Here is a 71788-nt window from a genome sequence, read left to right as displayed (position 1 = left end):
GGATCTAAAGATGTCAAGTCTAGGTTCAAAGATCTTCTACCAAGCATGCACCAAGCATACAAAAATGTTTAACCAAAAGACAAACAAAAATAAAGAAAAGAATTTGCTAATGGGGAACAAAGTTCTCCAAAGTACAATCTAGGCTAGTTCCCAGGTAGGTGAGGGTTGTCACATTGGACACACTTAAATCCCAAGATCTTTCCTTGCTAGAATTCACCTTGTCATTGCCCTTAGATAGCTAAGTAGACCTTCACTAGCAAATTTTTTTTTTTTTTTTTTTTTTTTTTTTTTTAAATCAAAAGAAAAATAACACAACTAAGATAAAAAGGTAAAGACTAACAAAAGTGCATACAATTTATACAAAGATAGCAGCAAAAGTAAAAATAAGAATACTTACAAATTGGGACCAAAAAGAATTTTTGGTAAAAATTTCTGCTACTAATCTTATCCAGGAGCTGCCTTCTGAGTTGAGGTCGATCGATCGAATATAAACTCCATCGATTGAATATCGATCGATCTAAATTGTAGTAGATCGATCAAATATTTGAAATTGTGGAGGAACAGAAATAGAAACAGAAACAGGAACAAAAACAGAACAGAAACACTTTTTTTTTTTGTTAGAACAAAATAAAACAAATTGAGGGTAATATGAAACACAAACTACACAGAATTTGAACTAAATTATAATGAACTAAAAGAAAATTAAACAAACAGCAAAATACTATTAAACATAAACAAATTATGAACAAAATGGACTAAAAGAAGTATGGGAACAGAGATACTCACCTTGTTCTGAGCTGCTGCTGTGCAGAAATTCGTTTGATCAAAGTATATTTCGATCGATCGAATATATTTTTGATCGATCGACTTTATATTAGGCAGATTTTAACTCGATCGATCGATTGAATTTATTTTTGATCGATCGATTCTTCAAGGCACCCAGTAAGTTACAGAAGCTGCAAAACAGATCCGGGAGAAACAAAGAAAGAACTTAGAATGCAAAACAGAAGCTAAACAACAGAAAAATGAAACAAAAATCTATCTAACTAGTAGAAAAACAAAATCAATCAAACAAAAACCAATTTTTGAACCGATTTCCCCGGCAACGGCGCCAAAAACTTGATGTGTGTTTTAATGAGTACTCGCAAGCGCACGAATCGTTTGCAATATAGTGTGTACAAGTGTGAGGTCGAATCCATAGGGATGGGTCAAATGTTGGTGTCTTGTTTATTCAACCTCATTTTAACCTAGTTCCAAAAGTTTGAAGATTGATTCAAGAGTAAAAGACTAAATAAAAGAGATGAAACTAAATGTGCAAATTAAAAGGAACTAAGGCTAAGGAATCTACCAAACCAAATCCAACAACTCACACTCTTGGTTTCCACTTGAACATGCAAAGAACATTAAGCTTTGGATGTCATTCAAGTGTCTTAACCACAAACTCTAGAACCATTAAATGAATCAAACTCAAAGATAAATCACAAAGAGTACCCATTTGAAATCAAATCATCCAATGTATCCACTCAATGAACAAATCACAATGGATATCATCATTCAAATCGATAAAACAATGTATCCATCGGTTGAAACACATTAAATGTCCTATATCTACTAACAACCATATTCATTGCAAAAGATAAAGCATTTAAATGAATGGAACTTGAACAACAAATATGATATATCATCAAATGTGCAAGTAGTATAACAAGAGTGTGAGTGTCATCAATGGAAAGGTTTCATCCTCAACCTTAGTTGAGGTTACTAGCCTTCCATGACTAAGAACACCACAAGAACACGAAGAACAAACATGGAAATAAAAGAAAAGCTTTACAAAGAGAAAGTGTCTAAGAACAAAAGCTACTGAAATACACTATGAAATGAACGAAATTAAACCTAGCTACTGTTCTCTGAACTCCCCAACAAGGAGGCATGGCTATGGCTTTTATAGAAGGAAATTAGGGCTAGAAACCCATGTAAAATGACTCCTCTTGCCCCCTCTAGGGTTCCTCTCTTGCTAGAGACAACCAAGAACACGAAACCAGCGTGTTCTGCTGTGAAAATCAGAGGGAGAACTGCTTTTTGTCATGGAGAAGCTCTCGATTGGGTGTTCTGGCACGCTTCTGCAAAAGTAAGTTCTGGGAAATTTCGATCGATCGATTAATATTCGATCGATCAACTTCGGGAAAAATTTGATCGATCGAATTTAAGTTCGATCGATCGATCGAGTTCTTCAGAACTTCCGAATTTTCCAAGCAATTCCACATGAATTTTGCCATTCCTCACTTATTGACCTACAAAACGTAAAAACACAAAAACTAACCAAAGCATAAGAAAATAACAAGGCTAAAGGTCTAACTAATGTAAATCAAGGGGTCCAAATACACAATATTTGGCACTCATCAGCCCACAACTCCAGATGTTGAAGGTTCAGAGGAAACTGCCAACTAGAGCTACATCAGGCACTCTACCTCATACGGCGCTTCAGGCTCCACGGCATCAGCAGCAATTTTTTCCTGCCTATCAGAGTGGCAAATCAAAGAAGATCAAATCAAGGCGCTACAAGAGAAAGACGCAGAAGCCCATTAGCTACCATGACTATGAAGGGTTTCTGAGCCTGATGCAAGGTATGCTAAGGAGAATGGACAACATGGGCAAGACCTGTAAGCTACTGCCACGAGTCAAGCAAGTATGGGTCAAGAAGGATGAGACCATTCACCCCTTGAGGGGGAGTTGACTCACCTAGTAAAGGTGAAGTCTTCCCATGCCTAGGATTTTGGTTCCTAAATCCTAGTGCATGTCAGGTATGTTTGCATTGCATCGTTTATCATGTCATATCTTATTCATGCCTTGCATTCTATTTGAGGAACCTTTTACTCTATCCCCATATTTTCTCTGGTTTTCTTAAGAAACATTTGCAGATATTTTTTTTGGGGATGACAGTTAAAGCACGTCGGGTGGCTGCTTTTCTGTCTTGGTATTTCTAAACCTCTCTCCATGAGGACAGGTTTGGTTTTACCTTACATGCTGGGATTAGAAGTCATTTCCTTTTCCATAAGCATGTTTTTGTTGTTTTTTTTGTCTCATTTTTCAACAAAAATAAAAAATAAAAAATTGGGGAGAAGATGCGAAACTTTATTTCTTTCTTTTGATAGCTTTTCAGATATTGCATGTGTTTTTTCCTGATATCTCAGTTCATTGTGCATTGATTAAATATGCTTATATATGATTGAGAGTTTATGCATGATATCTGCTAAGTTTTCCTGTTGCATCTTAATGATAGATAGTTACTTTCCTCATGCGATGAAAATTTGCACTATCTACGACTCCCCTAAGGTACATTTTTTCCTTCTCTGACTTTTTACTTCTAGAAATTCTAGATAAGAGAAGAGGTCTTTGATTAAGATGGTCAAATTGAACACATGCTAGTTGAACCTAGAGCCTAAAAATTTTGGCACTCTCTAGGTTGCAGCACCATAAGAATCAAGCAGTAAATCATATACATTATGTGCTTTTAAATTATATATTCACTGCTTATGCGCTGAATTTGCTATATGCCTTGCCCTCTACGTGCAAGTAAAAATTTTACTTTGTCCTTCATGGTACAAGTAAAACAATTAGGTGCTGCATCTTAGAGCTAGTGTATCAGATGAGGGTGGCTAGGCCCTAGTAAGATAAGGTTTGACTTTTGGCTGATCTTTCATTGATATTCTCTCTTGTTTGGAAAATCTGGTTGCTTTTTGTCATATCAGTGAATTTCATACCTTATTGAGACAGTCTTCACACACACACGCATTGCATGAGTTGAGTAATCTATTTAAAATTTCTATCTGTAGGGAAATTTGTGCTTATTGAATTCTTAACTCTCATTTATATCTTTGCATATTTTTGCAATGCTATTTGACTGCTTTATCAGTTGATTATACATGCATGTTCTGAAGCTAACTTTTGGGAAAAATATTTTTCTGCATATTTTCCTCAAGTTTCAGATTTTCAAGTGTGAAGCATTCGGACGGACCTATTCTTCGTCCAGACGAGAGTAGTCTTGCCATATGCTGACCTAGCAGTTGCACATCCGGACAGGATCTCTATAGGTTTAAGACTTGCTTCTCTTTCTCTACAATACATACATCTTTGCATTTTTATTGATTTATCATATCATGTTGTGTGTTTTTCTCGTGGATTTCTCCCGAGATTTTGGCATTCTTTGCACATCTCTTCTCATCCCATAATCTTCATTGTGTCTTCAATTATTGTTTTAAGTTTTTGTGCTTTTAGAATATTGGAATATTTGTTGGGATATTTTCTTGAGATAGGGTGCATGAAAATCCTTTTCTGTCAGTGTGCTGGGCTGATCTTTTATGCCTTATGAATAGCTGCATTGCTTAAATTTTTCTTTGGCATCCATTTGACAGACGTATTAAATACCACATTATTTTTACAACTAACAGGATCTAATGGTATTTTTGGAGATATTTCTGGTTGGTTTTGGCTCAGGAATATGACATCCAGGGGCTCCCAGCACAATGTTTGACAGATGGATCCTTTGGAAAACTGACTGTTGTTATCGGATGTTAAAAATTCCAAAGGTCTCAGGATTAAAGATGAGCTTTTTCTCTTCTTTTGGGCCACTTGCAGACTATTCTCTATTTTACTAGTGTTTTGGATTTTAGAAAGTTTTTGTCTGTGGATATTATTACTCTGTTTACCCTTGTACTTCTGAGACATTGAGGGGGAGTAATTGTTCTGTGGTTTTTCTCATTACTCTGTTTTACCCTTTGTCCCTTTGTGACAAAAAGGGGGAGTAATTTTTGATTTGGACCGGGACTGTATTTTTAACCGGTCAAGTGATTTTTGTCCTAGAATGGCCAAAGGGGGAGTTTGTTAGTTTTTGTGTTGGCTGCATTCTGTTGGACGAAATCACTTCTATGTAATGTTGCTGCTTTCACAGGGATGCTGCTTTATCCAGAGTCTACTCTTCAGCTATGTTCTTCGAGAAGATTCTGTGAAGTTTTCAAGGATTTATTTCAGTTCCCTGTTAGCCGTCCGGACGATGTGGTATTCCGTTTGGACTCTCATCAGTTAGCAACATTCATCCGGATGACGAGATCTTTCCGTCCGGACGCGCATCAGTGTCTAGATGCTTCGAACAGTTCAAGGTTGCATCCGTCCAGACATATCCCTGTCAGCCGTCCGGACAACGTGATATTCCGTCCTGACGCTAATCAGTTAGCAACATCCGTCCGGACGACGAGATCTTTCCGTCCGGACACCCATCAGTGTCTAGATGCTTCGAACAGTTCAAGGTTGCATCCGTCCGGATGTAATGGCAAATTATATGGATGCTCTTCAGAGTTCGAGAAGATCCCAGTGTTCCAGCGCATCCGTCCGGACGACGTGGTTATACCTTCCGGACGCCATTCAGTGTTTGACAAGTATTAGGGTTTCTGCCTCAAGACACAGTTATGGGAAGACGGCTGCTACCGTCCAGACGATGTGTGATCCCGTCCGAACGATGTTCTCTATAAGGCAAGAACGTGCATACCAAGTTCAACCGTTCGGACGATGAAGCTTCATATATGGAAATTGCGTGCACCAGTTCAACCGTTCGGACGTCAGCCTTTCGGGTCTGGACGCTCAAAGCCTTTATATGCTAATGACGTGCAGCCGAACTGCAACCGTCCGAACGATAGGGCATCACCGTCCGGACGCGGCCTTGTATGGAAGCTTTCAGTGCTACTTTGGAAAGGCGGTTGCAGTTGACCGTCCGGACGCTCGGTCAAGCTATCCGGACACCCTCGGGTATTTTGGTCATAACTTTTTACTCAAATATCGGATTGGGACGAAATCAGCTTCATTGGAAAGCTAAGAAAAATTTCTGTAATTTGAGTGCCCAAACGGACACTAATAGCGTTTGGACGGAAAGATTTTCCCGTCCGGACGGCTCTGCAGAAAATTCCAGAATACTTTTCGGACAAGTAAAACTTGGACATGCGTGCCTCAGACTCCAGTCCGGACGTGCGTGCCTCAGACTCCGTTTTTGACTCAAAATAGGGTTTCCTAAGCCTATAAATAAGAGGCTCTAGGCATGCTTTCAACATAGAATTTGGTGGTGAATTCTCTACAGTTTAGAGAGGGTGTTTAGGGAGATATTGAAGATCTGCTAGCTCTCTAGCTTTGCCAGTGTGTGATTTGATCAGCTGTGAAGTCTATCTTAGGGGTTGGCCCTATGGTAAAGGATTCCATTGAAAACCCCTTCAGGTAGGAGACCTGGTTGGGAGGCGCTCGTGTTGGGTTACACGTTAGAGAGCAAGGTACGACCACTACATCAAAGGTATGTGAGTGTTATTGCTCTGTATCTAGGTTTGTCTTCTGAATAGTGGATATCCTGGGTTTGGCTACCCCGGAGTGGTTTTTCTCTTAACTGAGTTTCCACTTCGTCAACAAAATATTTTTCTCCTTTAATTCCGCATTTAATATTGTGTTGCACATTGTTCACACAAACTGTTAAATTAGAAGTCCATTTAATTTTTCAATGAGCTTTTGAGTGCACAAGTCCTTAAGAAATTTGTAATAAGATGGAATTTGCCAAAGAGCATCAAAGAGAGGGATGTTAATTTTCACTTGCTTGAAGACCTCCATCATGTCTTGGATCTTCTCTCATTGTTTTGAAAAATAAGAAGGCTCTTTAAGATGCTCAGGGAATGGAGCCTTGGGCTCATATGGCGTCTCAAAAGTGGGAGTGGCTGAAGAGGGAACTTCGTTGCTCACTCCCTTGTCATTAGCCAGATTTGGCTTCTTTGGTGGCCCTGTTTGCTCATCCTTCCTTTCTTCAACCTTGTTGTCAACAACTCTTCCACTCCTCAACACGGTGATGGCTTGGACCTGCTCATGATGAGAGCTGCTAGATGCATTTCCATCAGGCATGTGTTGTCCCTTGGGGTTGGCCACTGGCTGGTTCGGAAGCTTCCCTTCTGCTCTCCTGTTGAGTGAATTAGCTAGCTGCCCAATTTAAGTTTCTAGCTTTGCGATGGATTGAGAGTGAGAGTTTAGCAACTGAGTGTTTACCTCAAGATTGCCAAGAGCATTCAACACCTTGTCCTCATAGGCAAAATTCCTAGGAGGGGAGGAGCTGATTGATGTTGTTGCCTGGGGGGGGGGTTGATAGTTGGAGGATGGATTAAAGGATTGCCGATGTGCTTGGTTGTGCAATGCTTGAGATGGTGCTGAAATTTTCGTAGCTTGAGCTCGCCACGAGAAATTTGGATGGTTTCTCCATCCCAAGTTGTAAGAATTTTAGTATGGATCATTACCCAGTGTGGAGAAAGCTGCATTCACTTGCCCATGAGAAATGTCAAATAAAATTTCAATTGTTGGACAATCTTTTGCATGGTACGAAGGGCTACAGCAAAATGAACACGCCTCATGCTGCATGGGCATGTGAAGGGCAGTGGTAGGAGCAACGCCAGCTGCCATGAGTTGGTCTATCTTTCTAGATAATGTATCTACCTTGGTGGTCACATCCACTTGATTGCTTACCTTGAAAAGACCTTCGGTCTTAGGAGCTCTATGAGCAAGCATCCTACAACTAGATGAAGCATGATGTATTGATTTCTCATCGAGATTCTCAAAGAGAGTCCATGCTTCATTCTTGCTTTTCAGCATAAAAATGCCTCCACATGAGGCATCCACCATCTATCTACGAGGCGTAGTCAAGCCATCATAAAAGCATTGCACAAGCTGCCACTTCGAGACAGAGTGGTGCGGACATTTCCTAAGAAGGTCCTTCATCCTTTCACATGTCTCATAAAACAATTATCCTTCACTTTAGGAGAAACCAATGATGGCTCACCGGATTTGGTTGGTCCTTCCTATAAGGAAATACTTCTTGAAGAACTCTTGTTGCATATGAGTCCATGAAGTGATCCTGTTGGCTTCCAAGGAATTAAACCAATATTTGGCTTTATCTTTGAGTGAAACGCGTGAATTTAAACCAAAATCACGATTTCGCATAGCAATTATTTGGCGCGACAGTTACCAAATTTTCGAGCGGGAGGGAAAAAAATTCAAAGAATACCCACCAAAAATATGTCAAAACCATTGTTTTCTCTCTCTCTCTCTCTCTCTCTCTCTTTTTCTTGTTCTTTTCCCTACTTCTCTGCTCTTTCTCACTGGCGTTGGACTGCTCCTGACTATCGTTCTCGACTGCATCTAGTCTCCAAATCTCAGGTAAGCATCTCATCTTCTTTCCCAAGCACGACTCTCTTTTTCTTTGATCAATGATACTGCTTTTGCAAACTCTCTAAGAGAGTTTCTGCTTTAGCAAAGCTTCGTACTTTCTTGCCTTACCTATTTGTGTGGTTTTGTATGAATAAATGAAAAGGCTTTGATAAAATGTACAGAGCTATATGTTGGGAAAGAAGGGTAGAAGGGTAGGCCAAATGTGCTTTGATATGCGTATATGTTGGAAAAGAAGGGTAGAAAGGTAGGTGAAATGTGCTTTGATATACGTGTGTTTTGTGTTAGATATGCTATGAAGGTTTAAACTTGAATAGACAGCATATCAGTGAACGTTTAAACACTACATTGTTTAATTTAAATTCACACATATCATTGCAGTGCATAGTGATCAATCACTAAGCACTACAGTGCACCTTGTTCACTGTACAGTACAGTGATGTACAGTGTACAATGATTGACAAGAGAGATACGGCTTATTTCCTAAGCATCTAGACAAAAAAAAAAAAAAAAAGGAAAAAAAGAAAAAAAAAAAAGAAACCTAAATGGAAAAACTAATTTCTAAGCAAGTAGAAATTAAAAAAAAAAAAAAAAAACCAATCTCATCCATTTGTACTTCTTTTGTCGGTCAAAGACAAATTTAAGAAGAAGATTTTTGTAGGGTATTGTATTAAATTTTCGTTTTTTCAGAATACCAACAGTGAAGGAATTTTAAAACTAGATAAAATGAATCAAGGAAATCTGAGTTCAGTGATATTTTGCAAAGAGCACTAGTACGCTGCCACTTAATAGTGCAATTGTATAAAATAAAATGTATAGTTGCAACTTTTTTTTTTTCCTTTTATTCTACCATTTAATTTCTTTACAGTGTATAGTGTAAAGATTGATCACTGTACAATGTGCAGTATACAGAGAAGCTTCTTGCTAAACACGTTTTGTTTTTTTTAATTAAACAAAAAGTACTCTTGTGATAGGACAAAAAATATATATATTTTTTTAAGAAAAAAGTCCAAGCACCAAATAAATGTTCAAAACAAATTATTTTTAAAGATCTTAATCACAAAAGAACCAAATAGAGGTTAGCCTTAAGAATAGTTAGAGATGACATAATAGGCATTTACAGTGATCATGCTTGTTTTATTAGATTTAAGTATGCTATTGAATTGTGTTTTAAAAAAAAAAAAATCTCAATGTTATATATTAGTGTTCTGACCTGATCTTTAAAATTATAATTTTGTAGATGGATAATAAAAATATGATCTCCAATCCCAACCCTGAATAAAAACAAAGTAACTCATATGCTAAAACTCTTTGGACAATCCAATTTACTACAATCTTTTGTGAAGTCTGTGTGGATGAGGTGTTTGAGAGTAATTGACCAAATACTCACTTCACAAAAAAGGGCTGGAGGAATATTGAAGCGGCATTTAAAAATAAGACTGATAAGTCATGGGAATATAGAAAGTTCAAGAATAAGTGGGATATATTGACGAAAGATTGGAATGATTGGAACAAAAATTGAAAGAAAGTGAAACTGGATTGGGATGGGACGCTGTGATGCCTCGCCTTTTACAAAAAGGCGTAAGTGGTTATTGTTAAATGTAATGTACATAATATATTTATAACTTCCAAGATCTTAACTGTTAAGATTTTCACAATAAATAGAATAAAAGAAACATACCAGAATCCATAGCAATAAAAGTCTTCTTCAAAGCTCGAACACTAGGAAATAATTTCTCTCACTTGACCCTCTTCAGATATACAAAACTGATGGATATTGTACATATTTATATGGTAAAGAGAGGACCGGTTTCCTTTGTTTTTTTATCACCATTAATTCTACTTCCCATCAAAGTTTGAATTAATTAATAAGAAACATTAACTTCTCGTAGTTAATTAACCAACACTTATTAAGGTGTATTAATTAACCATTAACCAACAATTAATTAAGGAGGATTAATTAACCAACATTAAGAGTCTAATAAATTGTCTTATGTGCCATTTCATGTGGGACATTAAATTCTTACATTCTCCCACTTGGCCCATATAACTAATACTATTTTAGACTCAATAAGGTTAACATTAGGCACACAAAAATTTAATCCATCCTTACTTCAATTTGGTCAACATAAAGACCATAATCAAGCAACCTACTAGTATGAGTCATGGTTGTTGTACGTCAAAAGGAGACATAGTCCCTTCCATGTACCACAACACTTGCAACTTGTTCAATCATGGTTCATAAATGAAAAGTGTCCAACATGGTCCAACGAAAATGTCTTTTGTCAAAGACTATTCCTGTTGTCATATTCATCCAATCTTATATGTACGTACAAAATGGATAAACAGGAAAAATCAGAAACATATTTAATGAGATCTCAAAAGTGTCTAATAACATAAACAAACATTATGCAATCCATAAACATTATGCGTACAATGGGCTACAAGCAAGACCCATTTTGTTAACGTGTTCCTTAAAGGTCTTCGGTGGTAACCCTTTTGTTAATGGATCTGTAATCATAAGTGTTGTAGTAATATGTTCTATAGACACTCGTTGTTTCTGAACTTCTTCCTTAACTGCAAAATATTTAAGCTCCATATGCTTAGCACTATTAGAATATCTGTCGCTCTTGGAGAAAAACACAGCAGCAGAATTATCACAATAAATTTTCAGCAGCTTGGCAATAGTGTCGACAATTCCAAGTCCTGAAATAAAGTTTCACAACCATAAACCATGAATTGTGGCCTCAAAGCATGCCACAAATTCAACTTCCATTGTGGATGAAGCAATGATGGTCTGCTTTGCACTTTTCCATAAAATTGCTCCTCCAACTAATAAAAATAGATAACAAAAAGTTGATTTCTACTATCAACACATCCGGCAAAGTCTAATCGGAGTAGCCAATCACTTCTAAATGATCAGACCTTTTAAAAGTGAGCATATAATCTTTTGTTCCTCGCAAGTACCTCATCACTTTCTTCCTAGCTTTCCAATGATCCATTCTAGGATTGCTTTGGTATATGCCCAGCATACCAATTGCAAAACTGATGTTTGGCCTAGTGCATGTCTCTGCATACATCAAGCTTCCTACAGTAGAAGCATAAGGAATTCTTTCCATTTGTTTACGTTCCCATTCATTCTAAGGGCATTGCATGAGACTAGCTGAACAGTTCTCCATGCCAAATCTCTCTAAAACTCTTTCAATATATTATTTTTGAGACAATCCTAACAGCCCACGTGATCGACATATAGAATCAGAAATAGAAACTTGCTCCCACGAACCTTCAAGTATATACACTGATCAACAATGTTTTCCTTAAAACCAAAGGAAGTAATAGTATCATTGAACTTAAGATACCATTGTCTGGAAGCTTGTTTAAGTCCATATATTGACTTATTTAATTTGCAAACCATGTGCTCTTTTTCCTTTAATGAAAAGCCTTCAGGCTGATTCATATATACTTCATCTTCTACATTCCCGTTTAGAAAAGTAGTTTTCACATCCATTTGGTGCAACTCTAAATTATAATGACCTACCAAAGCCATAATAATTCTAAGTGAGTCCTTCTTGGATACAGGAGAAAATGTCTCCTTAAAATCAATGCCTCATTTCTGAGTAAAACCTTTGGCCACAAGTTTAGCTTTATATCGTTCGATATTGCCTTTTGAGTCGCGCTTGGTCTTGTAGACCCATTTACACCCGACTGTCTTATATCCTTCAGGCAATTCAACGATATCCCAAACTTTATTTTGGTCCATTGATTTCAACTCATCATTCATGGCATCAATCCATTTAATAGAATTATTACCTTCAATGGCTTATGAAAATGAAACCGGGTCCTTACTTGTCCCTATATCAAAATTAGATTCTTGTAAATAAACCACATAATCATCTGAAATAGCAAATCCACGTTCTCTTTGAGACCTCTTTAATGATATTCCTTGTGATTCTTCTATAATTGGTCTATTGGTGATAATCTCATCATGGAGTGATTGATCAATAACTTGTTCAACGTTGTCAAATGATTGTACAACTGTAGGAACAACATTTTCTTTAGAAGTTATGGGTAGCGGGACTTGTACCCTAACTTCTTGAATAACTGCATTTTGTGGTATATCACTCCCACTAATTTCACCATTTTCAAGGAATCTAGCATTACCGGTTTCAACAATTTTCGTACTATGTGTAGGACAGTAAAACCTATACCCTTTGGATTTTGCTGGATAACCAATAAAGTAATCACTTATGGTTTTAAAATCCAATTTACTTTCATGTGGATTATAGATTCTAGCTTCCACTGGACAACCCCAAACATGTAGATGTCTCAAAGTTGGTTTCCTTCCAGTCCACAATTCAAAATAAGTCTTTGGAACTGCTTTAGAAGGAACTCTATTCAGTAAATATACAGCGGTCTTAAGAGCTTCCATCCATAATGAAATGGGTAGAGAGGAATTACTTAATATACTTCTAACCATACCCATTAAAGTACGATTACGCCTTTCAGCTACACCATTCTGCTGAGGCGTACCTGGCATAGTGTATTGTGCACATATGCCATGTTTTTCAAGGAGTTTAGCAAATGGACCAAGGCATTGACCCAAACCATCTTACCTTCCATAATACTCACCACCTCTATTTGATCTGACAACTTTTACTTTTCTATCTAGTTGTCTTTCAACCTTAGTAATGTATACCTCTAAGGCATCCACTGCTTGATATTTTTCATGCAATAAATAGATACAACAGTAACGTGAAAAGTCATCAATAAAAATGATAAAATACTTTTCTCTACCAAAAGACGGTGAGTCAAAAGGTCCACAAATGTCTGTATGAACAATTTCTAGATTCTTTGTGTGTTTGGTTTGTTTTCCCTTAATACAATCAACACACACATCGAAATCAGTAAAATCTAGATTCGGAAGAATATAATCTTTTACTAATCTCTCTAATCTTTCTTTGGATATATGACCCAATCGTCTGTGCCACAAGATGGATGAATTTTCATTAATTAGGCTATGCTTAGTGATGAGTGCCAAATATTGTGTATTTGGACCCCTTGATTTGCACTAGTTAGACCTTTAGCCTTGATATTTTCTGATGTTTTGGTTAGTTTTTGTGTTTTTCTGTTTCTGTAGGTCAATAAGAGAGGAATGGCAAATTTCATAAGGAAATGACTGGAAATTCGGAGGTCCTGAAAAGTCGATCGATCGAACTTAAAAGTAGATCGATCGAAGCTTTGCCCGAAGTCGATCGATCGAAATTTCCCAGAACCTGCTTTTGTAGAGCGCGCTAGAACACCCAATCAGAAGCTCCTCTATGACAAAAAGCAGCTCTCCCTCTGATTTTCACAGAAGAACACGCTGGTTTCGTGTTCTTGGTTGTCTCTAGCAAGAGAGGAACCCTACAGGAGGGTAGAGGAGTCATTCTACATGGGTTTCTAGCCCTAGTTTTCTTCTATAAAAGCCATAGCCATGCCTCCTTGTAGGGGGAGGAGAGAATAGTAGATAGGTTTAATTTCGTGCATTTTGTAGTATATTTCAGTAGCTTTTGTTCTCAGACACTTCCTCTTTGTAAAGCTTTTCTTTTATTTCCATGGTTGTTTTTCATTTTCTTGTGGTGTTCTTAGTCATGGAAGGCTAGTAACCTCAACTAAGGTTGAGGATGAAACCTTTCCACTGATGACACTCACACTCTTGCTGTACCACTTGCATATTTAATGATATATCATATTTGTTGTTCAAGTTCCATTCATTTAATGCTTTATCTTTTGCAATGAATGTGGTTAGTGGTGGAAATAGGACATTTGATGTGTTTCAACCCATGGATACATTGTTTTATCGGTTTGAATGATGATATCCATTGTGATTGAATGATACATTGGATGATTTGATTTCAAATTGGTACTCTTTGTGATTTGTCTTTGTGTTGGATTCATTTAATGGTTCTAGGGTTTATGGTTGAGAAACTTGAATGACACCCTAAACTTAATGTTCTTTGGGTGTTCAAGTGGAAACCAAGAGTGTGAGTTGTTGGATTTGGTTGGGTGGATTCCTTAGCCGTAGTTCCTTTTAATTTGCATATTTCATTCCATCTCTTTTATTTAGTCTTTTGCTCTTGAATCAATCCTCAAACCTTTGGAACTAGGTTAAAATGAATTTGATTAAACAAGACACTAATATTTGACCATTTCCCTGTGGATTCGACCTCGCACTTGCACTCACTATATTGCAAACGATTCGTGCTCTTACGAGTACTCATTAAAACACACATCACTTAGTTCCAACATTATGATGCAGGGTTAGGAGGCTTTTAGCAAAATGGCTATTAAGATTCAATTTATACAAACCATCACATAGATTCCCAAAACCAATAAAAACGATATTTTCAAACAAATTGAATTTTTTATTGCGGAATGTAAAGTAATAGCCATCAAGATCAAGTTTAGATAAAGAAACCAAATTACGAGAAATTGAAAGAACATAAAGTGTTTGAAACAAATCTAAGTAACAACTAGTTTCTAGAAACAAACAAAAGGTTTTGATGGCAACAACTTGAACTTTAATCCCATTTCCCATGACTATGAAATTTTCATTTGGGTTTAAAGTTTGGATTGTAAAAAGGCCCTGCATCAAATTTGAAACATGAACAGTAGAACTTGAGTCAATCCACCAAGTATTGGAATGAACTACAGTAAGATTTGATTCAAAACATACGCAAGCTAAATGCTTACCTTTCTTTTCGAACCATGCCTTACGTTTGTGACAATCTTTCTGAGCATGCCCAAACTTTCTGCAGAAATGGCACTTGATATTGTTCAATCCCTTCTCATGAACCTCAATTGCTTGAGAAGGTCCATTAACTTTAGATGGCTCTATCATTTTGCCTTTTTTAGACTTCTTCCACTTCTTTTTGGCTCCATGACTTACAAGATGAACTGAATGATATCCTTGTTGCTTAAGCCTTGCCTCTTCTTGAACAAGCATGCTGGCCAATTCATTTACATTCCACTTATCCTTAATAGTGTTGTAATGAATTTGAAATGGCCCATACTGAGGAGGCAAGGAATTCAAGATAAATTGCACTAAAAAGAACTCATCCACATTCAGCCCAAGAGCCTTTAACTTACCAGCTAGATTTGTCATTTCAAGGATATGCTGATGCATTCCACGTGTACTATCAAATTTTATGGTGGTAAGTTCAGCCATCAGAGTCCCAACAAGAAACTTGTCAGCTGAATGGAAACGTTCTTCCACAGTTGTAAGGAATTCTTTAGCACTGTCACATTTAGGAAGTATTGACTTAATATTACTCGCTATGCTCATTCACATAAACATAATGCTTAATCTATTCAATCTTTCCCAAGACATGTATATAGCCTCTTCTTCTGCACTACTTGAATCAGTAATAGCATGCAGTCCTAAGTGCTAAATCAAGATCCAGAGCACCAAGGTGAAATTGAACTTGTTCAGCCTAGTTTGAGAAATTTGTTCCATTAAGAATCGAAAGAGATGAAGCAAGCGAATGTAGCGAAATAGGAACTAACACTGCAATTAAATTAATGCTCACTATATTAATGCTTTGAGTTATTAAACATAAAATATTTTAATAAATAGTAAGTAGTACTATTGCAATTCACCTTTGGGTGGAAATTACAATATACTAAAAATATAATCATTATGGTGATTCCCATTCACCTATTAGGAATAATTAATAATGCATCTGTAATTCGATAGGTCCGTTACCTTTGGGTATCTGGTTCCAACTCTCAATTAAGGATATACATTAATTATCATATCTCAGTTTATCAATCACTTGAAAAGTGGTGCACCTTTGGGCCAATCCAAAATATTCTTGTGATTTGAAAAAACTATAAAAAATTTACAATGTCATTATCTTAATACCTGGGATTTAGGTATTAAGTTTCAAACATATGACTTGAAATCTATAAATCCTTCTAGTTGGGTCACTTTGGTGACTACCAAATTATTTCATAATATAGATCTCAATTCAAAATAATGACACCACAAAGCAAATAGTCATAATATGCCTTTAATATTGATTATAGAAATGTTAATGTATCTAATCAATAAGAAAATAACATTTAAAATAAAATGAAATGATCAATGTTTTAAAGACAAAATATTTATTGCCAAAACATTATCTTGATCATTTAAAGTAGCATTAAATTTTGCAAATAACAAGTATGTTTATGTAAAAGTTTTAACATCTGCAATTGTTTGTTACTTACTATAAAAGATCTTCATAAACTGTGCATATTAATACACAAGAATTTGTCATATGCAAAACTTAACTGTACGTAAGAATTGTCGTTAAAAGACAAAATCTTGTTATAAATTAAATACACATAACATTGTATGGAAAATCATGAAAGTTAGAACTCAAGCTCTGATACCACATGTTAAATGTAATGTACATAATATATTTATAACTTCCAAGATCTTAACTATCATGATTTTCACAATAAATAGAATAAAAGAAACATACCAGAATCCATAGTGAAAAATTGAAATGACTTCTAAAAGTAAAGTGTGTGCAATAAGTGTCAACAAAAATTAAAGCACAACGGAAAGTAAATGACACAAAGATTTTTGTTGACGAAGTGGAAACTCAGTTAAGAGAAAAACCACTCCGGGGTAGCCAAACCCAGGAATTCCACTATCAGAAGACAAAGCTAGATACAAGACAGTAACACTCACATGTACCGATGCAGTGGTCGTACCTTGATCTCTGACGTGTAACCCAACACGAACGCTTCCCAACCAGGTTCACCTACCTGAAGGGGTCTTCAATGGAACTCCTTACCTTAGAGCCGACCTCTAAGATAGACTTCGATTTGCAGCACAGCACACTTGAAAATCGGCTTCAGAGGAGATATCAAGTCTCTGAGCTCTAATGGAATTCACACCGAATTCTTGCAGCTCTAAGTGCCCAAGGGCCCCTATTTATAGGCTGGGGGTCAAAATGGGCGTCAGGCAAAATATGCCTGGGAGCCGTCTAGACGGTGAACCATGGCCGTCCAAATGGACAACCGTGCGATAGGATTTTCCAAAATTTTCACAGAGAAATCTTTCCTGTATAAGAACATCGTCTGGACGGGATGGCTCGATCGTCTGGACGGACGCACGTCCGCTGCAAGTAATTTCCATAACAAGCTTCGCACGTCCGGACCATGGTGCAGGAGCAACCGGACTGCTAAACTTCAACACGTAATTTACATATCTGATGCGCGTGCATCTGGTCCATGAAGGGGAGACGTTCGGACTGTTGAAGTCGAATCGGCAGTTACCATATACGATGCACCAAAGTCTGGACCACAGCTGTCAGATGTCCGGACGGTTCATTTTGAACTGCGATTCTTACCTTACGGAGATACGCGTCTGGACGGGATACCACATCGTCCGAACGGTTGATTGATCTTCCCTTTCTTGAACTTGGAAAGAATCAGTGAACCGTTCGAGAACTGATAGGCGTCCGGACTTGCTGCTGAAACGTCCGGACGGAGCAAGCTGGCACAGAAGCTTCTCGATACGATGTAAGTGTCCGGACGGAAGAAACACATCGTCCGGACAGATGATGCTTGTCTGTCTGATGTCCGGACAGAATGACACGTCGTCAGGACGGATGGAACAGTAGACAGATGAGCGTCCGGACGGGATGACACATCGTCCGGACGGCTGACAGGGAACTTGAAATTCTTCTGACTTGCAGGCAGAATCTTCTGACATCACTCTGAAAGTGGAATCCCTATTAACCGCATCATTACACATAAGTGATTTTGTCCAAACACAGAATAAGGCCAAAATACTAACACATAGCAATAAAAGTCTTCTTCAAAGCTCAAACACTAGGAAATAGTTTCTTTCACTTGACCATCTTCAAATATACAAAGCTGATGGATATTGTACATATTTATAGGTTAGAGAGAGGACCGGTTTCCTTTGTTTTTTTTCTATCACCCTTAATTCTACTTCCCATCAAAATTTGTAGTTAATTAACCAACACTTTATTAAGGTGTATTAATTAACCAATAATTAATTAAGGAGGATTAATTAACCAACATTAAGAGTTTAATAAATTGTCTTATGTGCCATTTCATGTGGGACATTAAATTCTTATAGTTATTTCTTATAAGCCATGTGACATCACTATATCAGAGACGATAAAATCTCGTAGATGAATATTTTTCTTTTTATAAAGACTTAGGAGTCGATAACATAACACATTGAGCTAACTGAATTACCTCTAGACATTTATTAGAAGATATTTAATTTTTCTTTACATGTGCTAAGCATACTAGATACATCGAAATAAGTGCCTACAATTGGCATGTAAGTATACATAGAAAGACTACCAAATACAAAATATCTCTCTCTAAACATATTACATACCAAAATGAATGTAAAGACAAACGATTACAAGGAAATACAACCACCTACATAAATGTTAGCCTGAAATCTTTAAAGCTAGCAAAAGTAATCCGTGCCTTTTTCTCCGGAACCTTGATAAGCGTTGAATGTTGCTGTAACGCCCAGTAATTTCAAGCTCTTAAGAAATCATTGATATTGTTGAGGAGACAATATCCACATGTTTTTATAAGAAAACCTAAAGTTGTTTCGCAAAATTAAAAGATCAAAACCTAAAAACCCTTTAAAACCTAAAAGTAACATTTAAGCTTTAAACTTTGATTAAACCGAAAACAAGTCAAACAGACTCAGATTTAGATAATTCAAAAACCATTGTGCTTACAAAAGAAAGATCTATCATGTGGCAAAAGTTAGTAAAAAGTCCACCAGTTAACTTTTTGACTCGAGCCTAAATAACCCAACTATCTATATTAAACGAAAAATTGTCAAGAAAAATATCTCCATGCTTCTAGAAACATTATGTATAAAAAACAAGAGTAATGATGAAAGGATAGGATATCTCAAGAGTAATCATGACAAGAAAGAAAAATCAATAAAGCAAGTGTGAACGCAGAAAGTGGATAAAAGATATTTTGGCTTTATAGACAGAAACTTTGACTTGATTGAAACTAAGTCAAAACGAACTCGAAATGGGACGAACCAAAAAGAGAAAATGTTTGTCATGAAGTCCTCTATCTACCCTCAAAATTTCACATCAACTAGAGTAGGTTTGACTATCGAAATAATTCTCGGAGTAGGCTGCCCTCTAGTTCGACGAAAATTCTAAAATCCAAATTTGCAAGACATTATCAAATAAGCTAATTCTTTTATTACATTTTGGACCTAAATAACCCTACTTTCCTCCTATAAATAAGCATGCAAGGCTCTTTGTTTTTCCACACAAATCCTAGACAACTTTCAAGAAAGCTTTTGATTTGGTTTTCTCTCCTTCTACCACACGACTACTTTGGTGTTCTTGAAGTCATTTTTCTCTCCAAATCAAATTGGTGAGTAAATCTTGACACCTCTTCCTTACTATTTGATTTCATTTGTATTTATTACTATGAAGTTGGTTTGATCCCCCGTATTTATTTTATCATTTATTGCGTTACTACGGAGTAGTTTAAACCCCCGTATTTATTTTACAATTACTACGGAGTGGTTTGATCCCCCGTACTTATTTTATCATTTATTACGTTACTAAGGAGTGGTTTAAACCCCCGTATTTATTTTACCATTACTACGGAGTGGTTTAATCCCCCGTATTTATTTTATAATTTATTGTATTCCTACAAAGTGGCTATGCCGCTAATTTCCCTATCCCTTTACATAAAAATATTATCCTGTTAGGATTCATGTTTAAGTGTTATATTACCAAGAGCATTATGCTGTGTTTCGGTGCTTAAACATGAAACGTTGTACTATTTTCTCAATGAATCGTTGTAGGATTCATGGTGAAATAATTACCTTTTAATTGATAACTAAAAACGATGAGTAAAGTGATGTAAAAATATATACATTTTTAATATTGGAAAAAGGACTGATGTATATATCATCTTCTTTGTATAATTGTTACAGAAAAGGAGCTAAGAAACTATACCAAGGAGAGTAAGTATGGATGTACTTACTGAGGAATGATTCTATGTTTCTTTAGGACTGTGTGGTGTGTGTTTATTGCATGTGGTTGTTCATGCATTGCATGTTGTGTCCAATTAATATAACGGCTGATGAGATAGCCATCAACAAGCTGATGTAGTAGCAAGTGGAAGGAAGGCTAGTCAGTGGATCCAGGTTGTTCATAGTGACCTAGGGTGAGTCCAAAGTCCTAATATATAACTAATGCTAGGACCGGTAGGATTCCAGTGCAAACAGGTAAGACTTTAAGTGTGAGGCAAAGGACATGAACGGGTTTGGATACCTAAGAACGAGAGGTCTGAAGTAAGATGATCATAAAACACAAACTAAATGGTTACTACGATGCATATTCATACAACTCTTGCATTTATATTATTTATGAACTGTTATTAATCTGATGGTAACTTAGTTATGAAAATGGATGACTCACTTGTTTGTTTATGTAAATATGATGACGTCATATTTGCATAGTTACTGATGCAGATCTGGAGAATGAAGGCATGGACCCATATGCCAGTTTTGATGGTTTTTGAAACCATCAACGAACTATCATGTGCTAGCTTAGAAATTACTAGTTGCGCTTATATGTATTTTGTTTTATGGCATGTAAATATTTATAACAATGTCATGTTCGACATGTTTTATGTTATATGCTTATGTGCCGCCTGTGGCACTAATTTTGATGCACCTAATGTGCATATAGGATGTAAAGATAAACCCAAGTAACTTTTAATAAACGTATCGAGGTATTTCAGTCAGCTCTAAATGTGTTATGCTATCAATTCCTAAGGCTTTAGAAGAAAAAAAATATATTCCGCTGCGAGAGTTTATCTCTGATGTAGTAATGTCACGTGGAAACCGGAGGTTTCTGCTTACGAATTTGCAGGCTCAAATTCGGGGCGTTACAGTATGGTATCAGAGCAGTTCGCTCAGGTGACCATCGGAATTGACCTACCTAGAAACTAGAGCATAACCAAGAGCTACTCTTAATAAAAGATTTTATAAACCACATAAAAGACTTTGTTTGAAGAATGTAATGTTAAGTTAGAAATAATAGTAAATAAATAATTTTAGAACTGTAGAAGCGTCAATTTTGTTTAACATGCTATGTACCCTAAGTAGAATAAAAACTTTTTTGTGCAATATCTCTTTGTAAGAATTAGAGAATGATAAGCTTATAAAGCTAATCAATATGTATCTATGTGATTAAATGTATTGTGTAGTATTTAAGTTAATTATTATTTTGGTGATTAACTTGATGTGATGGTACAGAATTATGGCACCTCGACGTTACCCTTCTCGTAACGAAAATTATGGAAACCATCGTCATGGCAACCGTGATGACGAATTCCCACCTCCACCTCCACCATTTAATGATGGAGTGCATCCGGCCTTAGCTCAATTTATGGCTGAAACTACTAGGCAGTTTGCCGAAGTAGTGGCATGAATTCCACAGCCTGCTGGCCAATTGGAACAGGTAGGTTGCTCTCTACACGATTTTGCTAGCCAGCAATTTCATCTTTTTGATGGAACACAAGGTCCGATAGTTGCTGAAGCCTGGATTACAGATATCGCGCTATTGCATGAGACACTTGGCTGTACCGATAAGCAAAAGGTTAGCTATACAGGACTAAGGTTAACCGATGAAGCTGGAAGATGGTGGAAGTCTAAGAAAGGACTCTTAGGAATAGAGTTGGGATATGGGGTTGCTATCCCATGGGATAAGTTTGTATAAGAATTCAATGGGCGTTTCTTTGAATTCCAGAATCTGGTGCAAGGCACAATGACAGTAGAGCAATATTCCTCTAGGTTTATTGAACTAACGAGGTTTGGCCTCAACCTAATCCCAGACGAAGAATCGAAGGAGGAACATTTTGAAAATTGCCTTAATCCTCGTGTTAAGGAGAGAGTTATGTGTCATGAAATTAGGAACTTTGCCAAACTAGTCGATATAGCATCAATTACCGAAAGAGGAATGCGCGAATCGTCAGCTGCTTAGAAACTAAAGAGGCGAGCAGCATCACAGGCGACATACCCATCCAAACGACCAGCACTTAGTACTGGAAGCAGGCCAGCTAAGAAGAGGAATTTCCCTCCTACAATAGGGAATCAGGCGCTTACTTGCCACAAGTGCGGGAAGGTGCATGCTGGAGAGTGCAAGTCTAGCGAACCAAACTGCTTTAGGTGTGGTCAATTTGGCCACTTTAAGAGGAATTGTCCACTGGATGCCCCAGAAGGATCCCGACCCCCAGGAAGCAACTTCCCACCAAGGCGACCTGCCCAAGCGAGGGTGTATACCTTAACTCCGGTTGAGGTAGACGAAGAAGAAGAACGAGGTGTTAACGATGTTGTGACAAGTACCATCTTTTTGTTTGGTATCCTTGCGTGTACTCTTTTTGATTCAGGAGCTACACATTCATTCATTTATGAAGCATACATTAAATTACGTCATGTTAGCACACGACCTTTAGTACAAAGTCTTAAGGTTGAAACCCCTGGAGGAAAGAAAGTCGTATGCGATAAAATGGTAGAGAACTGTCCAATCATTATAAAAGGAAGGAACCTACCCATCAATCTATCAGTATTTAAATCTCTAGGATATGATGTAATCTTAGGCATGGACTGGTTATCAAAGTATTATGCGAGCGTAAATTGTAGAGAGAAGGTAGTCGTTTTTCAATTGCCAGGTGTTGAAAGATTTAAATTCAACGGATCTTGTACGCGAGCCACTCCACCGCTACTTTCCGCAATACAAGCTACAAGGAATATACGACAAGGAGCATCAGCATTCTTAGCTTATGTAACTGCAAAACCAGAAGCTGAGCGTACATTGAAAAATATTCCAGTGGCGTGCGATTACCCAGATGTGTTTGCTGAGGTTGTGACAGGATTGCCACCTGATCGTGAGATTGAGTTTACCATCGATTTGATCCCGGGAACTCAGCCCATTCACAAAGCACCTTATCGCATGGCGCCCGCCGAGTTGAAAGAGCTAAAGAAACAACTCCAAGAACTTTTGGACAGAGGATTCATACGCACAAGCGTATCACCGTGGGGAGCACCGGTATTGTTTTTCAAGAAGAAAGATGGGACTATGCGACTATGCATAGACTACCGGGAGTTGAACCGCATTACCATAAAGAATAAATATCCTTTGCCAAGGATTGACAACTTGTTCAACCAATTGAAGGAAGCCAAGGTATTCTCGAAAATCGACCTTCGATCAGGATACCATTAACTTAAGTTAAAGGAAGAAGATGTGCAAAAGACGGCGATTCGAACGAGTTATGGTCATTACGAATTCCGAGTCATTCCTTTTGGGGTGACTAACGCACCGTCGGTATTTGTGGATCTAATGAATCGTGTTTTCCATATGTACCTCGATTTGTTCGTAGTTGTGTTTATTGATGATATTTTAATTTACTCAACTAATCATCAAGAGCACGGAGAGCATTTGAAAACAGTACTAAATGTTCTAAAGGAAAAGCAGTTATTTGCCAAACTCAAGAAGTGCGAATTTTGGATGGAGAAAGTTTCATTCTTAGGGCAAGTTATCTCAAAAGATGGAATAGCAGTTGATCCTAGCAAAGTTGAGGCTGTCGTCAACTGGGAGCGGCCAACCAACGTCCATGAAATCCGCAGCTTTCTTGGATTGGCAGGTTACTACCGAAGATTTGTAGAAGGTTTTTCCAATCTTTCCGGCCCTTTGACCACCCTCACTAAAAAGAATGCTCATTTTCAATGGAACGATAAGTGCGAAGCAAGCTTTCAAGAGCTGAAAAAGAGGTTAGTAACTGCACCTGTCCTTGTTCTGCCAAGAGAGTCTGAGAAATTCATAGTTTTTAGTGATGCCTCTCTTAAAGGACTAGGGTGCGTACTCATGCAACAAGATAAAGTTATAGCTTACGCCTCTAGACAGTTGAAGGACCACGAGAGAAACTATCCTACTCATGACCTTGAACTAGCTGCTGTAGTTTTTGCTTTAAAAATTTGGAGACATTATCTTTTTCGTGAGAAGGTAGAAATTTATACTGATCATCAAAGTCTAAAATATATCTTCTCGCAAAAAGAATTGAATATGAGGCAGCGTAGGTGGTTAGAATTGTTAAAAGACTACGACTGCTATATTCTATACCATCCAGGGAAAGCAAATGTAGTCGCAGAAGCTTTGAGTAGGAAATCGCAGGGTGCATCAACGAACTCAACGCCTACCCCTAATCAACTCGCCAAGCAATTGGGAATGATCCAGCTGGATGTGGCGCCATGAGTGAAGGATGCCATCCTAGCAGCTCTTATTATCCGTCCGTTAACTGCTGACAGAATTAAGATTGCTCAGGAGAACGACCTAGGGTTGCAACAACTGATGGAGAAGACGAGCCAGGGTAAAGCTCCAGGTTTCTATTTCACAGAAGATGACCTTTTAAGGACAGGTGATGCCAGAACTGTTATACCCAATGATGCAGAATTGAGAAGGGACATACTCAACGAAGCACATAAGACTAGGTACACCATACATCCGGGAAGCACGAAAATGTACCAGGATTTCAAAAAGGGATTTTGGTGGCAGGGAATGAAGCGTGATATCGCAGAATATGTAGCGCAATGCCCCACTTGTCAGCAAGTGAAGGCAGAACACCAAAGACCACCTGGTCCACTCCAACCTCTCAATGTGCCAGAATGGAAATGGGATCAAATTGCAATGGACTTCGTTGTAGGTTTGCCAAAAACACTCAATGGGCATGATGCGATTTGGGTCATTATTGACAGACTTACGAAAAGTGTTCATTTCATCCCTATCAAAATTACCGACCCTGTTCCTAAGCTGGCATAATTATATATAAGAGAGATTGTCAGGCTACATGGAATACCTGCTTCTATTGTATCTGACCGTGATGCGCGATTCACCTCTCATTTTTGGCAATGTTTACAAGATGCAATGGGGACAAAGCTAACTCTTAGCACGGTATACCATCCTCAAACCGATGGCCAATCGGAAAGAACCATTCAAATTTTGGAAGATATGTTGAGACTTTGCGTATTGGACTTTAAAGGTAAATGGATTCAATATTTACCGTTACTTGAGTTTGCCTATAACAATAGTTTTCAGGCAACTATTGGAATGGCTCCATACAAAGCGCTTTATGGACGGAAATGTAGATCACCAATATATTGGGATGAAGTTGGGGAAAGACAGCTAGTAGGACCGGAGATAATCTAGGATACTAAAGACAAAATTCTCTAATTCGAAAACGGATGTTGGCCGCACAAATTCGCCAAAAGAGTTATGCTAATACACGACGACGCAAGCTAGAATTCGAAGTTGGTGACCAAGTAATCCTGAAGGTATCACCAATGAAGGGAGTCATGCGGTTTGGTAAAAAGGGAAAGCTAAGTCCAAGGTATGTCGATCCCTTTTTAGTGACGGAGGTCATAGGTCCGGTCGCCTATAGAGTTGAATTACCATCTAACCTAGCTGGTGTACATGACGCATTCCACGTTTCCACGCTACGAAAATATGTGCACGACCCGTTACACGTGATAGACTTTGAACCCTTACAAGTTCAAGCAGATTTGAAATATGAAGAGAAGCCGGTGCAGATCTTGGATCGAAAAGTACAACAACTGAGGACAAAGACAATACCACTAGTAAAAGTTCTATGGCAGAACCATGAAGTAGAAGAAGCTTCTTGGGAGTTAGAACAAGAGATAAGGAGCAAATACCTGTACCTATTCCCATGAGCCACTTTGAAGTAGGTATGTTTAATACTTTCGTGATTTATGACGTAGTATTTTTAATTAAATAACTTTTACGGTTGTAATTGTGTTTAAAATAGTTTACGAGTAGTAGTTGTGAATACATACTGTAGTCGATATGTCGAGCCCATAAATAGATCATGGTACTATATAAAACCAAATACCCAGGTAAAGATAGTATGATTTGAAAAACATCATTTTCTTACACCGTTTTTGATAATTGTCAAATATCATGGAGTTAACATAAAGTTGAAAACTCTGTACATCAAACCATACCTCAAGATCAACCAGAGAGAGAGTTACCTCAGTCCTCCACTAAGCCATGTCTCAGTGACTTTGAAGATGATTAAGGTAAGTAACATCTCTGCTTGAAATTTTTTCTTACTTAGTGTAAATTTTTTCTTTTGGCATAACTTAATTTACAAATTTCGGGGACAAAATTCCGATAAGGTGGGTAGGATGTAACGCCCAACAATTTCAAGCTCTTAAGAAATCATTGATATTGTTGAGGAGACAATATCCACATGTTTTTATAAGCAAACCTAAATTTGTTTCGAAAAATTAAAAGATCAAAACCTAAAAACCCTTTAAAACCTAAAAGTAACATTTAAGCTTTAAACTTTGATTAAACTGAAAACAAGTCAAACAGACTCAGATTTAGATAATTCAAAAACCATTGTGCTTACAAAAGAAAGATATATAATGTGGCAAAAGTTAGTAAAAAGTCTACCAGTTGACTTTTTGAACCGAGCCTAAATAACCCAACTATCGATATTAAACGAAAAACTGTCAAGAAAAATATCTCCATGCTTCTAGAAACATTATGTATAAAAAACAAGAGTAATGATGAAAGGATAGGATATCTCAAGAGTAATCATGACAAGAAAGAAAAATCAATAAAGCAAGTGTGAACGCAGAAAGTGGATAAAAGATATTTTGGCTTTATAGACAGAAACTTTGACTTGATTGAAACTAAGTCAAAACAAACTCGAAATGGGACGAACCAAAAAGAGAAAATGTTTGTCATGAAGTCCTCTATCTACCCTCAAAATTTCACATCAATCAGAGTAGGTTTGACCATCGAAATAATTCTCGGAGTAGGCTGCCCTCTAGTTGGACGAAAATTCTAAAATCCAAATTTGCAAGACATTATCAAATAAGCTAATTCTTTTATTACATTTTGGACCTAAATACCCCTACTTTCCTCCTATAAATAAGCATGCAAGGCTCTTTGTTTTTCCACACAAATCCTAGACAACTTTCAAGAAAGCTTTTGATTTGGTTTTCTCTCCTTCCACCACACGACTACTTTGGTGTTCTTGAAGTCATTTTTCTCTCAAAATCAAATTGGTGAGTAAATCTTGACACCTCTTCCGTACTATTTGATTTCATTTGTATTTATTAGTACGGAGTTGTTTTGATCCCCCGTATTTATTTTATCATTTATTGCGTTACTACGGAGTGGTTTAAACCCTCGTATTTATTTTACCATTACTATGGAGTGGTTTGATCCTCCGTATTTATTTTATCATTTATTGCGTTACTACGGAGTGGTTTAAACCCCCGTATTTATTTTACCATTACTACGGAGTGGTTTAATCCCCCGTATTTATTTTATAATTTATTGTATTCCTACAAAGTGGCTATGCCGCTAATTTCCCTATCCCTTTACATAAAAATATTATCCTATTAGGATTCATGTTTAAGTGTTATATTACCAAGAGCATTATGCTGTGTTTCAGTACTTAAACATGAAATGTTGTAATATTTTCTCAATGAATCGTTGTAGGATTCATGTTGAAATAATTACATTTTAATTGATAACTAAAAACGATGAGTAAAGTGATGTAAAAATATACACATTTTTTATATTGGAAAAAGGACTGATGTATATATCATCTTCTTTGTATAATTGTTACAGAAAAGGAGCTAAGAAACTACACCAAGGAGAGTAAGTATGGATGTACTTACTGAGGAATGATTCTATATTTCTTTAGGACTGTGTGGTGTGTGTTTATTGCATGTGGTTGTTCATGCATTGCATGTTGTGTCCAATTAATATAACGGCTGATGAGATAGCCATCAACAAGCTGATGTAGTAGCAAGTGGAAGGAAGGCTAGTCAGTGGATCCAGGGGGTTCATAGTGACCCAGGGTGAGTCCAAAGTCCTAATATATAACTAATGCTAGGACCGGTAGGATTCCAGTGCAAACAGGTAAGACTTTAAGTGTGACGCAAAGGACATGAACGGGTTTGGATACCTAAGGACGAGAGGTCTGAAGTAAAATGATCATAAAACACAAACTAAATGGTTACTACGATGCATATTCATACAACTCTTGCATTTATATTATTTATGAACTGTTATTAATCTGATGGTAACTTAGTTATGAAAATGGATGACTCACTTATTTGTCTATGTAAATATGATGACGTCATATTTGCATAGTTACTGATGCAGATATGGAGAATGAAGGCATGGACCCATATGCCAATTTTGATGGTTTTTGAAACCAGCAACGAACTATCATGTGCTAGCTTAGAAATTACTAGTTGCGCTTATATGTATTTTATTTTATGGCATGTAAATATTTATAACAATGTCATTTCGACATGTTTTATGTTATATGCTTATGTGCCGCCTGTGGCACTAATTTTGATGCACCTAATGTGCATATAAGATGTAAAGATAAACCCAAGTAACTTTTAATAAACGTATCGACGTATTTCAGTTAGCTCTAAATGTGTTATGCTATCAATTCCTAAGGCTTTAGAAGAAAAAAAATATATTCCGCTGCGAGAGTTTATCTCTGATGTAGTAATGTCACGTGGAAACCGAAGGTTCTGCTTACGAATTTCCATGCTCAAATTCGGGGCGTTACAGTTGCACATTTAAGCCAACTTGCATATGTCAATTCTTTAACATTATTAGTTGTTTGATTTTGTATTGTTTTATTGTTTTGTATTGCTAAGGGACTAGCAATATGTAAGTTTGGGGATGTGATAAGTGTCGAATGTCGCACATTTAAGTCCCTTAACTTGCATATGTTAATTCCTTAGCATTGTTATTTGTTTGATTTTGTTTTTAGGTTTTAAATAAACATGCAATTAATTCCTTTGATTTTGAGCTTAAAGCACACTTTGAGAAGACTTAGAAGATATGTTTAAGCTTAACCAATCATACTATACCTATATGATGTGGTTAAGTTTAATCAAATCAAGGAAATGATTAAATCAGAATTTTTTCAATTGGAGTCAAAATCGGATTGGATTCATATGTGGATTCACGCATTTCAGTATTTTGATCATAACTTTCTGCTCAAGTCTTAGATTGCAATGAAATTGATGGTGTTGGAAAGCTAATAAAAACTAAAACAAATATATCAGAAAAATAGGTTTTTCCTATTTCTAACGTTTACTATGCCAAAATCGCCCCGTAATAAAAGACTGCAAATCTGGATGAATTTGGAATCATTTTCCTACTTGGGTTGAATTTTCAATCTCTTACTTGGACTAAGAGACTAAGTTTCTATTTTTCTTGGATTTCTAGGGCTTTTAGACCTTTCCTAGTCTCTATAAATAGACCCCTAAGCTTCAAGAGAATGTGTGCCTAACTTTAGACAAAAAATTCTTCTTGGATGCTTGGCAAGTTGAAGAGGAGAAGAACATGGCAGGAGGCCATCCCAGCACCACGATGAGTGGCTAAATTTGTAATAGGGTGTTGATGTAGCCCTTTTGTGATAATACTTTGTAGGATAGGGCTATATTGAGGGTGTCAAACCTCAAGGACTGCGTAGGTGTTGTTATTAAGCTTTTCAAGATTAAATATAACTTAATTTAAAAGAAGTTGATTTGATTTTGTTTATAACTAAATTAAATGCATAAAACTAAAGACATAAAAATAAAGATTGTAGTGATGAGAGAAAGAATAGGGATTGATTTCACCACTCACCGCATAACAATGGTCAATCATAAATTAACAAGAGAAATTCAAATTATGTATGATATAGGGCTCGTCTCACTCGAGTAGTCAATAAATTACCTCTAAAAAATAAGTATAATCCATATTCGGTTGGCACGGATTGTCCACCTAACCACTAAGATGCAGTACGACCCATCTTTCCTAGGTATGGATTAGCTACGTCTTTAATAAGATACACACAATCAATAGAATAGTATAACCCATCTTCGGTTGGTACGAACCGTCTACCTAAATTACACTAAACTAGGGTGTAGTACAATCTGCCTTCCCTACGCATGGCCTATCTAATCCTCTTGATCATATATCAATTAAAACCGTTGTATAACAATCATTCACATAATCACAGGAAATATGAAGGATTGAGTTCAATCAATATAAAAAACTTTCTAAGACAAGATAAGAAATTTATAATGATTGAATATAAACATTAAGATCAATTCTCACAGTTATACAACCATCATGCATATAGAAAATCCCAAATTTAAATACAATTAAACCATTGTTACTTGGAAAGGGCTACATCAACATCCTATTACAAATTTAGCCGCTCATCGGGGTGCTAGAATGGCCTCTTGCCATGTTCTTCTCCTCTTCAACTTGTCAAGCCTCTAAGAAGAATTTTCTGTCTAAAGATAAACACACATTCTCTTAAATCTTAGGGGTCTACTTATAGAGACTAGGAAATGCCTAAAAGCCCTAGGAATCCAAGAAAAAATGGAACTTAGTCTCTTAGTTCAAGTAGGAGATTGAAAATTCAATCCAAGTAGGAAAATGATTCCAAATTCGTCCAGATTTGTGGTCTTTTATTGTGGGGCGATTTTATCATAATAAACCTTAGAAATAGGAAATACCTATTTCTGACATATTTGTTTCAATTTTATTAGCTTTCTAATACCGCCAATTTCATTGCAATCCGAGACTTGACCAGAAAGTTATGATCAAAATACTGAGATGTGTGTAGAATCCACATTTGAATCCAATCCGATTTTGACTCCAATTGAAGAAATTTCGATTTAATCATTTCCTTGGTTTGATTAAACTTAACCACATCATATAGGTATTCTATTATGATTGGTTAAGCTTAAACATATCTTCTAGATCTTCTCAAAGTGTGCTTTAAGCCCAAAATCAATGGAATTAATTGCATGTTTATTTAAAACCTGAAAACAATAAAATAACTCAAAATTAAACAAATAACAATGCTAAGGAATTGACATATAAATAACAATGTTAATGGTTATCCTTGGAGCCTTGTGCCTTATTGGTTTCTAGAGGTGGACTTCTGCACACCTGGTTCATAAATCATTAAATCTTTCACGGGACCTTTGCTCCCACTGGTGGCCTTTGTTCCTGCTACCAGGCCTGCTGCTCACCAGCTTTGTTATTAATTAATTTAGTCACAACAGTAAAAATATGCAAAGTTCCATTCACACACATACAATTAAATAAACTCGTAACATGATATTATAGAAATCAGTATCACTCTCAGTAAATATTTTATACTTACAGCCCTTTAGTGCAATCTCTCAGCTCATCATTTGCAATAAATACATTTATGTGTATAAGATGTTAACATTGTCACTCATTGAAAAATGGAATTGACTTCTAAAATAAAAGAAAGTGTGTGTGTGCACAAAGTGTTAACAAAATAATGCGGAAATAACACAAGAATTTTTGTTAACGAAGTGGAAACTCAAGATGAGAAAAAGCACTCTGGGGCAGCCAAACCAAGGATATCCGCTATTCAGAAGACAAGACTAGATACAAGATAGTAACACTCACATACCCCTGATGCAGTGGTTGTACCTTGCTCTCTAATGTGTAACCCAACACGAACGCCTCCCAACCAGGTCTCCTACCTGAAGGGGTCTTCAATGGAATCCTTTACCTTAGGGCCAACCCCTAAGACAGACTTCAGTTTAAGCGCAGCAACAGCACACACACCAACGGCTTCAGAGAGATCGGATCAGCTCAATATCCTCACAAAATAACTCTCTAAGCTCTAATGGAATTCAATAACGAATTCTTGCAGTTCTCAACCCTAGAGACCTCTATTTATAGGCTGAGGGTTCAAATGGGCAACTGCTATGATAAATATGGGCCCTGTCCAGATGGTGGACATGGGCCGTCCGGACGAACAACCGTGCGACCAGAATTTCTGAGATTTTCGATGAAAATCATTCCTATTTGAGAGCGGTGTCCAGACGGTCACACGTCCGCTGCAAGTAATTTCCTTATTATGGCTTTGAGCGTCCAGACCAGAGGGATGGCCGTCCGGACAGTTGATCTTCTACACGCAATTTCTATATCTGTTGGACGCGTGTTCGGACCATGGCAGACTGGCGTCCGGACGATTGAATTTGAATTGCGAACTTCCCTTAAGGAGAAGCGCGTCCTGACAGAAATCCACATCGTCTGAACGATTGCAGCAATCTTCCCATATTGTATTTTGGAAAGAATCTGAAGCTTGGTCGAATACTAAGAGGCGTCCGGACGGGCTGCTGAGACGTCCGGACGGATGCAAGTTGGAATAGAAGCTTCTCGATACAGAGGAGCATCTGGACCGAAATCCACGTCGTCCGGATGGATGATGCTTTAGTCTGTCGGGCGTCCGGACGATATGACACATCGTCCGGACAGCTGGAAGTATGGACAGATGGACGTCCAAACGGGATGGCATGTCGTTCGGATGGCTAGCAGGGAACCGGCTTTTCTGTTTTGCAATTAGTGCAGAAACTTCTGGAACACTTCTGAATAGCGGAATCCCTGTTACAAAGCATATTTACATACAAGTGATTTTGTCCAAACAGAATTTAGCCAATCCCAGCCTAACAAACTCCCCCTTTGGCCCTTCTGGGACAAAAATCACTTAACCTGTTTGGAAATACATTCCCGGTCCAAATAAAAAATTACTCCCCCTTTTTGTCACAAAGGGACAAAGGGTAAAACAGAGTAATAAAAGCTAACTGCAATAAAAATTACTCTCCCTAATGGTCTCAGAAAGACCCGGGTAAATAGAGTAATAAAGTCCACAAGTTTTACAAACAAAAAGAAAGGACAAAATAAGAAAACATCAAGCTGAACTATAGAAAGAAGAGCAGCATGGTTAGGTCCTTCACAGGTATAATAGCACACGCATGTATCCCTGTCTTGAGAAAATAGTCACAAAGCATGTCAGTAGGGGTGAAAATAACTGCCCGCAATAACCGCTAACCGTATAACCGCAAAACTGTTAAAACCGCCTAAAAACCAGTAACCGCTAACCACCCTAGAAAGGCGGTTAGCCTTTCTTATTATATATATATATATGTTTTTAAAATTTTTTATATATAATTACACAGTCCACGCATAAAACCGTAAACGAGAAATTGAGTAAACCCTACTGGACCTCTCATTCTCCCAACTCTCACTGCGCTACCTCACTCCTCACTCCTCAGCCCTCAACCTCTTCGAATCTCCCTTCTCGCAACACTCTGCCACTCACCGGCCTCTCTCCGCCACTTGTCGGCCTCTCTCTCTCCGCCCAGAAGCTCCAACGCCACCATTGTTGTTTCTCCACCACTCTCTGTCCTCTCTATCTGGCTCTTTAAGACTTTGCCAATAAGTTTTCTTTCTTCTTCTGTCATTAGACTTAATAGGCTGTGTTTTGGGTTTCTGTTTTGGTTATTTGTTTGATTTGTTTGATTTGTTTTAGTTTCTGTTTTGGTTATTTCGTTACATTTATGACTGTAGTAATTAGTAAAGGGTGAACACTAAAAATCATACATTCTGTTTTTGTTTGTTATTGTTTGATTTATGCTTTTTCTAATTTCTTGTATTGAATCACCATTTTGATTCCTTTGGTAAGGCTACTTACTGAGCAATGTATATTGTTCACAGCATGAAATAAACCAAAGGGAAAAAGATAAATAGACAAGAAAAAGAGAAGGATATGGTATGGCAGGCAACCTTTTGTGACAAAGTGCCAATAACCTTTTATTTTTTCCTAAGCAAGATAATGCTTTTCTTTTTCTTTTCTTTCTTCTTCTTCGGATTATTTTTTTTTTGTGTGTTTTTTGATGAGTAAAACTATTTTTCAAAGAAGTAAAAATAATAAATTTTTTTTTTTGATGAATACATGCAGATTTTTGTTTTACGTTATGTTTTGGTTCATAAAGGAGGATTTTTGTGCTCTGTTTTGAGGGTTCTGTAACAGAGCCTTGTTTATCTGTTTTGTGGTTTTCCTGTTCTGTTTCAGCTTTAATGCTGTTTTGTTTGTATTGGTTTACTCTATTTGATGAAATTTAAATGATTAAATTCGCTATTTTTTTGTAGCTTTTTATTTGAGATGAGATTTATTTATTTTTAGGTGTGATTGAGTGATTCATTTTCCTTTTGGTTGTTAAATAAATTTTATTGTTTATCTAATAATAGATGGCAGACACTTTTAGTGATGTAACCACCCCTATTATGGTAGATGACAATTCTAAAACACCTTCCACTGCAAATGTTGAAAGCCCCGCACCTTCCCAACAGTCATAATGTAAAAAACCACCTGTGAATCAATCCATTGTGTGGAGTCACTTTAAAAAAGTGGAACTGATCGATAAGGAAAACCCTAAAGCTATGTGCAATTATTGCAATAGGTTAATAGGGTGTCATTATAAGAGAAATGGCACTTCAGCCATAATGAACCACCTTACCTCTAATTGCCCAAACTTTCCTCTTAAGAAATCAAAACTACCTAAAAACCAAACAATGTTGCAAATGTCATTCAAGAAACCGGTAGAAGGTGGTAGTGGTAACCAACTTGTATTCATGAAGTATGATGCAAACAATATAAGAAATTTGATTGTTTAGTATTTCATCAAAAGTGAGCTGCCTTTTAGGCATGTGGAGAGTGATGGGTTTAGGGAATTGATAAAAGGAATTGAACCTAGGTTCAAAGTGCCATGTCGTATCACTTTACAAAAAGATTGTTTGAAACTGTATTAAGAAGAAAAGCTTAGGTTGAGGGCTTTTTTAAGTGGTAAAAGGGTATGCATCACTACCGATACATGGACATCCCTACAAAATATAAACTACATGTGTGTTACTGCTAGCTTCATAGACTCTGATTAGACAATTCATAAAAAAATACTCAAGTTTAACAAAATTCCCAATCATAGGGGTGAAACTATTGGAAGAATGATAGAGAGTGCATTGACCCAGTGGGGGATTGATAGTGTGTTCACTATTACAATCGATAATGCCTCATCCAATGATGTGAGGGTTGAGTATATGAGAAAGAGGATGAAGAACAAAAGTCATACTGTTTTGGGAGGAGAATTTCTTCACATGCGTTGTGCTGCTCATATTTTAAACCTTGTTGTGCATGAAGGCTTGAAAGACTTAGGTGACTGTGTTACTAATATAAGGAGTGCAGTGAGATATGTGAGGTCTTCACCCGAGAGGATGTCAAAGTTTAAAGATTGTATAGAGCGGGAAAAAATTAAATGTAAAAACATGGTTTGTCTAGATGTTCCAACTAAATGGAACTCTACATATTTGATGTTGAGCATTGCTGAGAAGTACCAAAGAGCTTTTGACCTATTGGGGGAGGATGAGCATAATCATTTTGTTGTTCCTCAACCTATTGATTGGGAAAATGCTAGGGCATTTGCAACGTTCTTGCAAACTTTTTATAAAGCTACATTGAAGTTCTCTGGTTCAACTCATGTCACCTCCAATTCATATTTTTTGCAACTTTGTATTATTCAAAATACATTGAATGATGGTTGTCTCAGTGAAGATCAGGTCCTGAGTTCTGTGAGTTTTAGTGTGAAACAAAAATATGAAAAGTATTGGGGGACTATGGATATGATGAACTTGATGTTGTATGTTGGTTTTGTTCTTGATCCACGCAACAAGATAAAGGCGTTGGTGTTTTGGTTGAGAAAATGCAATGGGCCTATGTGGGTAGATAAAATAGAGGCAAAAGTGAGAGACCTCCTGAATCGTTTAATTGGGCAATACAATAAGTTTCATGGGGGGGGGGGGGGAGTAGGGGAGTCATCTAATATTGTTGAAGATACAAGAAGAGCAGATGTCAATCCTATTTGTAGTAGTGAAGATAAAGAGACACTATACAGGAATATGTTTTCCCAACACCTTGTCGTAGAGAATGACTTGGAATGTAGGTCGGAGGTGGATCAATATTTGTTGGATGGGTGTGAAGCAAATATTATAGATTTTGACATCTTTAATTGGTGGAAGGTTAATGCACCAAAATATCCTACTCTCACAGCGATAGCTCGTGATGTATTGGCCATCCCTATTTCTACTGTTGCCTCTGAGTCCGCCTTTAGCAACGGAGGACGTGTATTGGATACCTTTAGGAGTTCATTGTCTCCACTTACTGTTGAGTCCTTGATTTGCACACAAGACTGGTTAAAGAATCGCCCAATGATCTATAAGGAAGTGTTTCAGGACTTTATGGAAAGCTATGATGAACTTGGTAAATTTTTATGAATTAGTTATTTATAAATTCATTTCACTTACTTCTCTTTATTTATTTGTTTAACTTAAAGTTTTTCTAATGTAGATGGGCCTCAGAATCAACATTCAAATTCAAGGACGACTGAAACATCTTTTTCCTAGAGAAAGGTTATCATTTTTTGACTTGTCATTATATTTATATTACAATACAATTGCTTAGTTTGTCAATTTGCTAAGTTTATAATATTTATTGTTGTTATCTCCACAGGATTTTGCTAGAAGACCAAATGGAAGTCATGTTGTTATTTCCACAAGATTTTTTTATGTTGAGTGTGGGTGTGTGGACTATGGATATGGTTTGAACTTTGATTTTTTAATATGGTTTGATGATTGATGGGTGTGGGTGTGTGGACTTGTGGACTATTTGAATATGGTTTGATTTTTTGATGTTGTGAATCAAACCATGTTGTGAGTGTGGGTGTGTGGACTCTGGACTATGGACTATGGACTATTTGAATATGGTTTGATATTTTTGATGTTGTGAATCAAACCATGTTGTGAGTGTGGGTGTGTTGACTTGTGGACTATGGAATATTTGAATATGGTTTGATTTTTTGATGTTGTGAATGTAGAGGTGTGTTGATAGTTGACTTGTGTTTTGAATATGGTGTATTCACTTGTGTTTTGAATTTTGGATTTTATGTAAACGCATAGTTGCTTGCAATTTAGCAAGCATTTGGTTTCTAATTGGAAGAAGATCGTGGTTGTTCACTGATTTAGCCATTTGATTATGCTTGGCAACGTCTATGGATGATATTGACTGAGTTTATCTTTGAATGTTGTTGCCATTTCAAATGAGACATAAGATTTGTATTGTAAATATCTTTCAGCAGGTGTCATGTTTCAAGTATAAAAAATGTTGTTACTACAAGTAGCTTAATTTTAAATTGCAGAATAGCCTAATTTAACAAATTGCATAATAGGAAACTAGGCCAAAAAAAGGTTCAAAAGAAAACAGGTCCAATAGCTAAAAAAGAAAAAGAAAAAGAAAAAGAAAATAAAAAATGAAGAATGCAGTTCCCGGTTACCGGTTGGCGGAGGCGGTTAGCGATTTTTGCTAACCGCACAGCCAGTTATGGTTAGCGGTTTTGCCCGAAAACCGCTAACCGTAACCGCCTTTTCAGCCCTACATGTGAAAATTATGCAAACATATAGCCGATAGACAAGGATAAGATAGACAAAGATTCCCCTGCAAGCATAGTAATGAAAATAGCTTTCTCAGCTCATGCAATGTGTGGGTGTGTGAAGACTTTGCCCATAAGGTATGACTTTCAATGATTTGACAAATAGCAATCAGATTTTCTAGACAAGAGAGAAAATCAGTGAAAGATAAGTCAAAAGTCAAACCTTATAACTTACTAGGGCCTAGTCACCCTCATCTGATACACTCCCCCTAAGGTGCAGCACACAATTTGTTTTACTTGTACCATGAAGGACAAGGTAAATTTTTTACTTGCACATAGAGGGCAAGGCATAATGCAAGTTCAGCACGTAACCAGTGATTATACAAATAAAGAGTAGAAATCATATGTTTCACTGCTTGATCCTTATAGTGCTACAACCTAGAGAGAATGCTAGAGTTTTTAGGTTCTAGGTTCAACTAGCATGAGGTCAATTTGGACATCTTATCAAAAACTTCTTCTCTTATCCAGAATCTCTAGAAACAAAAAGTCAGAGAAGGAAAGATGTACCTTTAGGAGAGTTTTGGATAGTGCACATTTTCATCGCATGAGGAAAGAAGCTATCAATCATTGCAGGTGAGCATGAAAACTTTGCATATGTCAGACTTATGTTCTCAACCATATGTAAGAATAAATCATCAATGCATAATGAACTAATAACCCAAGTAAAATACATGAGATAGCTGACATACCTTAGAAGGGACCAACCTGCTACAAATATTTTAATTTATTTTTTATTTTTTTACAACAACAACATCATGCTATCAAAGGACAAGACCAAAAAAAAATAAAAACTCATCCTAGCATGGAAATGCATGTCTAGGACATGGCACAAATACCAATGGCTTTCCAGAGGGACTCAAACCTGCTACCATCTAAAGGTTTGGTAAGAATGTCAGCCAATTTGTTTTCAGCGGGGATGAAAGAGAGAGAAACTACCTCAGATTCCACAAGATCACGCAAGAAGTGATGTTTGGTATCGACGTGCTTGGTCCGAGAGTGCTGAACTAGATTCTTGGAGATGTTGATAGCACTAGTATTATCATAGTTGATAATCATAGTATCTTGAGAGAATCCGTAGTCGCCTAGTAGTGTGTTCGTCCATAATAATTGCGTGCAACAGCTGCCCGCTGCAATATATACAGCCTCAGCAGTGGAGAGAGATGTAGAGGCTTGTTTCTTGCTCATCCAAGCTACAAGATTGTTTCCCTCATAGAAACATCTTCATGAGGTACTCTTTTTATCCTCAACATTTCCAGCCCAGTCTGCATCAGAGTATCCTGCAACAACAAGATTTGTTTCTCTAGAATACCAAATGCCATAGAAAATGGTATCATTGACATACCTGATGATACGCTTGACTGCAGTGAGATGAGATTCCTTTGGGTTTGCTTGAAAGCGAGCACAAAATCCCACACTGACGGCAATGTCTGGTCGGCTGGCTGTAAGATATAAGAGACTCCCTATCATACTCCTGTAAAGGGATGGATCAACGGATTTTCCTGGAAGATCACTACTAATCTTGACACTGCTCATAGGAGTTCGGGCACGACTCTTTCCATCCAAACCAAATCGTTTGACCAGATCCTTAGCATACTTGGACTGAGAAATGAAGATACCTTCCGTAGTTTGCTTGACTTGAAGACCAAGAAAATAGTTCAGCTCACCAATCATGCTCATCTCAAATTTCTGGTTCATTTTTTCAGAAAACTCATGGGCAAGAGAGTCTAAGGTAGCTCCAAAAATGATGTCATCCACATAGATTTGAGCAATGAGTTTGTCAATACCTTGATTTCTGATGAACAGGGTTCGATCAGCTTGTCCCCTTGTGAATCCCTTAGCCATGAGATAAGTGGTAAGGCGCTCATACCATGCCCGAGGAGCCTGCTTAAGCCCATATAAAGCCTTTTTCAGCTTGTACACATGATGGGGATGATGAGGATCTTGAAAACCCTTCAGCTGTTCTACATAAACTTCTTCTTGAAGAACACCGTTCAGAAATGCACTCTTTACATCCATCTGAAACAGCTTGAAACCAAGATGGCAAGCAATGGAGAGAAGAATTCTGATGGACTCTAACCTGGTAACTGGGGCAAAAGTTTCATCGAAGTCTACTCCCTCCATCTGAGTATATCCTTGGGCAACAAGACGGGCTTTATTCCAAACCATAGTACCATGCTCATCTGTTTTATTCTTGAATATCCACTTGGTACCAATGATATTCTGTTCTACAGGATGGGGAACCAAGGTCCAAACGTCATTTATGGTGAATTGATGGAGCTCATCATGCATGGCAGATACCCAGCCTTCATCCTGAGGGCTTCATCAACTTTCTTGGGTTCTGTTTGAGCAAGGTAACAGTTGTAGGAGACTTGATTAGCTATCTCACTGGTAGGCTGAATGACTCTGTTTCTTAGCTAACGCCCTTCATCTATGGTTCCAAGAAGCTGCTGAGGAGGATGATTGTTCTTCACCCATGATCGCTTAGGAGGATTAGTAGGAGTATCCTCATCTTCGAAAGTAATGGGAGTGGTATCTGAAGTTGTGGGAGAAGAAGGAGAGTTATCTGGAGACTTATTTGGAGAAGCCTTAATAATATCAATTGGAGTTGCTGACTGATCAATTGAATCGATCTGATTTTCTTCCCTGCTGCTTGGTCTCTCAACTTCTTCATCATCAATAACAACGTTTATAGATTCCATCACAGTCTATGTTCTTTTATTGAAGACCCTGTAAGCACGACTATTTGTGAAGTACCCTAAGAATATACCTTCGTCACTCTTGGAATCAAACTTCCCAAGATTCTCCCTGTCACGAAGGATATAGCATTTACTTCCAAAAGTTTTGAAGTACTTTACTGTGGGCTTTTTACCTCGCCAAATTTCATAGGGAGTCTTGTTTGTTTCAGGCCTCAGGTAGACCCTGTTGATAATATGGCACTCAGTGTTTATTGCTTCTCCCCAGAAGTGTTCAGCAAGATTCCTTTAGTGTATCATCACACGAGCCATCTCCTGAATAACCCTGTTCTTTCTTTCAACAACTCCATTTTGCTGAGGAGTGATAGGAGAAGAAAATTCCTGCTTGATTCCGTATGAGAGACATAATTTTTCGAACTTGGAATTTTTGAATTCTCTTCCATGATCACTGCGGATTCTCATAATCTGGCAATTTTGCTCAACCTGAATCTTCTTGAATAAATGCTGAGCTGCATCAAAAGCATCAGATTTTTCCCGAAGAGGAATAGCCCAAGTATATCGAGAGAAATCATCCACAATAACCAGAATATATCTTTTCCCACCTAGACTACCAGTTCTAGTGGGACCCATGAGATCCATGTGCAGTAATTCTAAATTTCTGGAAGTTTGAATACCTGAGGTCTTTTTATGGGCTGCTCGAGTCTGTTTCCCTAGCTGGCAAGAACCACAGATTCCTTTCCCAGTCTTCTCCATTTTGGGCAGATCTTTAACAATGTCTTTGCCTGCAATTTTTAACATATCGAAGAAATTCAGATGCCCTAACCTTTGATGCCACAGTTCACTGTCATCTATGGTTGCCTTATTGCAGAAAATCTGAGGATCTGTAGTGAGACCAGGAAGACCATAGCAGTTGTCAGCAATTCTTTCACCCCCATAAGCCATTTGCCACTATTGTAAAATATATTTCATTCCTTCTTGGAGAATTGCACCACCAAATCATTGTCACAAAATTGGCTGATGCTGAGGAGATTTGCCTTGAGCCCCTCTACATACAAAGCTCCCTGAGATGTTCCGAGGCCTGGAATGTCGATGATTCCTTTTACAATGACTATTATCTTCCTTTTTGACCTAGACTTGTTTCGAAGCTTTCTTATGATTATTGACCACGACAGATCTTTGCTCATTAGGGGTGAGGTATGCTAACTTCTCACTAATGAGCTTAACTTGATCACTTAACATTTTAACTTGTTCTTCAAAGCCTGGTTCATCTTTTCTAGGGACAAGAGTTTTGTTCCAAGGTTTTTGAGACCTAATCTGGAAACAATTTGGGCGAATATGACCAGTAACACCACAGTGGTGACATGTAGGTATAGACTGATTTTCCCCTTTAACCCCACAAATAGATTGAGTATGATTATGAGACATGATAGGCTTAATGAACATGGTTCTATGAATAGACATATCATGAGAAATAGAAGCAACTTTATCCATACTCAAATTAGACATGATAGAAGTAAAAAATAACACTCAAGAAATGAATCTAACCAGAGTGTACCAAGCTCTGATACCAATTGAAAAATGGAATTGACTTCTAAAATAAAAGCAAGTGTGTGTGTGCAGAAAGTGTTAACAAAATAATGCGAAAATAACACAAGAATTTTTGTTAACGAAGTGGAAACTCAAGATGAGAAAAACCACTCCGGGGCAGCCAAACCTAGGATATCCACTATTCAGAAGATAAGACTAGATACAAGATAGTAACACTCACATACCCCTGATGTAGTGGTCGTACCTTGCTCTTTAACGTGTAACCCAACATGAACGCCTCCCAACCAGGTCTCCTACCTGAAGGGGTCTTCATTGGAATCCTTTACCTTAGGGCCAACCCCTAAGATAGACTTCAGTTTAAGCGCAACAACAGCATGCACAGCAACAGATTCAGAGAGATCAGATCAGCTCAATATCCTCACAAAATAACTCTCTAAGCTCTAATGGAATTCAATACCGAATTCTTGCAGTTCTCAAGCCTAGGGACCTCTATTTATAGGCTGAGGGTTCAAATGGGCGACTTCTTTGATAAATACGGGCTCCGTCCAGATGGTGGACATGGGCTGTCCAGACGGACAACTGTGCGACCAGAATTTCTGAGAATTTCACTGAAAATCTTTCCTGTTTGAGAGCCGCGTCTGGACGGTCGCACGTCCGTTGCAAGTAATTTCCTTATTAAGGCTTCGCGCATCCGGACCAGAGGGATGGCCGTTCGGACGATTGATCTTCTACACACAATTTCCATATCTGTTGAACGCACATCCAGACCATGGTAGACTAGCGTCCGGACGGTTGAATTTGAATTGCAAACTTGCCTTAAGGAGAAGCGCTTCCCGACGGAAATCCACGTCGTCCGGACGGTTGCAGCAATCTTTCCATATTTGATTTTGGAAAGAATCTGAAGCTTGGTCGAATACTAAGAGGCATCCAGACGGGCTGCTAAGACGTCCGGATGGATGCAAGCTGGAACAGAAGCGTCTCAATACAGAGGAGCGTCTGGATGGAAATCCACGTCGTCCAAACGGATGATGCTTTAGTCTGTCGAGTATCGGGACGGTATGACACATCGTCCGAACGGCTGGCAGGGAACCGGCTTTTCTGACTTGCAATTAGTGCAGAAACTTTTGGAACACTTCTGAATAGCAGAATCCCTGTTACAAAGCATCTTTACATACAAGTGATTTTGTCCAAATAGAATGTAGCCAATCACAACCTAACACTCATGAAGGTCATGCCTAAACATGAATCCTATGTATAAAAACAATTATCTTTTTATTTATAAAATCATTCATTTCCATTATCATGAGTTTTAAGGAACTCAATACTAGCCGCTCATCGTGGTGCTGGAATGGCCTCCTTCCATGTTCTTCTCCTCTTCAATTTGTCAAGCCTTCGAGAAGAATTTTCTGTCTAAAGATAAGCACACATTCTCTTGAAGCTTAGGGGTCTATTTATAAAGACTAGGAAAGGCCTAAAAGCCCTAGAAATCCAAGAAAAATCGAAACTTAGACTCTTCAAGTAGGAGATTGAAAATTCAATCCATGTAGGAAAATGATTCCAAATTCTTCCAGATTTGCAGTCTTTTATTTAAGGATGATTTCGGCATAGTAAACATTAGAAATAAGAAACACCTATTTCTAAAATATGTGTTTCAATTTTTAGTAGCTTTCCAATGCCACCAATTTTATTGCAATCTGAGACTTGAACAGAAAGTTATGATCAAAGTACTGAGACGTGTACAGAATCCACATTTGAATCCAATCCGATTTTGACTCCAATTGAAGAAATTCTGATTTAATCATTTCCTTGATTTGATTAAACTTAACCATATTATATAGGTCTTCTATTATGATTGGTTAAGCTTAACCATATCTTCTAGGTCTTCTCAAAGTGTGCTTTAAGCCCAAAATCAATGGAATTAATTGCATGTTTATATAAAACCTACAAATATTGAAACCACACAAAACAAACAATTAACAATGCTAAGGAATTGACATATAAATCCAATGTTAACAGTTATCCTTGGAGCCTTGTGCTCCTTCAACTATAAAGCTTATTGGTTTCTGGCAGTGGCCTTCTGCACACTTGGTTCATAAATCATTAAATCTTTCACGGGACCTTCGCTCCCACTAGTGGCCTTTGTTCTTGCTACCAGGCCTGCTGCTTACTAGTTTTGTTATTAATTAATTTAGTCACAACAGTAAAAATATGCAAAGTTCCATTCACGCACATTCAATTAAATAAACCCGTAACATGATATTATAGAAATCAGCATCACTCTCAGTAAATATTTTATACTTACAGCCCTTTAGTACAATCTCTCAGCTCATCATTTGCAATAAATACATTTATATGCATAGGATGTTAACATCGTCACTCATGAAGGTCATGCCTAAACAGGAATCCTATGTATAAAAACAATTATCTTATCATTCACTTCCATTATCATGAGTTTTAAGGAACTCAATACTATCGCTTTGATTTTAACTAAAGGAACCAATCGCAATAGATATACTTTTAATTTTAAGGAAACTTAACATAATATGTTTAAACCTCACATATTAATATCCAATAACAAATACCCATATATATATATATTTTCCCATAAATCATAAAACTCATCCAATAATACTCAACCCTTTTTCGTCAAAAGAACCATTTAAAAATATCAATTTTTCTTCCCAAAACCTTGTAACCAAATTTTCACCATAATTGGTCCCTATTGCGAATCAAAGTCCACTCAGCATTAACAAGCATAAAATCATCTATTCAAAACCCACGTTCGGCCATTAACCCAAAAATCACTATTTAATTAATTTTGAAAACTCAATCTCAACTCAAATGATCAACAATTGAACCCAATCAAAACATCACATGGCCAAACACCATACGGCCAAAAACAGGGAAAATATATCAAAATAGGGGAACTGGGCTTCAAAGCTAATCCAAATTGACAACAACTCATGCAGTTAACGTTAAAATTATAAAAACTAAACCAAAGCTTAGAGAAACTTACCAAATATATCACAAAGATGATATTTGAGATATTTTAAAAATGACTCCAGCTCATAAAATCATAACCGACCAAGATAGAGAGAATGATTTGATGCACACTAACCGGCCGAGAGGGACAGAGAGTTTGTTTCTTGTTTCAAGTTTTTAGGAAGAAGATGAGTTGTTGAAACTCATACTGGCCAAAAGAAAGAGATACAGAGAGAGTTTTCTTCTATTTTCTTTGCTAAACAAAATGCTGGTCAAGAGAGGAAGAGAGTTCTTCTTCTTCTTTTTTGTTCATAGGTTGAGGGACATAGAGAGACAGAGAGAAAGAGAATGTTAGTATTTTACGTTGGAAACATTCTGGTTGACAAAAACACTTTATGTAACGGTTGCATTTTAAACTGGTTTATCGGTTTTATTCAGTGTCTTCAAGAAGATGTCTATGAAGATTTCATGCAATTTCCAAGTCAGATCAACCGATTCATGTGCAACTGTCCGAACGGGCCTTTGAAGGCATCCGGACTCCTCGCAGTGTCTAGAAGCTTCAGCGTTGAAGATGTCCGGACGTCTCGCAGTGTCTAGAATCTTCAGTGTTGAAGACGTCCGGACGTCAAAGCAACGCCGTCCGGACGCTAGGTTAAGCTACTCCAAGTTCTACACGAAGTTGGATTTCAGTCGATACTGTTCGGGAAGTTTCTCAAGACGTCCGGACAACGTGGCAACACGTCCGGACGCTACCCAGCATTCCAGAATATTTCGGGTTTCCTTTACGAAAGTTAAAATGAGTGACAACGAAGACCGTCCGGACGCTCGGCCAAGCCGGCCGGACGTGGTCCTATTGTGGGAACAATCATTCTATTATAGAAAAGTGGTCGTTGAAGACCGTCCGAACGCCAACTCACCAAAGTCTGATTTTGAGCAGAATTAGGTTTTCTATAAGCCTATAAATAGATGGCTATAGGCTTGTTATTTGTAAGAATTCAGTATAGAATTTCATAGTGCTTAGAGAGGGTGTTTAGGGAGAATTGAAGATTCGCTAGCTCTCTAACCGTTGCCAGTGTATGCTCTTTGTTCGTGTGAATTCTATCTTAGGGGTCGGCCTTAAGGTAAAAGAATCCATCAAAGGCCCATTCAAGTAGGAGACTTGGTTGGGAAGCGTTCACGATGGGCTTCGTGTTATAGTTAAAGGTACGACTACTGCAATGGGTTTTGTGAGTATGAGTGCTTTGTAACATGTTTTGTCTTTGGATAGTGGATTTCCTGGGTTTGGTTGCCCCGAAGTGGTTTTTCTCTTCACAGAGTTTCCACTTCATCAACAAATATCTTGTCTCTTTTATTTTCCGCATTTAAAATATTTTGTTGCACACAAACACACACTTGGTTGTTTAGAAGTCAAATATTTATTTTTCAATTGGTATCAGAGCTTGGTACACTCTGGTCAAGATTTATTTCTTGAGTGTGATTCTTGACTTCTACTTCTCTTCTTTTATTTTTATCATGTCTCAAAATCTTAATTCAGTTCCACCCTTTGATGGGACAAACTATGGCTATTGGAAAGCGCTCATGCTTCTTTTTAAAATTAATTGACGTCTAGAAAATTGTTGAAAATGGTTGGATTAAACAAGAGGAAACAGACGAAATTACTATTACTCAAACAAGCGCACGACTTTCCAATGATAAAGACCTCCATGCCCTATGTCAAGCACTTTCACCATCTGAATTCGCAAGAATTTTAAATTGTGAAATTGCTAAAGATGCATGGCAAATTCTAGAAACAACATATGAAGGCACAAAACTGGTTAAATCTGCCAAACTTCAAATGTTGATTTCTAAATTTGAAGAAATTAAGATGCTCGAAGAAGAGACCTTTATAGAGTTTTACACCAAGATTAGCGACCTAAGAAACTCGATGGTGAGTCTTGGGAAGTCAATCTCAGATGTAAAACTCATCCAAAAGATACTAAGATCTTTACCTGAGCATTTCAGGATTAAGGTGACCATCATAGAAGAAATCAAAGATCTGGAGGAGATGAAGATTGAAGAGCTGGTAGGATCTTTTCAAACGTATGAATATTCCTTACCTCCGGTCAGAAAGGTTTGACCATTACCCTCAAGGCATCCAAGGCATCTAACGAGAAAACCAGAGTCTCATCCGACGAAGACTCTGATATTGATGAAGATTCAGTGGCAATGATAGCCAAGAACTTCGAGCGATTCATGAAGAATAATAAGTTCAAGAAGTTCTCTAACAATCTAAAGAAGGCTCCCCACACAACTGGGCTAGAAGAAGCTGAGAAGAAGGATCCAAGGGGTCCCCAATGCTTTGAATGCTCAGGCTTTAGGCACATCAAGCCTGAATGTGCAAATCTGAAGAAACAAAAGGGGAAGGCCTTTAATGTTACTCTTTTTTTTTTTTTTTGATAGGTAAGAGATCAATTTATTAGAAAAGCGTAAGGCGCCCCTAGGTACATTGGAAGTATACAAGGAAAACACCTAACTAGAAATAGAAAAGCAAGTGAGAAAGTCAGAAAAAAGAAATAAACAGATGATGGACATAAGCCGAAGTCCAACAATACAAAGAATGATAAAACAAAGAAAGAGTCTCTTCCAAGGATCTTTCCAAGTCTTCAAAATTCCTATTGTTTCTTTCCCACCAAAGGCACCAAAAGATACAAATAGGTGCCATTTTCCAAACAACAACACTCCTTGATCTGCCAGATGACCACCAACATGTAAGCAAGTCAATAATCCGTCTAGGTATAACCCAAGACATGCCAAAACGGCTGAAGAGAGAATTTCACACAACAAAAGCCACGTCACGGTGAAGAAGGAGATGATCCACAGTTTCCTCAGTCTTCTTACACATGCAGCAATGGTTGATCACAATAACATGCCGTTTCTTAAGATTGCCCTGGGTGAGGATTTTACCGAGAGCTGCAGTCCACACAAAGAAAGCAGCCCTAGGAGGGGCTTGAGTACGCCAAACACTTTTCCAGGGAAAGCGTCTGCCACCAGCCCTAGTTAAGGAGTAAAAGAAGGACTTGACTTTGAAAACTCCTTTTTTGGAGGGAACTCACCACAAACTGTCTTATTGGCTCTGTTTACTTTAACTGAATGAAGCAATTGGAACAAAGAAGCAAAGACATCCACCTCCCAATCGTGAGCCTCCCTGATGAAGCTCACATTCCACTGGTATGTGTCACCCAACCGCTCTAGATTATCCACAACAAAGGCGTCCTGAAGACGAGCGATGCCAAATAGAGCTTGAAAAGCTACTTTGAGGGCTGTGTCACCACACCACAAATCATGCCAAAAACTGATCTTGGAGCCATCCCCCTCGATGGATCTAGTGAAACGAGAGAACAAATCCCAGCCTTTCCTGATGTTTTTCCATACCCCCAGCCTTTAATGTTACTCTTGGCGATGAGTTTGAGAAAGAGGAAGCAAGTCTTGAGAAAGAAAAGTTCCTTGCCTTCGTGGCCTTACATGAAGAAAATGAGGATTCTCAGTCCTACTATTTTGAGAACAATGATGAAGAAGATATGCAGGCAGCCTATCAGCTTCAATACGTAGAGCTCTTAAAGCTGATGGAGAAGTATAAACAGCAAGTGCTAGAGCTAAATAGCCTAAGGAATGAGAAGACCACTATGCTGATAAAGATCAATGATCTAGAAGATGGGCTTCTGGAGACAGTTGCAATTAGAGAGAGTCTCTAACAAGAAGCTGACTCACATGCTCTCCATTCAGAAGTGCCTAACCGATAAGACTGGTCTCAGGCATGTTCCTCCTTCTACTTGTGAAACTCCTTCTACCTCCAAAACTATTTTTGTGAAGCTAGTTATTCCCGAGTCTCCACCCTCATGTGTGGATAAGGGAAAAACTGTTATAGAGGGTGACAGAGAGATGAGATTAGAGGGAGAGATCGAGAGAGAGAGAGTCGAAGATGGAGAGACAGAGATCGAGAGAGACCGAGTGAGAGATGGAGACCGATTCCTCGGTGGATCAGCATCGGTGAACCAGAGACGGCTTCCGGCCGTTTCGAGATCCCATTTTCGGTGGACCCGTGGGCTAAACCCATCAGACTCGGGAGGAGCTCCGATTGTGAAACCCATAGAAAACCCGTAACCCGAAAGACCCAAAGACCCGATCCTCTCGGAGGCGCGATTTCAGGCGATTTCTGGTGGAGTTTTCTGTGTAGAACGGAAACCTCCTATGTAAGTAATTTCTTGTAAAATAGTTTGATTTATGGGTATTCCGATTTGAATATTTTAGGCGGTTGTGATCTGTTTTTGGTGTTTCCTTGATTTGGATTGGGGTTCAATATGATAATTGTGGAATTTATTTACTGGTCATTTGAGGCTTGACTGAATGGGTGTTTCGGCCGGTTACTGATTTTGGATTGAGATTGGATCAATTTTGGGATCTTCCTATTTTTTGTCCACAGCATAATTGATGTTTGATTTATGGACTTTCTATTATTGATTTTGTGTTTGGTGATCTTTTGGGTTGAACCTTGATCGGCTGAGCCGTGTCCCCTATTTCGGTTGTGTTGTGATTCATTGGCCATGTTCATGTTTTAAGTGTTAGTATTTCCTGCTTGTGGTGATTTGTGGAGTGTTGGCTATGGGTATAATTTTTGGATATTATGGTTGTTTGTGTTTACTGTTTAGCATGAATTTACCCTGTTTTGCTAAGCAACCGGTTGGTGCCCTCTGTGTTGTGTGATTATGGATGACCGAATATGGGTATGGGAAATTTTGGCTGGACAGTGATGTGTGTGTGTGTGTCACGGATGAGCCTTGATGGGTGATATGTTTGGTTTAATGTTTTGGATGAAAACCATGTATAGTTAAGCTAGAAGATAATTCCAGTTTAGATATATATATATATATATATATATGTGTGTGTGTGTGTGTGTGTGTGTGTGTGTGTGTGTGTGTGTGTGTGTGAGTGATGACTGAGCCTTGATGGGTGATATGTTTGGTTTAATGTTTTGGATGAAAACCATGTATAGTTAAGCTAGAAGATAATTCATGTTCATATGTGTGTGTGTGTGTGTATGTCACGGCTGAGCCTTGATGGGTGATATGTTTGGTTTAATGTTTTGGATGAAAACCATGTATAGTTAAGCTAGAAGATAATTCTTGTTCATATTTGAAGATAATTCCTGTTCATGTGTGTGTGTTTAGGTGTGCTGGCCGTGTGGTTTTTAAAACTGAAGTTTATTTCCTTAAATTTTAGTTACTACCCGTTTCCCTTTTGATGTAATAATTTTGTGATATACTGAGATTGGGTATTTATTATGGTCTATTTTAATTCGACAGAAATCTGGAGTTGTAAAATGGTGTTTTCTGCCTTGTAGTGATTTAGATGAATAAGTGTTAGTTGTTTTTGATTGAAGGGATAGATTGGGAATTAAGTTCTTGATCCTTTAAAATTTATAGTCTTGATGGATTAATGCCTAAATTGATTATGAAATTTGAGTATCTTGTGTTGCTATAATCTTAATTAGTACTGATTCAGTTTATTAGATGTATTAGAAGATAATATCTCTAAGTATCATCAAATTATTTAATCAATTCATTTCCTTATATATCCTTGAATATATATATTTATAAATCAGGAATCTATAATTTATGAACCTATCTTCAAAAGATATCAAGTGCAAGATGACAGATATTCGTTAATCATAACATATCTTAATGACATACATATATATATCCTCAAAATTCATATGATCCATCAATTTACCATTTATACACCTAATTTCAAAAGTTACTATAGATGCTCGTTACTCAGCTAGTCATGAATCATTAACCCAAAAAAATTTTCTTTTCTTACTTTCTAAGGTTAATCGGGTATACCTCAAAATCTCAATATTTATTCTTTTGATTCTAAGGTTATTCTTATCATGATCATAAGACAACTATCATTCCTAAGCATATCAATAAAGTGCCAGATTAATCTTCCAACTTAATATCCGTAACTTTACAAAGGTATCAAGCATCAAGATTATGTAATCTATATCTCCAAAATTATGATTATACCTCAAATCTTTTGTTTATAATAGGCACGCTGCTGCCCGATACTATAACCAATAATCATATCTACATCATGCTGAGATCATGATCATGGTGAAATCTTTCTGTACTTAAAATTTCCAAATTTGTTAATCTTGATAATGGCATATCTATTCAACTCTATTCTAATCACATGATAGTTCAAACATTTATCTAATAGCTTTAGAGTTAAGGCAAATAAATACTTAACATTTACAAAGCTATAGACAACTCGGAGATCACACAATAACTAAAGGCATACATTTAAAGGCATGATCGAATTATCGATAGTAATGCTGTGTACTATTTTGTCAAGTATACATTACTACCACCATACATATTTTAGCATACACATTATTAGTAGGTGTTTCCCAAAATCTTTTATTTCTTTGTAAAGAAATCTCATTGTTTTCTAAAATCTTTGAAAACATTTTAATAACACATGAATATGTATTAATTCTCATTCTAAAATAAGAGTTTAGTTTCTACTTATTCAGTGAATTGCATACATTAGAATTTCAAATATGCATACAGTATAAATACATTTATCATTTTTACAAAACTTTATTTTTAAGATGTTTTCATCACATCTAAGCTTTATTTGTAAACATTGTACCAATGTTAAAAGTTCGTACTTAAAACATTTTTCTTATTTTAAGGTCATTTCTTAATCAAAATAGTTTCATAGCACATTCTTTATTTAGCATGTATTTATACTAAATCATATCAATATGTTTTCTAAAATGCATAACAAGTCATATCAATATGTTACCTAATACGCATAGCAAGGAAAACATATAATCATAAAAATCATTCAATGCATACATTCACATAAGCATAGAAATTCTAACTATAAATGATAGTTACTATTTTCTTCTACTACTTAATTTCACACAAAAGCTTTTAAGGAGTTTATAAAAAGTTCATTTTTCCTATAGCTCGTGTTACCTCTAGACTTCTAGGGTCAAGTCTATCAGTCCTTAGAGCAAACTACTCTGATACCATAGTGTAACGACCTACCTTTTATAAAAAGGCGTAAGTGAAAATTTCAATTTTGCACATGACGTTACGATGTCATCAGAGTTATAAAATAGCAGCAGAATATAATTTTTACATAAAGACTTAGGAATTATAACACAATACATTGAGCTGACTGAAATTCCTCTAGACATTCATTAAAAGTCCTTTAATTTCCTTTACACTAATTACAATGAAACATGTGTCATATGTAATATGAAAGTGTACATGGAAACTTACTATATACAAGTAAATCACTAAACATATTACATACAAAATAGTACAAACATTAATAATTATAAAGCAACGGAACCTAACTTTTTTTTTTTTGGATAAGTAAGAGAAATATCATTAAAAAGCGCGAAGCGCAATCAAGTACACAAGAAGTATACAAGAAAGGCATCTAAGAGGAAGTAGAAAACAATACAAAGAAATCATTAAAACTAAATGCTAAAGGTGCAAGGAACGAAGCCGACCAAGAGTACAAAGAATGAAAGAAAAAGGAAATGAGATCCTCAATGGTTCTTTCTTTGTCCTCAAACTGCCTATCATTGCGTTCCCTCCACAAGCACCACAAAAGGCAACAAGGGACCATCTTCCACACGGCTGCACTTCGAGAGCGACCACCCGTCCACCAGCAAGCGAATAAATCTACCACCCGAGGAGGCATAACCAAAGACAGACTGAAGTGACTAAAGATGGAGTTCCATAGAGCACGTGCAACTTCACAATGGAGAAGAAGGTGATCCACCGACTCCCCATTCATTTTGCACATGCAACATTTATCAATCACAATGACACACTTCTTTCGGAGATTGTCTAAGGTGAGGATCTTCCCTTGCGCTGCCGTCCAAGCAAAGAAAGCCACTTTCAAGGGAACCTTGGTTCGCCAAATACTTTTCCAGGGAAAATGAATAGCCTCTTTGCAAGCAAGAGCCTTATAGAAGGATCTAACATCAAATTTCCCTTTGTGAGAAGGAGACCACCAAAGCTGATTTTCCCCATCACAATTCACTATGGTTGAGTACAGCAAAGAGAAAAATGAGGCCAAAACATCCACCTCCCAGTCGTGGGCCACTCGGAAGAAGCTAACCTCCCACTGATAGGACCCGCTCACCACAACCAAATCGTCTGCAACAAGTGCATCCTTGTCGCACGCAATGTCATACAAAACTGGGAAAGCTTCCTTAAGAGGCACCTCACCACACCACACATCATCCAAAAAAATGGATCCTAGATCCATTTTCCAGAATAAGTCTAGTATGGCTGCAAAGCAAACTCTACCCCTTGCTAATATTCTTCCAAAGCCCCACTCCGTGAGACCCGGGAGGGGGGGGGTCTAAGGAACACCAACCATCCCAAGTAGAACCGTTTTTTGCATCCACAACAGATTTCCACCAAGCCTTTCTCTCATGGGCATAGCGCCACAGCCACTTCCCTAAAAGAGCCTTATTGAAAATCCTCAAATTCCTAATGCCCAAACCACCGCTTGAAATAGGAGAACAAATCTTGGACCAATTAACCAGATGAAATTTAAATTCTTCACCTATGCCACCCCACAAGAAATCTCGATGCAGCTTCTCTATACGACTAGCAACACTGGAAGGAATAGGGAGTAGAGAAAGGAAGTACGTAGGAAGATTAGAGAGAGTGCTTTTTATGAGGGTTACTCTACCACCTTTCAACAAATACAACCGCTTCCAGCTAGCCAGCCGCCTCTCAATCTTACCAACTACCTCATCCTAGCTAGACATAGCCTTAAAAGGGACCCCCAACGGAAGACCAAGGTACTTTAAAGGAAGAGAAGAGACTCCACAGCCCAAAATGCTGGGAAGATGATCCATATTATCCACAAGACCCACAGGAGCCAAAACTGACTTATCCAAATTAATCTTCAAACCTGAAATAGCTTCAAAGGACAGTTAATGCTTTAGAACTCTTAAGCTAGCAGCTAATCCATTCCATAATCTTCAGAACCTGCACAATCGTCTATGAGATGGTGGTTATTACCACAACCCCATAGTTCCATAAGTGAGCTAACTGCCATTCAACAATATCATATATTATGCATTATTTAAGGACAGAGATAACATCATGATGTGGTGATAGTTTAATATGCAAAGTGTTAGACAGTTCAATTTAATTCTTTCACTCCACTCGTATTGAGCTGTCACTCGATTATTGGCTATCCTCAGGGCCGTCCCCCCTACATTACATTTTATTAACATATTTTCATATTATCAGAGACCACCCTCTTCTAGTACTTTGAGAGCTGTCCCAATCAATATGATTATTATGGTTTCCGGTTCAAGAATTTCTTCATCTGAACCTTTGGGAACAACATCATTTCCCAATATTAATAGATTTATTATTCAGAGTATGTAATAATCATTCACACGCATCCAATTAAAATAAAACATAAACATAACACTATTAAGATTTATTACTACCCTCAATAAGTATTTTATACTTACAGCCCTTTTGTGCAGCTTCAGTTCATCATCTGCATCAAATACATATATATATATGTGTGTGTGTGTGTGTGTGTGTGTGTGTGTGTGTGTGTGTGTGTGTGTGTGTGCATAGAAGGTCAATATCATTACTTTTTAAAAAATTCATGCATAAACATGAACCTCAATCACAAATAAATGCATTTCCCACAAATCACATAACTTATCATAATAATATTCAATCTAGGTTTCAATCAGCACTTGAGTACAATCCAAAATCCCAAATTCAATTTTTAAAGCATAGATAAATCAGCCAACAAGAATTCTATGCATATTTCTAGCAAGATATTAATATCACACTGCCAATTTTAAAAGCTTTCAACCATAATACACCAAAACTTAGTTCTGTTAAAAATACCAATTTTAATATCACCCTTCCATCTTGGACTTACATCATAAAATTAATACTTTATCCAATTTAAAAATCTAACTAATTCCATACCAAATCAACTAACAAAACATCCGTTTAAAACATGTTAACTTATAGTTAATCATTCAATACAAAACAGTACTACCGAATTTGTAGCTTAATTCACAATCACATAAATCATATCCAAGATTATAAATCCTTAATCATTATTAACTAAGCTTTAATTTCAGATTTAATCAAAATACAATTCAGCAACATAACCAGCCAAACAAAACATAGCTTAAACCAAAAATCAACATATGATTTCACCAATATACACGGCCGAACACAGCATTTACACACACACTCAATCTCAAAACATAACCAAAATCTCCCAACATATAATTCACTAAAAAGCCTACACATCACAAGGCAAAACCCGTATTCGGTCAATTCCCCAAAACAACACTCAATCTACACAACTGGCCTAAACACTACACAATACCTCATCTGGTCAACACAAAACAGGGAACAAAAGCATGTACAATGAATCACATCACAGGCCAATCAACATCATTGCTCAAAATAACACAAATTTGATCAAAGAACCTAAACTCAAAATCATCAAAGAATTATCAATAATCCAAATCATAGTACATAGCCGAACAAGAACACCGCCAACATCAACTCAAAAAACCCATTATCAAAACACCATACATTTTCACCAAATAACTCCAAACCCAAACCAGCAGCCTCTCGGCCATCTCACAGTCCAATCCACAAAAACCATCAACACAAACACACACTCACGGCTAAAGCACACAAATCGGCTAACCAAAATCAGGAACCCAAAACTACAATAATCCCCAAATCAGTACACTGCCAAACAGAGAATCGGGTTTTCAGAGTTAACCAAATTTCATCAAGAATCTCAAATCAAAACACTCAATCATTTAAAAGAAATTACCCTTGAGAGTCTCTGCGAAACCCATCAGAAAAGCATCTTTGATTTCACTGGAATAGCCGAAAATCGCGCCTCTGGTGACCCATGGAGGATTGGCCTCCTCTAGTTTCATGGCTCGTCGGACCTCTCCCTGCCTCGCCAGATTTCGGTTCTGCCCATCACCCTACAGAGGATCGGGTCCTTTGGGTTCCGAGTGTCCATCTCTCTCTCGATCCCCCAACCTCTCTGATCTCTCTCTGTTCTCTCACTCTTTCATCTCTCTATCGATCTCATCTCTCACTCTCAATCTCTCTAGTTAGTATTTTGGCCTCATTCTGTGTTTGGACAAAATCACTTAAGTGTAAAGATGCTGTAAATAGGGATTCCACTATTCAGAGTCTGCAAGTCAGAAGAATTCAAGTTCCCTGTCAACCGTCCGGACGATCGAGCCATCCCGTCTGGACGCCCATCTATCCACTGTTCCATCCGTCTGGACAACATGTCTTACCGTCCGGACCACCAAGACAGATCAGCATCATCTGTCCGGACGACGTGGTCATTCCGTCCGGACGCTATACTGTATCGAGAAAGGTCTATCCAGCTTGCATCCGTCCAGACGTTTCAGCAGCACGTCCGGACGCCTCTCAGTAATCGATCAGTTTTCGATTTCTTTCCAAGTTCCAAGAAAGGGAAGATCAATCAACCGTCCGGACGATGTGGTATCCCGTCCGGACGCGTGTCTCCTTAAGGCAAGAATCGCAATTCAAATATCACCGTCCTGACGTCTGACAGCTCTGGTCCAGACGCGCGTTCATCAAAGAAGGAAATTGCCGATACGACTTCAACCGTCCGGACGACTGCTCCTCATGGTCCGGACGCACGCATTACAAATATGGAAATTGCGTGTTGAAGAATTGCCGTCTGGATTTTCATCCCCATGGTCCGGACGCGCGAAGTCTTATAAGGAAGGAAATTACTTGCAACGGACGTGCGACCGTCCGGACTATGTGCCATCTCGTCCGGATGAAGCACTTAAACAGGAAAGATTTTCTCGCGAAATTTTTAGAAAATCTTGTCGCACAGTTGTCCGTTCGGACGGCCCATATCCACCGTCCTGACGGCGCCCAGGTATATTTTGTCCGACGCTCATTTGAACCCCCAGCCTATAAATAGAGGCCCCTAGGCATTGAGAATTGCAAGAATTCGGTGTGAATTCCATTAGAGCTCAGAGAAGTCATCAATCCCTCTGAAGCCGTTTTACAAGTGTGCTATGCTATAAACCGAAGTCTATCTTAGAGGTCGGCTCTAAGATAAAGGATTCCATTGAAGACCCCTTCAGGTAGGTGACCTGGTTGGGAAGCGTTCGTGTTGGGTTATACGTCAGAGATCAAGGTACGACCACTGCATCGGTACATGTGAGTGTTACTATCTTGTATCTAGCTTTGTCTTCTGAATAGTGAAATTCCTGGGTTTCGCTGCCCTGGAGTGGTTTTTCTCTTGATTGAGTTTCCACTTCGTCAACAAAAATCTGTGTGTCATGTATTTTCCGTTGTGCTTTAATTTTTGTTGACACTTATGCACACACTTTATTTTTGAAGTCAATTTTATTTTTCAATTGGTATCAGAGCTTGGTACACTCTGAGAAGATTAATTTCTTGAGTGTTATTTTTGACTTCTATATTTTGATATGTCTCAAACTCTTAAATCTGTTCCTACCTTCGATGGTTCGAACTATGGCTATTGGAAAGCTCGAATGCAATTCTTTTTAAAATCTATTGACTGTTGGAATATTGTTGACTCTGGTTGGACTAAACCAGAGGATGCAACTCCCGAAACAGTCCCTCTGAAAAACGCCTGACTTTCCATTGATAAAGCCTTCCATGCTCTATGCCAAGCACTTTCTCCCTCTGAATTCGCCAAAATTTCAAACTGCGAATCAGCCAAAGAAGCAACATATGAAGGCACGCAATTTGTTAAATCTGCCAAACTTCAAATGTTGATTTCAAGATTTGAAGAAATTAAGATGTTGGAAGAAGAGACCTTTGGAGAGTTTTACTCCAAGATGAGTGACCTGAGGAACTCTGTGGTGAGTCTTGGGAAACCTATCTCGGATGTAAAACTCATCCGAAAAATTCTCAGATCTTTGCCCGAGCGTTTCAGGATCAAGGTAATGACAATCGAGGAAAGCAAGGATCTTGAAGAGATGAAGATTGAAGAGCTAGTGGGATCTCTTCAAACATATGAGCTGTCTCTACCCCCGGTCAAGAAGTTAAAGACCATTGCCCTAAAGATTTCAAAGAAGAAGGTGGAAGCCTCCTCTGAAGATGACTCTGAGGATGAAGACAAAGCTGTGGCTATGTTAGCCAAAAATTTCAGAAGACTGATGAAAGATGATAGGTTCAAGAAGAAGTTTTCTGATAAAATAAAGAAACCCCTCAGAGAAGCGGAACCAGAGGAAGAGGAGAAGAAAGATCCCAGAGGTCCCCGATGTTTTGAATGCTCAGGCTTTGGGCATATCGAGGCGGATTGTGGGAATCTCAAAAAGGGCAAGGGGAAGGCATACAATGTGACTCTCAGTGATGAGTCAGAAGAAGAAGCTCTAGAGTCTGAAAAATTTCTGGCTTTTGTAGTCCCACATGTTGAAGAAGAAGACTCATACTACTCGGAGCATAGTGAAAATGAGAAAGAGCTCAAGGAGGCCTACAAGACACTCTACATAGAGTATGAGAAGCTGAGGGAAGGCCGAAAGTAGCACCTGAATGATCTTAACAGTTTGCAGACCGAGAAGAGTTCATTGCTGCTCAAAGTACAAGAGCTCGAGGAAAAGCTACTAGAGACACAACTCCAGCTAGAGAGAGTCACTGATGAGAAGTTGACTCGTATGATGTCCATCCAGAAGAGCCCAAATGACAAGACTGGTCTCGGCTATGTAGCTTCCTCTTCTGATGTTCCTTCTTCCTCAAAGACTGTATTTGTGAAGCCTACAGTCCCTGAGCTTCCTCCCGCTGTTGAAGATAAACAGAAGGAAAAGGTCAATGATGATGTTCCAGGCACTCAGCAGCCTCATTCCATCAGAAGACCTCCTATTTGCCATCACTGCGGTCTAAGTGGGCATGTTCGGCCTCAGTGCTCCCTCTTGAAAGCTCAAAAGGCCAAAACCAAGAAAGAAGCACCCAGACAAGCTCATTATGGCGCTAGACTTGTGGCTCAGCATCAGACTCCTTGGCATCAGGCATCCTATCAAGTACCATGGGGACAAACATCAAGGCATCAGTATCAAGCCCCTTGGTCTCATGCTCCTCAGCATCAGCGGCCTCAGCAGTGGTTTATACCAGCCAATCACAGTGGTGCCTACAGGAGCAAACCCAAGCAAGTGAGAAGGCCTCAGAAGATGCAATACTCCAGTGAGCTTCCTATCTGGATGCATAATATGATGGAGTGGATGATGGAGTCTTGCCAGCAACCACCCACTGGAAGGCAGACTTGGATTGAGAAGGACAGTTACCCCATGAGGGGGAACCGACACACCTAGCAGGTTCGGGTGTTTATGCCTAGGATTTGGTTCCTAATTCTATGGCATCAGATTAGATTACTTATTTTACTTGATATATCTTTATATGCAATCTAGGAACCAGGTATGTTTTGCACCCTTGAGAGAACTTTGCAGGTATTTATTGGGGAAGACAGAAAAAGCAGGTTGAGCGACAGTTTTTTTGTGTTGGCATCATCGAGCGTACAGTGATCTTACCTTTGCATATGATGTCATTTCCATATTGCATGTTTTGTTTGTTTTAAATAAATAAAAAATATATATATATATTTGGGGAGAATTTGCAGGATTTTTTTTTTCCTTGGCTATTTAGATATTGTATGTATCTTTACCTGATATCTCAATTCTGTGAGCATTAATTCACCTTGCTTAGATATATTTGAGAGTTTATGACTATTTTGGCCAAGTTATTTTTCCTGGTTGTGCAAAAGTAGGATAGCTCCTTTCCTCATGCGATGAAAAAGTGCACTATCTAAGACTCCTTAAAGGTACATCTTTCTTTCTCTGACTATTTGCTTCTAGAATTTCTGAATAAGAGAAGAGGTTTGTGATAAGATGGTCAAATTGACCACAGGCTAGTTGAACCTAGGATCTAAAAACTCTAGTATTTCCTCTAGCTTACAGCACCATAAGAATTGAGCAGTTATTCATATGAATTTTGTGCTTTAAAATTGTCTATTCACTGCTTCTGTACTGAATTTGCAATATGCCTTGCCCTCTATGAGCAAGTAAAAATTTATCTTGTCCTTCATCGTACATGTAAAACAATTCGGTGTTGTATCTCAGTGGGAGTGCATCAGATGAGGACGGCTAGGCCCTAGTAAGAGTAAGGTTTGACTTTTGGCTAATCTGTCACGGATTCTCTCTCTTCTTTAGGAAATCCTGTTGCTCTTGTCATGATTTTTCAAACCTTGTGGGTTCAGTCTTCACACACACACCCGCATTGGATGAGTTGAGTTGCCTATTTGAATTTTCTATGATCAGGAGAATTATTTATGCTAATTGAAATCTCAACTCTCATTTATATCTCTGTTTAGTTTTTGAGATGCTCTCTGATTGTGATATCAGTTGATTATACATGCGTGTTCTAACACAGACTTGAGGAAATTTGATCTCTGTAAATTTTTCTCAGTTTTTCTGGTGTTTCAGTGTGGAGCTTCCAGACGGTCTCCATTGACGTCTGGACGGATTAGTGGTATGGACAGCACTCTCTTGGAGTCCGGACTGGGATGGAGCCCAATCGTCCGGACAGGACCTGATTGAGTCCGAATGCTGCGGCAACCACTGGGCGGACAGTTAGTTAAACCGTCCGGACGCGCGCTACCTATCCGCATGTTCCCAATGCAGCGCGCGTCCGGACGACGTAAATGCACCGTCCGGACGGGGACCCCACACTGTCTATAAATACCCCTGCTCACCGCATTCTCTTCATACCCCACAAAATTTGAACTTTTGGCTGTGTGTGAGTTATTTGTCTTTGAGTTCTTTGGCATTTTGCATATTCCTCTCATTTTCAAGGTATTTTTCTCATCTTTTTTTCTCTTCAGTTTTTTTTTGTTTAATAACTATTAGAATGTTATTTTTTTTGGAATATGAGATGCATATATCTACCATATTGAAATTCCTTGGACTTAGTTGTGATTTTATTCTGTACACAAGTCCTTTTACTGCTGTTATTCTGCCAAATTTTTGTTATCCTAACAAGAATATTTTTGGAATATTTGTTTTGGCAAAATTCTTGTCGGATCTTTTGCAGAATCATGTCTGCAGGCAGTCCACCCCGCAGGGTCCGTCAGAGGCTTATGGAAGATAGGGCCGCAATTTAGTCCAAGATAATGGACCGCACAGTCATTGCTGAGCGGAACGTCCTTCGAGCTGACATCATGGTGCCACCGCTGGACAACATTCTTGCCATTATCCAAACATACAATTGGGGATATCCCCACAGCTGTGCTTGTGTGGTGTACACCAGATTGGTCAAGCTGTTCTACACCAACATGGAAGTGGTGCAGAACGATGATCACGGAGTGGTGCTTCAGTCCTCCGTTATAGGCCATCTCATCACTGTTGATCCTCAGGTCATCAGTCACATCATCCAAGTCCCAGTGCTCGAGATTTCAGCCAGCCCATACAATGAGGTGGTGCTTCCTCCATCCCTGGATGATCTCAGGGAAATCTTCCATGCCATCCCTCAAGGGGAGGAGTGCTCTACTACCATCAGGATTAGTGCCCTGTCTTCCTCCCACCGCGTGCTGGCCAAGATCACTTAGCAAAACATCTGGCCAGTTGCTCGGCGGAGTGATTTGATCCTGAAACTGGCCCAGTTTGTCTATGTAGTCCACCTTCACTTGCCTTTCTGCCTATGCAAGCATATTTTGGGTGTTATGTTAGAGGCCCGTGATGAGGGAAATGTTGGTCTTCTGTTTGGCTGCCTGCTCACTCAGATTATTCTTCAGTCGGGAGTCAATGTCAATGGTGAACCAAAGATGAAAATCTAGCAGCCAATCAGCAAGCAGACACTGATGAAGTCCAACGCGCAGCTGTAGAGAGATGACTCCAATGATGAGGTGCCCCCACCTACTGCTAAACCAGTCGGCTTTCCAGATATGGCTTCATCCTCACAGACTGTTTTGCCATCTGAGCCGGAGGTCAACTATGCTCAGATTATGGAGGCTCTTGCTACTCTTCAGGGGGGGATGAGCAATATGCAGGTGTCTATGTCCACCATCTAGCAGTCTATCACTTCCATGCAACTAGAAGTGCACTCCATCAACAAGCACGTGGAGCAGAACCAGCTGGACCTCAAGGAGTGCCTGAAGTATCATCATCCCAGTAGCAGTGATGATGAGGCTGATGCAGACGGGACTTTACCTTTGCCTGAGGATGTTTGATTCCCTCTTGTTTTTATTGTCTCTTGTTATTTTGGAACATTTTATTACGTTTATGTTGTTATAACACTTGTATTTATATTACTTTGTTTCCAGGGTCGTTCTGAGACCGTTAAGGGGAGTAATTCTTATGACAGTTGGTTTTTATTACTCTGTTTTACCCTTTGTCCTTTTGTGACAAAAATGGGGAGTAATTTTTATTTTGGACCGGGAATGTATTTCCAAACTAGTCAAGTGATTTTTGTCCCAGCATGGCCAAAGGGGGAGTTTGTTAGTATTTTGGCCTCATTCTGTGTTTGGACAAAATCACTTAAGTGTAAAGATGCTGTAAACAGGGATTCCACTATTCAGAGTCTGCAAGTCAGAAGAATTCAAGTTCCCTGTCAGCCGTCTAGACAATCGAGCCATCCTGTCCGGACCGCCAAGACAGATCAGCATCATCCGTCCGGACGATGTGATCATTCCGTCCAGACGCTATATTGTATCGAGAAGGGTCTATCCAGCTTGCATCCGTCCAGACTTTTCAGCAGCACGTCCGGACGCCTCTCAGTAATCGATCAGTTTTCGATTTCTTTATAAGTTCCAAGAAAGGGAAGATCAATCAACCGTCCGGACGCGCGTCTCCTTAAGGCAAGAATCGCAATTCAAATATTACCGTCCGGATGTCTGACAGTTTTGGTCCGGACGCGCGTTCATCAAAGAAGGAAATTGCCGATTCGACTTCAACCGTCCGGACGACTGCTCCTAATGGTCCAGACTCACGCATTGCAGATATGGAAATTGCGTGTTGAAGAATTGTAGTCCGGACGTTCATCCCCATGGTCCGGACGCGCGAAGCCTAATAAGGAAATTACTTGCAGTGGACGGGCGACCGTCCGGACGATGTGCCATTCCGTCCAGACGAAGCTCTTAAACAGAAAAGATTTTCTCACGAAATTTTCAGAAAATCTTGTTGCACAGTTGTCCTTTCGAACGGCCCATGTCCACCATCCGGACAGCGCCCAGGTATATTTTGCCTAACGCTCATTTGAGACCCTAGCCTATAAATAGAGGCCCTTGGGCATTGAGAACTGCAAGAATTCGATGTGAATTCCATTAGAGCTCAAAGAAGTCATCAATCCCTCTGAAGCCTTTTTACAAGTGTGATATGCTATAAACCGAAGTCTATCTTAGAGGTCGGCTCTAAGATAAAGGATTCCATTGAAGACCCCTTCAAATAGGTGACCTTGTTGGGAAGCGTTCGTGTTGGGTTACACGTCAGAGATCAAGGTACGACCACTGCATCAGTACATGTGAGTGTTACTATCTTGTATCTAGCTTTGTCTTTTGAATAGTGGAATTCCTGGGTTTGGCTGCCCCGGATTGGTTTTTCTCTATATTGTGTTTCCACTTCGTCCACAAAAATCTATGTGTCATTTATTTTCCGCTGTGCTTTAATTTTTGTTGACACTTATGCACACACTTTATTTTTGAAGTCAATTTCATTTTTCATCTCTATTTCTCATCCTCTCTCTGAATCTCCCTCTCCCTCTTGATCTCTCCGTCTCACTCGGGAAGAACAGAAACGAAGAAAGAAGAAAAGAAGAAAGAAAAGGGAAGAGAGAAAGCATGTCGGTTTATAGAAAAAGAGAGAGAAGATATTAGATTTTTGTGGAAAATATAGGATATTATTTCTAAAAACTTACTCACTAAGTCTTGTAAAGATATTTTAAAAAATTAATTAATTACGATTTTACTATAGATATTTTTCATAAATATTTTTACATCAGATCTTTACCATTTTAATCTAACTCATTAAGATTATAATATAAGTTCGTTTTGAGTCTAGTTCATTTCATTGTCAATATTATTATCTCAATAATATTATAACACCATAAATATATATATATTACACAACAATATTACACAGTAAATATTACACAATAATATTATTCATCAATATTATTATATCAATTAGTCCACTGAATAATTCAATCTATCTATTTAATAATCCAGTAATATTATTAGAGTCTAATAATATCATTCTTCATTTATAAAATCATGGTTTATAAATAATAAGACTAAAGAATATTTATTTTCATAAATATTCAAATTAACTTATTAATTTATCGGGGATAAAATATTGTATCATAAGCCACGTATTTTATTAATTGCTGGATGTGAATACTATTTCCTACAGTATTAAGCCGTTCGAGCGTCGAGTCATGTAGATCGAACGTCAATTCTAGACTTGTCTATTTTACTCAGCCTTAAATTCTAATTTAAGACATTTTATTTTATGACTTAAAATTTGGGGCGCTACACTAATGATGAAGGAAGGAGCTTCTGTTGTGAAGACCCATTTTTTTTTATTTTTTTTATATACAAATCATTTGCATAATCATTAAGCTCTTAAAAATATAAATGGATCCTCACAGTGGCACGACGGTATGTCACAAAGCCAACATATGGTACATACCCCATAATATGTACTTGGTAAATCAAAGTAACATCTATCTAACTATAGAGCGGAAACATAAACTTGAATAGTGAAAATCATAACATACACCTCTATCACATATAATTACAACAAGATCCATTTAACATCTATCTGTTTAAGTCTTATCAACATAATAATTACAACACAAATGATGGCTTGACGATACAAGTGTCACAGGCGAAACGAGCCATAAATCCAAACCTATAAAATAGTGGACACCCGTGGTCCAGCAATTACGACCTTTACGGTGAGTTTCAGTTATAACATCCCAAGTACACTCTACAAGACCATCAACTACGACTGGAGTACCTGGAGCCAAGAAACCTCATCTATACGGTTGTGGGGATAGCCACATCCGTATAGGTGAAAGAATGAGTTCACTGTCTCAGTACATAATATCGAGACATCAGTGATATTAAACTGACTAAGTTTTCACAAAGAACCAACTTTTCCTTTTTAGTCTTACGTACACTATAACAGCTACCAATTTTACAAACTTTTGTTTGAAAAACCCCCATAGTTGATATAGCAAACACCAACTAATAGAAAACATTTAAGGCATACTACGCAATAGAGTTTATACATAGAAGTCCCGTTGTTGGAAACAACTGCATACATTCTCACCTGCTATAATACTTTTGTAATTGGTGGCTCAAATGTACAAGACCTAGCGTTGCCAAATGTGATAACAACATGCCTCAGGGCATTACGACTTCATGCCTACGATACAACAATTGATCATGCGGGTACTAGGGTAAGACCCTAATATACAAGCACGACTTGCTAATGAACCAACGACAATCCATCTACTGCTCCCAAAACACTGTGATACCCCCATCCAGTAGCATAGGGATCTAAGTACATCAAAGCACAAATCAATGGCATCTTACTCCGCAATACAAAGATCTAGCGTTGCCAAATGTAAGTAACTTCGTCTCAAGTGCATTACAGCTTCGTGCCTTTGAACAACAGTCGATCATGCGAGCACTAGAGTGAAATTCTAATATGCAAGCACGTCTTTACTAAAGAACAAATTACATTCAACCTACCTACCGCATGACACTTACATTACCCAAATCTGATAGCGTAGACATCTAAGTATATTAAAGCTCAATGCCTTTAAATCATGCAACCAGCCGATAGAAATATGCATATGTTCTAGCCCATTAAGACTCATATACATACTAATACGTCTAGCAAAACTATAACATAGTAATCATGAAAACCACACACAACATAAATCATGTTATATATGCTTTGCATGCTGCTGGGCTGCTATTAAACTGCTGGATTGCTGTGGGGCTTGGGTTCCCCAAGGTCTGCTGCTGTTAAGCTACTGGGTTTTATGTTGTATGCTCTACGCTACATGCTCTATGCTCTATGCTCTGTGCTTGACCAGTAAGTATTTTATTACTATATCATGCTGTTAAATCATGCTTTGCTAAAACAATTAAATATTTCGTCCAAATCATGCAACACACAATACTATATTCTCAAACTGTCATCGATATATTTGAACATACTCTAAAGTACTCAAATCATCCAAAACAAGTATGTTTAACATACAGTTGGTTCGGATTTATAAAACAACATATATATTTTGTAATTCCATAATATATGAAATAATAGTTTCTCAGTGAGTAGAATACTCACCTTGGTTGCATTGGACTTACGACTCCAACTTCCACTAGATTCTAGTCACTTGGACTCTACATTGGAGAACCAATTGAAGTCTCCAACCTAGACACTATCCTACAAACACTTATAATGTTAGACTATGCTAATGAACCTTGTCAGTATTTTGGCCTCATTCTGTGTTTGGACAAAATCACTTAAGTGTAAAGATGCTGTAAATAGGGATTCCACTATTTAGAGCCTGCAAGTCAGAAGAATCCAAGTTCCCTGTCAGCCATCCGAACGATCGAGCCATCCCGTCCGGACGCCCATCTGTCCACTATTCCATCAGTCCGGATGACGTGTCATCCCGTCCGGACGCTAGACAGACTAGTATCATCCATCCGAAAGAAGTATTCATTCCGTCCGGACCCCATACTGTATCAAGAAGTTTCTGTGCCAGCTTGCATTCGTCCGGACGTTTCAGCATCACGTCCAGACGCCTCCCAATACTCAATCAGCTTCTGATTTCTTTACAAGTTCCAAGAAAGAGAAGATCAATCAACCGTCCGGATGATGTGGTATCCCGTCTGGACGCGCATCTCCTTAAGGCAAGAATCGCAATTCAAATATGACCGTCCGGACGTCTGACAGCAATGGTCTGGACGCGTGTGCATCAAAGCAGGAAATTGCAGATTCGATTTCAACCGTCCGGACGACTGCCTATCATGGTCCGGACGCGTGCATTACTGATATGGAAATTTCGTGTTGAAGAATAGCCGTCCGGACGCTCATCCCCCATTGTCCGGACGTTTAAGAGCCTTTTAAGGAAATTACTTGTAGCGTACGTGCGACCGTCCGGACGATATGCTATCCCGTCCAGACGATGCCCTTAAACAGGAAAGATTTTCCCGCGAATTTTTCGAAAAATCTTGTCGCACAGTTGTCCGTCCGGACAATCCATGTCCACCGTCCGAACGGTGCCTAGGTATATTTTGCCTGACGCTCATTTGAGCCCCCAGCCTATAAATAGAGGCCCCTGGGCACTGAGAACTACAAGAATTCGGTGTGAATTTCATTAGAGCTCAGAGAAGTCATCAATCCCTCTGAAGCCGTTTTACAAGTGTGCTGTGCTATAAACCGAAGTCTATCTTAGAGGTCGGCTCTAAGGTAACGAGTTCCATTGAAGACCCCTTCAGGTAGGAGAACCTGGTTGGGAAGCATTCGTGTTGGGTTACACGTCAGAGATCAAGGTACGACCACTGCATCGGTACATGTGAGTGTTACTGTCTTGTATCTAACTATGTCTTCTGAATAGTGGAATTCCTGGGTTTGGCTGCCCCGGAGTGGTTTTTCTCTTAACTGAGTTTCCACTTCGTCAACAAAATCTGTGTCATTTACTTTCCGCTGTGCTTTAATTTTTGTTGACACTTATGCACACACTTTATTTTTAGAAGTCAATTTCATTTTTCAATTGGTATCAGAGCTTGGTACACTCTGAGAAGATTAATTTCTTAAGTGTTATTATATTTGACTTCTATATTTTGGTATGTCTCAAACTCTTAATTCTGTTCCTACCTTCGATGCTACGAACTATGGCTATTGGAGAGCTCGGATTCGATTCTTTTTAAAATCTATTGACTGTTGGAGTATTATTGATTCTGGTTGGACTAAACCAGAGGATGCAACTCCCGAAACAGCCCCTCTGAAAAATGCCCGACTTTCCAATGATAAAGCGCTCCATGCTCTTTGCCAAGCACTTTCTCCCTCTGAATTCACCAAAATTTCAAACTGCGAATCAGCCAAAGAAGCATGGCAAATCTTGAAAACAACAAATAAAGGCACGAAATTAGTTAAATCTGCCAAACTTCAAATGTTGACTTCAAGATTTGAAGAAATTAAGATGTTGGAATAAGAGACTTTTGGAGAGATTTACTCCAATATAAGTGACCTTAGAAACTCCATGGTGGGTCTTGGGAAATCTATCTCGGATGTAAAACTCATTCGAAAAATTCTAAGTTCTTTGCCCGAGCATTTCAGGATCAAGGTAACGACGATCGAGGAAAGCAAGGATCTTGAAGAGATGAACATTGAAGAGCTAGTTGGATCTCTCCAAACATATGAGCTGTCTCTGCCCCCGGTCAAGAAGTTGAAGACCATTGCCCTAAAGGCTTCCAAGAAGAAGGTAGAAGCCTCATCTGGAGATGATTCTGAGGATGAAGACAAAGCTGTGGCTATGTTAGCCAAAAATTTCAGAAGACTGATGAAAGATGATCGGTTCAAGAAGAAGTTTTATGATAAAATGAAGAAACCTCTAAGAGAGGTTGAACCAGCGGAAGAGGAGAAGAGAGATCCCAGAGGACCCCGATGTTTTGAATGCTCAGGCTTTGGGCATATCCGGGCAGATTGTGGGAATCTCAAAAAGGGCAAGGGGAAGGCATACAATGTGACTCTCAGTGATGAGTCAGAAGAAGAAGCTCCAGAGTCTGAAAAATTTCTGGCCTTTGTAGCCCCACATGTTGAAGAAGAAGACTCATATTACTCGGAGTATAGTGAAAATGAGGAAGAGCTCAAAGAGGCCTACAAGACACTCTACAAAGAGTTTGAGAAGCTGAGGGAAGGCCGAAAGCAGCACCTGAATGATCTGAACAGTTTGCAGATCGAGAAGAGTTCATTGCTGCTCAAAGTACAAGAGCCTGAGGAAAAGCTACTAGAGACACAGCTCCAGCTAGAGAGAATCACTGATGAGAAGTTGATTCGCATGCTGTCCATCCAGAAGAGCCCTAATGACAAGACTGGTCTCGGGTATGTAGCCTCCTCTTCTGATGTTCCTTCTTCCTCAAAGACTGTATTTGTGAAGCCTACAGTCCCAGAGCTTCCTCCCGCTGTTGAAGATAAACAGAAGGAAAAGGTTAATGATGATGTTCCAGGCACTCAGCAGCCTCATTCCATCAGAAGACCTCCTATTTGCCATCACTGCGGTCTCAGTGGACATGTTCGGCCTCAGTGCTCCCTCTTGAAAGCTCAAAAGGCCAAATCCAAGAAAGAAGCGCTCAGACAAGCTCATTATGGCGCTAGACCTGCGGCTCAGCATCAGACTCCGTGGCATCAGGCATCCTATCAAGTACCATGGGGACAAGCATCAAGGCATCAGTATCAAGCCCCTTGGTCTCATGCTCCTCAGCATCAGCGGCGTCAGCATCGGTTTGTACCAGCCTATTACAATGGCAATTACAAGAGCAAACCCAAGCATTTGAGAAGGCCTCAAGAGCAATACTCCTGTGAGCCTCCTGTCTGGATGCAAAACATGATGGAGTTGATGCTGCAGTCTTGTCAGCAACCATCCACTGGAAGGCAGGCTTGGGCTGAGAAGGGCAGTTACTCCAGGAAGGGGAACCGACGCACCTAGCAGGTTCGGGTGTTCGTGCCTAGGATTTGGTTCCTAATCCTAAGGCATCAGGTTTGATTGCTTGCTCCTTTTATGTCATATTTATGTGCTTGTTATGCAATCTAGGAACTAGTTTGTTGTGCCCCCTGTTTCTCTTGAGAGAACTTTGCAGGTGTCTATTGGGGAAGACAGAAAAAGCAGGTCGAGCGACTATTTTTCTGTACTGGCATCTTTGAGCATTTACAGGTGTGATCTTACCTTTGCATATGATGTCATTTCCATATTGCATGTTTTGTTTGTTTTTTTAATAAAATAAAATAAAATAAAAAAATTTAGGGAGAATTTGCAAGATTTTTTTTTTTGGCTGTTTAGATATTGTATGTATCTCTACCTGATATCTCAATTCTTTGAGCATTAATTTACCTTGCTTAGATATATTTGAGAGTATATGATTTTTTTTTTTTGGCCAAGTTATTTTTCCTAGTTGTGCAAAAGTAGGATTGCTCCTTTCCTCATGCGATGAAATAGTGCACTATCCGAGACTCCCTAATGGTACATCATTCCTTCTTTGACTAATTGCTTCTATAATTTCTGAATAAGAGAAGAGGTTTGTGATAAGATGGTCAAATTGACCACAGGCTAGTTGAACCTAGGATCTATAAATTCTGGCATTTCCTCTAGCTTGCAGCACCATAAGAATTGAGCAGTTATTCGTATGAATTTTGTGCTTTAAAATTGTCTATTCACTGTTTCTGTACTGAATTTGCAATATACCTTGCCCTCTATGAGCAAGTAAAAAGTTATCTTGTCCTTCATGGTACAAGTAAAACAATTCGGTGCTGTATCTCAAGGGGAATGTATCAGATGAGGATGGCTAGGCCCTAGTAAAAGTAAGGTTTGACTTTTGGCTAATCTGTCACGGATTCTCTCTCTTCTTTAGGAAATCCGGTTGCTCTTGTCATGATTTTTCAAACCTTGTCGGTTCAGTCTCCACACACACGCATTGCTTGAGTTGAGTTGTCTATTTGACTTTTCTATGTTTAGGAAAATTACTTGTGTTAATTGAAATCTCAACTCTCTTTTATATCTCTATTGAGTTTTGAGATGCTTTCTGATTGTGTTATTAGTTGATTATACATGCGTGTTCTGACACTGAGAAAATTGATCTCTGTAAAATTTTCCTCAGTTTTTCTGTGTTTCAGTGTGGAGCGTCTGGACGGTCTATATTGACGTCCGGACGGACTGGTGGTCCGGACGGCACTCTCTTGAAGTTCGGACGGGGATGGAGCCCACATGTCCGGACAAGACCTGATGGAGTCCGGACGCTCGCGGTCATCATCGTCCGAACAGTTTCTTTATATCGTCCGTACGCGCGCGACCAGTCTGCTCCTTTCCGAGGCAGCGAGCGTTCGGACATCATCATTCCACCATCCGGACGGGGACCCCCCAGAGGCTATAAATTCCCCTGCTCGCCGCATTCTCACTATACCCCACTCAATCTCACTTTTGGCTGTTTGTGAGTTCTCTTTTTGTGAGTTTTTGGCTTTTTGCATATTCCTCTCATACTTCAGGTATTTCTCTTCAGTTTCTTTTAAACTATTAGAATGTTATTTTTTTATATGAGATGCATATTGCTGCCATGTTGGAATCCTTGGACTTAATTGTGATATTATTTTGTAATTTATTTTTTTTCACAAGCCCTTTTTACTGCTGTTATTCTGCCAAATTTTTGTTATCCTAACAAGAATATTTTTGTAATATTTTTCTTCGGAAAATTTTTGTTGGATCTTTTACAGAATCATGTCTGCCGGCAGTCCACCCCGCAGGGTCCGTCAGAGGCTTGTGGAAGATAGGGATGCAATTCAGGCCAAGATTTTGGACCGCACTGTCATTGCTGAGCGGAACGTCCTTCGGGCTAACATTATGGTGCCACCGCTAGACATCATTCTTGCCATTATCCAGACATACAATTGGGGATATCTCCACAGCTGTGCTTGTGTGCTGTACACCAGATTGGTCAA

The 71788-nt window shown here is 38.4% G+C and overlaps 1 protein-coding gene across 1 annotated transcript; it reads left to right on the top strand.

The window, feature by feature from the left end:
• Window positions 1–35198: 35198 nt before the first annotated feature.
• LOC133876138 (zinc finger BED domain-containing protein RICESLEEPER 1-like) lies at window positions 35199–48686 on the top strand. Its single transcript, XM_062314421.1, has 2 exons — window positions 35199–36507; window positions 48373–48686. Exons 1-2 carry the CDS (start codon window positions 35199–35201, stop codon window positions 48684–48686), a joined length of 1623 nt encoding a protein of 540 aa, XP_062170405.1.
• Window positions 48687–71788: the final 23102 nt, after the last annotated feature.

This window comes from Alnus glutinosa, chromosome 8, assembly GCF_958979055.1.
Source record: "Alnus glutinosa chromosome 8, dhAlnGlut1.1, whole genome shotgun sequence".
Taxonomy (NCBI): Eukaryota; Viridiplantae; Streptophyta; class Magnoliopsida; order Fagales; family Betulaceae; genus Alnus; species Alnus glutinosa.
The sequence above is the reverse complement of the archived record's forward strand: the minus strand, read 5'-3'. Positions and strand labels throughout refer to the sequence as shown.

Bases quoted from the DNA above. Each gene is read 5' to 3' on its own strand.
- LOC133876138 (XM_062314421.1), top strand. From the start codon at position 35,199: ATGATAGAGAGTGCATTGACCCAGTGGGGGATTGATAGTGTGTTCACT. The intron at 36,508-48,372 runs GTAAATTTTTAT...CCATACCCCCAG, and splicing joins GGAAAGCTATGATGAACTTG to CCTTTAATGTTACTCTTGGC.